The sequence below is a fragment of the Acomys minous genome (assembly GCF_964271855.1).
Source record: "Acomys minous genome assembly, chromosome: 1".
NCBI lineage: Eukaryota > Metazoa > Chordata > Mammalia > Rodentia > Muridae > Acomys > Acomys minous.
In genome coordinates, this window is record NC_140483.1 from 2,785,580 (window position 1) to 2,856,512 (window position 70,933).

Consider the following 70,933-nt stretch of genomic DNA (forward strand, 5'->3'; position numbering starts at 1 on the left):
GGTCTACCCAGGAAATGAAGTCATCTTTCTCTCTCAATACGAAGTCAAAGGTTGCAATTTAAATGGAATCTCCTAGGGCAAGATAGCCCAAAAGGCCACTGTTTTCTATTTAAGTCTGAACGTTCCACCTGCCAGAAAATATGCATGCCGTGTTCGTGCCTCATGCCCGTGGAGGTCAGAAGGAAAGTGTGGAACTGGGGTATGGATGGTTGTGAATCAGCACATTGGTGCTGAGAACCAAGCCCAGCTCCTCTACAAGAGCAGCAAGCACTCTTAACTGCTGAGCCACCCTCCAACCCCAAACCGCTGTTTTATACAACACAGACTGACTTAGATGCTCCCAATGTCAGTCCCCCAGCTAATCCCCAGCCGCTAAATGTTTCATGGCTTCCAGAGCAATGCAACCAGCACACGAGATTCAAATGACAGTGCTGGAGCCTCACAGCCCTTGTCTACTTTGGCTCCTGTGGATGATGGTGTTCCCGCTGAAACCCTCAAGCTGACTGAAAGACTCGCTTTGGAGAAAGAAGCTAACACAGGAGAAGACACTGATGCCCCCTGGTGGTCACTAGGGCTGTCTAGCCTAGGCTACCCCCCCCCCCCACACACACACACAAAGCTCCACCATCTCTCACAGGGTTCAGCCAGCCTCTCTGTGCCCACTCTTAAACATACAACAGCAAGCGATTGTGTAATAATGCGAAATTTCTCTTAGGAGGAAAAAAAATAGAAATCTAGAAACCAGAAGCCCAGTGTCAACAGCCCAATATCCATGTACTAGGATTCCAGAAAGAATAAGAGAAAATAAAAGGAAAGGCTTATTAAAGAAATGACTCAGGAGAATGCCTCACCTTCAGTGACACTCATTTCCAGATGTTTTCTAGCCTCGAAATCAAAATCCCTTGAGCCCATGATGAAATGTCAGGACTCTTTGAAGAAGGAACCCAAAAGAATGTGTGTGTGTGTGTGTGTGTGTGTGTGTGTGTGTGTGTGTGTGTGTGTGATCACAATGAGTCAGAAATCAAACAGCATCAAATTTCTTAGTAATACAATGGAACTAGGAAAAAATGCAACACTATTCAAACTTCTGGGGAAATTACTCTAATGCATGCCTAGCCAAACATTCAAACAAGGAAGAAGATGGAAAGATGACGTTTTCAGATGGACAAAGTGTGTCAGCCAGCATGAGTGTCGTGACTGGCAGAGAAGACTCCCTCTGGCAGTAAGACTCACTGCTGAGGTGTGGAAGAAGAACACTAAGGAGGATGGGAAAGCTCCTCGTGGGGAGGGGCAGTGGGAGGGGAGCCGCGATGGAGTTGGAGGAATCCCCAGCAAAGGCTAACGTTCAGACCTCATTTTAGAGAGTGCGAAGCACCCAAGGGCAGTGGAAAGGTTCCCAGGTTGTGATGGTTAACCTAAGTCCTCAACTTGACGCCCTCTAGAACAGCAGTGTATTTGCATCCATGAAGCAAAAAGAGAAGAAAGCCTGTGCTTAGCTGCTGTTAGCATCGTTTATTTTCACTCAGTGGGGTATAAATCAATGGGTTCTGTGCACATATTCAGGAAGTCTTACCTTTTTTATGCCCGTATGGAAATACACAGATACTCCAGGATATTTGTGTGTGTGCGTGTGTGTACACTCCTTAGGTCCTATGCTTCCAGGCAAGAGAGAGAGCCTGCCTTTGAATTATATAAACATCCCTTGCCCTCAAAGTGCCAGGGGTCTGAGCTAGGCAATGCTGTCCTAAGACCTGTGGACTTTGCAGAAGTCCAATTGGTTTACGGATCAGTGCATACAAACAGAATTGAGAATGTTTATGTAATACAGAAGAAATTTTAATCAGTTTGTGTATTGTGCACAGTAAACTAGATGTCAATCCATGATGAGTGTGTCTCACGCACAGTAAACCACACGTGTCAATCAGTGGTTTGTCCCAAGCACCATAAACCACACATCAATCAACAGGAAGCGTGTCTTATGCACAGTAAACTACAGATGCCAGTTGACTCGTGTGTGTGTGTGTGTGTGTGTGTGTGTGTGTATGTGTGTGTTGTGCATGTTAAACCAAAAATGTCAATCAATAGAGAGTGTGTCTTATGCACAGTAAACTACAGATGTCAGTGAATAGTAAGTGTGTCTCACAGGAAGCACAGATATCTCTAGGAGCTGAGGACCATCTCTGAGCACATTTGCAGTACCTAGCATAAGGACCCAAAGAGCCCTCCTCTTCTTCACAATGTTAAAAACTTCAGTTCTAGACTTAGAGAGTATGAGTTCAAAACAAAGCTGAGGATTGTGGTGCAACTGTACTCATAATTCAAGATGAGAGACACCTTCTCTTTGATTATCTTGTTGATAGAGGCAAATACATAAATCTATTAGCATAAACCATTACCCATAAAGTTGGCTCAATTTTCCATTTTACTTTGCTCATATAACTATGGTGTAAACCATTAAATCAAAAATACTCTTTGTGGGCTGGGCAGACGTCTCAGCGATCCATCAGGTCCTGAGTTCAATTCCCAGCAACCCATGGTGGCTCACAACCATCTATAATGTGATCTGGTGCCCTCTTCTGGAGTATAGGTGTACATGCGGCAGAACATTGTATACATAATAAAATAATAAATCTTTTTTTTAATCTTGCAATAAACTGCATTTAAAATCTTTGTAAAAATGTCATTTTTATCTAATGGCCAAGCATAGCATAGCAACAGTGACTGCATATGGAGTTGGCACTGTTGGGAAAATCCATGTGATGGAGAGCACACGGCTTAGGAATAAGCTCAGTGTTCATTCCTCAACCTAGAGGATTTTAGCCTATTTTTTGTTGTGAGCCTCCTCAGAAACCCAGAGAAGCTGTGAAGTCCTTATCTGAAAAGTTTTCAAACCTATTAAAACAAAAAGTATTGAATACTGAGGGAAGGAAGCCAATTACATTAAAGTGCAATTACTGAAATATTTTTTAAGTTGTGATTCCCATAGTACATATACCTCAGTATTGGCATATTAAGTATCAAGATGCAATGGCAAATACTTCAACCACTGTGATTTTTATCTGTCAGCTTGACAGGATTTAGAATCGCCATGGCAACAAGCGTCTGAGCTTGTTGGTGGGGGATTTCCTAGTTGGGTGGGAAGTCCTGCCTGCCTGGGACGGCTAGGTGTAGGCAGCACTGCTTAATGGGTTGAGATCCTGAACCGTGTTAGGCGAGGAGAATGCAAGAGCAGCGCCAGGGGGGGTTTCCTCGCCCTCGGCTCCTGACTGTTGATACATTGTAACCAGCTGTCTCAAACCTCTGCCACAATGACTTCCCACCATGATGGGTTTACCGTCAACTTCAGTCCAGCCAAGGCCTCCTTACCGTGCTTGAGACTTTTGTCTCAGTGAAGAGAAAAATAACTAACACCACTACCACAATCTCAAAGTAGTGATGAGTGTAAACACAACCCCCAGATAAGGGCCTTAGGTACTTTTGTTGTTGCTATGATCGCCTGAAGGTGGAGCCCATCGTGGCCTGGAATGTGGTGAAAGGGCTGGTGACGGGAGCAGGAGGTGGCTGGTCACCTTGTGTCTGCCTTCAGGCAGCCCAAGATCACGAAGCTTCGATTTTTAACACCTGCCCCAAATGCTCTACTCCGTCCACGGAGGCTTCGCCTTCTAGAGATTCCAGAACCCGCCCAAACAGGACCAGCAGGTGTTCAAGCACAGGAGCCAGTGGGACACAGGATAGGCAAGAGCTGCGGCATGCGCCTGCACGCAGTCTCCGCTGGTGACAAAGGCCGCCAGCGTTGCTGCACATGAAGTGTTAGATGCTCCCACCACCACAAGTCCCAGTCCAGACAGGATGTGGCCATGAGCTGACCACTGGGTCAGTGTCTGGAGCAATTCAGGACCTCTCCTGGGTTCTGAAGATATGAGTAGACCTTGGAGTGGCTTGAGCATGGACTGGGGTAAGGGTGAAGGCCCAGTCATCAACAGATCTGGAACCAAAGCCCAAGCTACCCTCTGTACATCCCAGGGCCAGGAAAGTGTTAAACGTGCTGTGGCGCCCATTAATTCAACAAGAATTGTCTATCGATTTACCTGATACTCTCCCCTTGGCCATGTCTCCAGATTTTAAAAGCAGTCATAAAACCCCATAGACCAACAGAAACAAAATGCTGTTGGTTCAAGAAAAAGCTATTCATCTTGACTGGACTGGCTTTTGATACATTCTGTGTCCAGTTGTGCGCAAATGTGTTTGTATGTGTGCATGTGAGCGTGTGCACATGCATTTGTGGCATCATATTTTCATAGGCTTAACTTTAACAGTTTGAGATGTACAGAAATACCAAGAAGAGAGTCCAGGAAGTATCTACTGTTACTCACGTTTTACGTCAGCATGACCCGTGTCCTCTGTTCCAGGGTTACTGGCTGGCACTGGGTTAGCCTTTCTCCTTGGCTAACTGACACGCCTCCAACTCCCCTGTTTCAAGGAGGACTGCCCAGGTACTTTGTGGAAAGTTCTCAGGTAAGATTTATCTGATGTTCTCCTCACGGTTAGAACGAAGTCCTGAGTTTTGGGGAGAAGACTGTAGGGCAAAGGCATGAAGGGTACACGCTGCAGCCGGGGCTGCCACTGCTGACCTTTAACCCTGGCCGTCCGCATGCAGCGGTCAGGCCGCCGCCCCTGACAATTCGCTGCTTGCCTATCTTCCCACTCTGCACGAACGTGTGCTCTGTACAGAGGTGGAGAGAGAATGTTTGCTCCCACCTCTTGTCCCAGCAGCCAAGCCTGTTCTTCTAAAGGTTTCCTAAAGAAGCCTGGGTGTCCACCTTGCAAACATTCGGAACTCTTGACAGCCAAGACTCCGTACCCAGTCAGCTAAGCAAGCCAAGGCAGAGCACCCACTGACCACAGGCTCGGTATACAGCTCCACGGCACTGTCACATTCTAGTCCTTTCTGATGATGGCACACACATAAGTAATACACAAGGTGAGACAAGTGTGGAGTGAAGTGCGAAGAGGTGAACGCTTGCATTCTGCATCCCTTGAACCAAAGCATACAACTCTAAACAAGCCACTTGGCCTCCGTAAACCTCAACTTCCTGAACTGAGAAATAGAAACAGCTATGCCCACTGTTAAACGTTATACAAATCAAATAGCCTCTAGAAGACTTGGGATGTAGCTCAGTTGCTGAGTGCTTACCTAGCAGGCACAGAGCCCTGTCTTCAACCCCTAATACTGTATAAAGTGGGTGTAGTGGCTTAGCACTCAGGAGGATCTGAAGTTTATGGTCAACTTGAGTTATGAAGTAAGCATAAGGCCAGCCTGATCTACAAGAGCCCCGGTGCCAAAAAACAAAAACAGTGGTGCACAGTAGGTCTTCAGTACATGATAACAATTAGTAGTACAGAGAGGATCTTTGGTACCTGGTAACTATTGATGCTATAACCATGGGTCTTTGGTACATGACGACCACGTGGCCTTCCGTGAGAGCTACCTGTGGCATGCATAGGTCTTGGGTACGGTAGCTAGCGGTTACACACAGAGTCTTCAGCACATTGCAGGCACTGCACATAGCAGGCCTTTGGTACATGGTGATACGCAGTAGGTCTTGAGCGCATAGCAGCTATCAGCGCTTCATAGCCGATCTTCGGCTGACATTAACAGATAGGGAATGGCTAGCTGCTTCCTCTGCGGACAGTTTCAGAGAATGTGCATTTTGCATCCTTCTCATCTTCCTCCACTCCCTTCCCCCCATTGGTTCCTTAGATGGCGTCTCTCCCTCCTGCTCTCTTAGACTGTCACTGTTGCCATGCCTTCCCCACACCAGCCCCCTTGTCAGTCAGTGAGGGAGATGCTGGCAGCTGGTGAGAACCACCTCTCCCCAGGTGGCAGAGAGAGTGGGAGCTGAGGGAGCAGAGAAGAGGTGCCATCAACCCCCACACCCCCATTACATGCAGACTAGATGCCCGCATTTGTTTGTTTTGTTTTAAGTGGTTGCTTTCCTGATCCTATTACTGTAAAGGGTAACGATATTTGGGAATAAAAGTCTATGAATAAGTAATGCTAATAGAGCTGTGGGGTAGAAAGCTCCTGTTATAAATAGTCTGTCGTTTCCAACTCTGCCTACTAAGCCTGTTCCTTGACTGAGAGACACAGACAGGGCTTCAGGGAGAGGGGCCAGCACTGAGGGCCAGAGGGGCAGGGCAGGCAGAAAGTCACCGCGCTTGAGTCACCTCACCGGTGTCCACTAACACCTTTCCAGATGTTGTTACAACTGTGCCATTACACAGTATCATTACAGTGACTCTGTTACTGTGGCTGCCTAACCCCATGACGAGTAACCAGGGTCAAGTTGTAACTAGTAAAGAGTGTTGGTAAGATTGGAAACCGCCAGGTCTGCACTGAGAGCCTTTCACTTCCTCAGGAAGTGTTCCAACTGGTACACTTCGCCCCCTGCCTTCCCAAGCACTCAGGAGTAAGGATGGCCCTGAGGAAACGTGAGGAATTAGGACACGGGGTGCCTGGCGTTGTGCAGAGGACTGACCACAGGAAGCCCTGCCACCTCAGTACAGGCAGCTGCCAAACACTGAGTCCAGGAACCAAAACCTCACAAGATACCCACTGTGCAAACAGGAGATCACCCAGCTGCAGTCCGAGAGTCAAATCTCAGGCCTGCAGGCCAGGGCCTTACAACCGATGTGAGCAACGGGCCGGGCCAGCTGGGGCCTCGGATTTACTGCTTTAATGGCTAAGCTGACAGGCTAAGTCAGTCCTCTGCTGAGTGCAGACACCACCACTCCTCCTGCTCACCCCCCACAAGCATGGGGAGTCTGTTAAGGCTCACACAAGTGGGAAACACCCATCAAATGCAGCGGGATATTAACTTCACTGGGAAGCCTTTATATGCCATTACTTCAGAAAGGATTCCTTGTTAGTCCTACCATTAAACAATTAAATTGTCAGAGATGAATCTGTGCATGTGTGTGCAGAGCGCCTGTGTGTGCGGGATGTGTGATTTCCCACTCAGGTGATGTCTGCGCCAGGTTCTCTCTCCCCACCCCCGCCTCCTTCCCGCTCCGTCTTTCCACCCTGATTTTATGCTTTTTCCTTTTACATGGTGGAAAACAAATATATCTTGCCAGCGGCATAAGCAGGTTTTGTTTTGAACCTTGCCTGCACATTTTCTGCTACTCACAAGCTAGGAGTACAAAGAAATTCCAAGATGAAGCTGCCTCCAGGTACAACCCCTCCCGGAGGCTCACCTTTCCTCCCAATGCCGCTTGTTGGCATAGTTCAGCACATGTGTGTTACATGCATGCACACTGTGACAAGAGCTCTTAGTCCAGGCAAATGTCTGCAGTGAAGGGAAAGGAGAGTGAATGAATGTGCCAATTCCCATATGTTTTTATTAAAATAATTCCTTGTAAATGCTTGTGAAAAGGAGATGTATTTCAATAAACCTGGTAGTAATTATATTAGTAAATATAGACCACACTACTTAAATTCAATAAGATTTAATATTTGATAAATATAGTTAGGCCTGCACCTTGTTTTCTGCACATTTTCACATAACTGAAATTATCACTTCATTGGGACATATAGTTCCTGTAAGCTACCAAAACTCTTCTGTAGGGTTTGATCTAACAAGAAAAAAAAAAAGCTAAAAGCAAACGTAAAGACTTCAACAATCACCCATATATAAGGCTATGAGCTCGGGAAATACTGTTGGAAGAATTGTTGGTGCAGTATCTTATAAAAACACGTGAGCACATGAACAGTGGAGCACACGGCTGCACACATATACATACAAGAACACCCAGTGCACGTGTGCACACATAATATTTGTCCCCCCGGGGCCTCACCCATCCTGCAGAGATGCTCTGGATGACTGCATTCCTAGTCCTCCACTGAGCTAATCTTGTTTTAAAACAGAGTCTCACTGGGAAGCTCTGGCTAGCTGGGAACTTGCTGTGCAGAGCAGGCTGGGATTAAAGGCATGCACCATTGGGCAAGGCTCACTGTGCTCGCCTCAAGCCCTGTGATCTATTTAGTCTACCTGTCAATAACGTATGAGTGGGGCTCAGGTAGAAGAGAGGGGTCTTGAAATAAGCTAGGAGTAACTGGTCTTGTCCAAGTTTCCCCCGCCTTTTCAGATCGTATTTATCCTGGTGTGTGTGTGTGTGTGTGTGTGTGTGTGTGTGTGTGTGTGTGCATATGTGTGTGTCTGTCTGTCTGTCTGTCTTAGGCAGGATGACAAAAATAAGGTTTTGTAAGACTTAATTTATTTCACAACAATATAGGTTCTAGTTAGCCTTAGGCCATGGTGCCAACAGCCCTGTCCTTTCACGTGCCTGCCTGGCCTCACCAAACTGTCTCTACTTTTAGATGAAATGGCATCTTTTTATTCAGTAGTTTGTACTGCAAGGTTAGCGCTTTTGGACCCTGCAGACCAACTGTGTGTTTAGATTGCCGGTTAACAAAAATCTGGACGTGGTGTGCATGCCTACTATCCCAGTACTTGGAATGGAAGTCGGGCTACACAGTACATTCAAAGCTAACCTGTGCTACAGGAAACTCTGTTTCTAAAAACAAGCTATGCAAGCCTTTCTTCACAAAGGGGTGGGAAAGTTTCCTAGAACAACAACAAAAAGAAAAAGAGACGCAAACAGACAAAACTATAGTTTAAAAAAAAAAACCTTCATGGTGCCATTTTCTCAAATTTGTTTATTATCTCAGCTCGTTGTATAAAAAGTAAAGGCAGCCGGGCGTGGTGGCGCACGCCTTTAATCCTAGCACTCGAGAGGCAGAGGCAGGCGGATCACTGTGAGTTCGAGGCCAGCCTGGTCTACAAAGTGAGTCCAGGACAGCCAGGGATACACAGAGAAACCCTGTCTCAAAAAACCAAAAAAAAAAAAAAAAAGTAAAGGCCTCCACTGGATACACAGACGCCACCCTGTGTTCCCCTTGGCTCCCACCACACAGCACAGCCATCTTCCTAGATACAGAGGTTTCTAAGGCTTCAAGTTGACTTTGACCCATCCGGTGGCCTGAGCCCAGTCCTCTTCTTGTCATGGGTCTAACAAGTGTTGTCCCTTCCGCCATGGAAGACTTCCTCTCTCCTCTCTTCTCTCACCGACCAGCTCCTCCCAGTGACTTGTGTGTGCAGCTGATGACTCATTTTTCCCCTGAAGTCTTTGGTAAATGCTGGCGTTTCCAGACTCCCAGTTACCACACTTTAATATAACGCCAATAGCATGCCCCCCAAAAATGCCACAACATTTTCCATTGAAAAGGTTTGAGTGTGTTAGGGGAGCCCTCCTCAGCCAGTCCGTGTACTTGCTGTAAACCATCCCTGAGTACCCACTAAGGTGGGTCTCCTAAAGCAACACCCCAAGTGAGGGGCCACATATGTTACAGAATTAGCATCCAGGAATAAAACTTCACCAGCTTACATCTGAAACCATGCCATTAATTGTCAGTTGCTTTGATTAAAGTTTTTGTAATGTTATGACACTCCCATTAAAATACAAATATCCCTGAGGGAGGTAACATGCAAAGCTCATTATCAACACTTTCTATCTTTGGGGGATTATTTCAAGATTATCTGATGAAATGAATCACTTTCTACTTGTGAAGATACATGAGTAAAGAGGGTTTGGAACAAGCATAGTGCATAATTACTTCTGTGTTGTGCTAACAGGGCATTGAGGAGAGACTGCCTGCTGCCAGGTTCCTCTCAGCCAAAAGGGTCTATGCACACTTTGAGACACATATCCACTAAGAGTTTATTAAACCCAAAATGTCATTTTCAACTCTGAATAAACACATTCTTTGGGTTCTTTAGAGAACTGACCTATGCCTTTCTCTAGTTCTCTGAAAATATCTTTAGCTGACTCACTGCATCCTAAGCCTTCACCCTCGCCAGACAGAGCGGCCGCTGCCCCTGTTGATCTCCACGGCTCTGCTCCCTGGACAGCGCACACTCTCCAGCCCCGGAGGCGGCACCCGCATTCCTTCCCAGCCTGTCTCTCCTCATTTCCTGTGGCTTTGCTTTTAGCTCTGTGGTGACTTGACCCAGTTGCCTTCCACACTTCGTGTCCTCACAATCAGTGTCCCCACCCTGGGCCATCTCTCACCTATCTCCTCCTGAGGTCTCAACTCTAATGCACACCCACAGCCTTCCTTGCTGTGCTGCCGAGAGAACAGCTGAGTGCTCTAGTACCGCTGCCCCCTTGGACATGGCTTGTCCTAAAGCTTAGCTTCCTGGTGCCATTCCCCACCTCAGAACCCTTTATGGCCCTCGTTGAAATGGCACCCATCCCATCTTCCAGTGCACAGCAGGATGCTCTCAGACTGGCACTCTTGCACTGAAGAAAAACCGTGGCTTTCAGTGGTTTTGCAGCTCAAAGTGTTTTTAAGTTTTACAGTCAACCACTTTTCTTGCAAACTCCTACACATGGATGTGCACACAATACGATGATGACATCATAGCACTCAATTGGCTGCTGTTTATAAATCGCATTCACTCACTGCGAACACTTCACTACGGATGAGTGGTCCTTAGGCCATAGCCACACTTACATTTTTAAACAATGTTTCACATTCCATAGACACGTGACTGCCTTTTGCAGTGGTGTGCATGTTATTGCTGTCCGCAGTCGGACACTGAGTGACACTAAACTCGTCACTAAAAGCGAGTCAGTAGAGCTGGACAGGAAAGGGTCTAGTTCTTGCGCAGAGCCACAAGGGTACAGGGCTTAAGTGCAGAAATTTATATCTTAGACCAATAAAGTCTGAGCCTCTGTACCCTGGGGTGCTGTGGAGTAGGCCCCAGGGTGCCGCGGGGTTTCCCCAGAAGGCTTGTTTTTTTGGAGACTAAGAGCCAGAGAAGCAAGGGAATCTCATGTTGGTTCCTGGTCTCATGTTATTTCTCAATTTTATGCTTAATTTGCTCCTTTTGGTTTTATGTATTTTGACACCACTAAGTGTGTATGTGGATTCCCCATAGTCCTTTAAATGCTATAAAACTTTAATATGGGGAGATAAAAACAGTAATAAGCCATGCCTCCAAGCCCCACATTTAGTTCTTTATTTGAGCTACAGGATAAACAGTTCTGGGTTCACATTAGATCCCCAGTGTTGCACTGCTTTAAATGCAGTTGTGCCCGCCTTGCCTTCCTCCCTCCTCAGACTCGGGCCTCTTGCAGAATGAAGTAGAAAAGTCATCTTTAAAATTCTGAAATCCTCATCTAATACCTACATTGGCATGAGGCAGGGCAATTTAACATGGTTTGGAAAGAAGCCAAGATGAATAACCAATGCCCAATTTCAGGCATGCAGCCCTGGACTGTCTTTTGGAAAAAGTGAAATCCGATGGCCATAGCCTCCTGCTTTCAAAATTGTTCTCTTGGCACCCTGATCCCTAAGAATCTTTGATGCACAAAGTTCAATAGAAACACCGTCTAAATAGGTTCGTCCTAAAGATGGTTAATATATGCTGCTTTATTGAATAAAGCACATTTGCTTTATAAAAAAAAAAAAGGAAATTCACTTAGCTGCATGTCAGTCACCCAAAGTTTGAGTGTACAAATGAAATGGAAAACATTTATTACACAAATTTAATTACAATTCTAGGAAATAAACATGCAAATCAGACGGAGCTCAATCTGCAGCGGCTGATCCTCTCCCACCCCCCTGGCTTGCAGTCTGTGCACCTCCTGGAATCGCAGAGACCAGGCAGTCAGAGGCCTGGCTCTTGCAGGCGGGAGGATCACAACGAGACAGTCAGCGCCTCTGGCGAAGTAGCATCCACGGTCTCAAGACTTTGCCCAGGTGCCTTCCCCCACCCCCACCCCCGCCCCCACCCCGCGCCCCTTCCCGCTTTGTCTGCTCCACTCCTTTTAAGCCTCTTCCTTCCTTACGTGGCCTTCCATGATGGAGGGTCCCCAGACAGCAGTTATGAATTCATGTAGTTTGGGCTTTTTTGGTTTTTTAGTTTTTGTTAAAAAAAAAAAAGAAAAGAAAAGAAAAGAAAAGAAAGAAAGAAAGGCCAGCCACGCGTGGTGGCACATACCTGTAATAGTAGCACTTGGGAGGCAGAGGCAAGCAGATCTCTTTTAGTTCATGGCCAGCCAGGTCTACACCGTGAGACCCTGCCTCCAAAACAAAACAAACAAACAAACAAACAAACAAAAAACCCAACAAAAACCCACACAAAAGCTAAACTCCAATTGAATCCACTACAGGAAGAGGGAGAAATCACTATTTGTCAAATAAAGTGACTTGAGCTTCTGTCACAGGCTTTCCACCAAGAGCAATCTTCTTTATTAGTTTTGTTTTGTTTTTCTTGGAGGTTTTCCCCACGGGCATCCGCACCCAGGAGCTGCCAATTCACGTGGCCACAGGACCAGTGCTGCCTTGTTACACACGGGCTGAGGGGAAGGGAGCGGGCAGGCGGGGGAGAGCAAGGCTCAGTCCAGCTCCGACATCTGTTTCTCATCTCCGTGTGCTGTACAGACGGAAAGAAAGTCTTTAGCAAAGGGTGGGAAAGGCACAGATTTTTTTTTTCTTAAATCACACGCACACACAAAAAGAAAACTAAACCAAAATTTAAAAAAAAAAAATAGATGTCTGGGCAGGTTGCAGTGAATGCTTTGGGCGCTGCAGCCCCTGCCCCGGGCGGGCTGCGCGCGTGGGGTCTCGGGCTGCGGGCGGGAGCGGCCCGCGCGGCCCCGAGGGCGGAGGCGGAGCGGGGGCGGAGGCAGGGCGGGCGGGGGCGCGGCGCCCCGCGAGCTGGCAGAGCAGTGGGAGGCGGGGAGCGCGCTTGTCAGGTTCCCTCTCGCCCCGGGGGCATCCAGCAGAGCCCAGCTCGGAAATCCGCGGGGAAATGGCAAACAGGATTGACGGGTTTCTCGCGCTCCTCGCCAGACACAGCGGCTCATTTCCATAACCGTCTGCGGCGGCGGCGGCGGCGGCGGGACCTGCGGGGACCTCGGCCGCCGCGCACCGGGCCACGCCGACAGGGCCCGGGAGGCGCGTGGGCAGCGGCAGCCGCACGGAGGACGGCGGCGGCTGGAGCGCGCGGTGCGCGGTAAGAGCCGTGACCCCAGGGCGCGCGGGGGCGGGGAAGGTCGCGCGTGGGGCTAGGGCGCAGCTGGACACAGCGGGGCGCGGGGGCGGCGCGCGCTCTCCGGGGCTGCGCGCTCTTCCAGGGAGCCGTGGCGCGCACGAGGCGACCCGGGCGGTGGACGAAGACATCCCCCCCCCTCCCCGTAGCGGCGAGTCCTGTGTCCCCGGGTGGCAGGAGGGTCGGCTTGGGGTCTGGAGGCTAGGGAGGAGGCCCTGCGGGGCGCAGGGGCGCGCGCTCCGCGGAACAAGGCGCCGCTACCGGAGCTGACACCTTGTATCCCCCACCATCACCTCCCCCCCACCCGCCACCTCCTCGCCCGCCCCTGCTCCGGACTGCGGGCGGCGCTGTCCTCGGCTCACCTCCCCGCGGGCTGTGAGGCCCACGCCCCCGCCTCTGCTAGCCTTATCGGCCCCGCAACTTTCCCGAGCGCCCCGGCGCAGGAGCGGGGCACCGAGGTCCACCCTGGGCCCAGGAGCGCGCAGGGCGCGGGCGGCAGCGGCTCGGCGAAGGACACTGGCAGCTGCGGGCTGGAGTGCGGCCCCGCCAGCCGCCGTGAGTCATAGCCTTGGAATCCCACCTTGGCGTGTATTTCCCATAGAAGGAAACTTGGTTTTTAGAAAGAGAGCGAATAATCATAGCCCTTATTCTTCAGGAGAGGCACTGGGCTCTAGCACCTTGGAAGACAACTTGCCTTTGTTCCCAGACACTTGGGCTGTTTACTTTTCCCGGCGGCCCGAGGCTAGTTGGACGGTGCCCTCTGTCCAGGAAAGAGACTTAAGGGCAGTGACACCAGTCTCCAGGGTGCGTCTGTGTGAGACCCTGGGTAACCGACCCGTAACACCCCAGCACCCCATCTTGGGCCTGGGCTGAGAAAGCTGACCCCAAAACTCCCAACAGGGAACCGCTGACTACCTTAGTCGCCCCCACACCTGCATTCCCAACCCCAAGTCCCTCGGCCGGGAGCTCTTAGCCCCCCGGGACCGGGGACCGCAGCTGGACAGTGCACTTCCAGGGACACCACCAGGGCCTGCAATAAGCCCCCTGCAAAAAGCGACACCTGTCGGGTTTGAGGCGTTGAAGGGTTTTGTTCTACGCATCCAGACCCTTCCTCCACCATTGGGTGAAGCGGACAGTTGAGATCCTGTCTGGGACCACGTGGAGTCCGTGGGTGGGGAAGTCGCTTGCCTCCCCTGGACAGAGCACTGCGGTTCTCTGGCTCGCCCCAGTCACCACATGCTGTTCAGGGTTGGACTCTCATCCTCCAGCTGCCTAGAGGCGCCTTATATAAAATGCTCTGTGATTCCCAGTGTGAGAGGAAGAGGGACGGCCCTTCTGCCCTGTGCTTTAACGTCCAGTAGTCCCTGTTAGAGTCCTGGCGCCCCTGAGCCGCGGCTTTTCACACCATGATGGCTTCATCCCGAAAAACCGAATTGTACAGAACTGCCTGTATGACGAACGCTCGGTATAAAATGCTCACATGTGGCTGGAGGGGCCACTCCACAGCATCACCACAGAGGCCAAACAGCTGCACGGAAACCTGCGGACTACAAGTTAGTGCAGCGACACTCTAGGTTTTAATCCTCTCGTTTCTGATCTTCAAACAAAATCTCTGTTGTATACATCATTGTGGCTGTGTTTCGTATTAGCAGCATACGTTTGTGAACGTGGATTTCTGCATCCACGCTAGGCATCAGTGCCCAGTGCCGTAAAGCCCGGTGCCTCCTGAACACTACACTTGCCTCTAATTGGTTAACGTCAGTGTGAGTTCTAAATAGACCAGGGAGGTTCAAGTGCAGACTCTCCTCCCCGCCCCCCCCCAAATAGTTCCAGCTCATTCATGTTTTATTCCAGCTTAAATAAATCTCTTGCAGAACCCAGCCTCTCCCAGTTAGGAGCCTGTGTGTAACAGTTTCCAATTTGAAAAAAAGAAAAGAAATGAAACAGCCACGCTAAAAAAATAAAATAAAATAAACCGACTATGCCACATTTCAAGTTCAAATGCGTAATGATGGAATTTCATATGTTGTAAACAATGCTAACAAATAGAAGCCCTGAGAGCCTTAACAACAGAAACGCTGCTCCCCGAGTCATTACGGCATAAACAAACTCTGGCTGCCGTCAGCAGCCCAGGGCCCATTAATGTCCTATTAAGCAGCAGTAATTGCTGCCAGGGGCCTGGAAGACCTTCTCTTTCTTTCAGGGCAAGGGTTTGTCAACCTGCTTTTGTTTATATGTAATAAAAGTCCCACCAGGCAAAGGCTTGGAGCTTCTTCCCAGAATCCTCAGCGGAAGTGACTGTCAGTCAGAAAGAGCCACGGTCTGGTGTGATCCCAGCTGTGACACTTTTGGATACAGGTGTCCTTCAGGCGAGGCTGAGGCATGGCTTCCTGAGTCTTTAGGGGCTACAGAGTTTGAGGGTAAAAGAGACCAAAGGGATGAGTTTGTTAAATTGGTGGAGACAAAATTTCTTTGTTGATGTCTGAAAGAGTAAAATAAATGACATCGCTCACCATTTCTTGATAGATAATTATTTTACACACACACACACACACACACACACACACACACACACACACACTTTTCCTAAGGCGTTTCTAATATCTCTTTGGAAAGAAAATGGAAGGGTACACTTGAGGCCCAAGTCAGCCATACTGCACCCGCTGATTAGAGACCCTGCCCTGTCTTCCTCAGGCTGAGGCTGAACTGAGACCACAGGTGCCTGGTGAGAGACAGTCCGCTGCCAGCAGCTCTGGCATCCAGAGGACTGCCACGCTGCTGAACCTACGTCCTCCCCTTTCTCCTGGAAGTGCACGGGTGTCATAACATGTGGGGAATAATATTCTCCATGAGGCAGTGGCAAGTTCACCCTTGCCCTAGCCAGAAGGCAAAGAATGAACTGGGGTCCTGCTGTTTTGGAAGGAAAAAAAAATCCATCTTCAGCAAGCAAGGCTGGTGACAGTTCCTTAAAACACAAACAAGCCATGCAGGCCTGGATGTCCTGAAGGTGCCAGGTCTGCCCTCCAGCCTGCGGCCCCAGGGTCTTGCTGTTGCTGTCTGGGACTGTGGGACTGTGGCCTGGTAGCCTGGATTAGCCAGGATGAGAGTCTGGGAACATCACAGAGCACCCGAGAGGCCTGAGGTCAGGGCGGGAACCAGGGAGGAGGGAGGGCCGTGATGCGTTGACTCTTGGAAAGTTCCTGCCTTGCATCTGGCTTCGCAGTGTAAAGAATCATTGGCTGCCTCTGCCCGAAGCCCTGGCTCCTGTTTAATATTCTGCTGCTTGGTTGATGTTGTGCTTGGCTCCTGTGGGACTGCAACTCACGGCTGGAAACTGGAGCCAATTTTCTGTCTTCATCTCGCAGTGTTTTGACTGGAGGCAGATCCAGTTCAGGCCGATCAGGGCTGTGGAAACAACTACCAAGTGTCTGTCTGCTTCACCCTGGGAGGAGAGAGTGGGGGAAACCCTGGGTGGAGAGGAGGAACTGGGAAGAGAGAGAGGAGAGAGCTGGGAAAAGACTTGGCCTCCGCAAGTGTTGGGAAGACCCTAGGGAGTTCTGTCCCCCACCCCCACCCCCCCCAACTGATTATCAGATCTCATCAGATCGGGGTCTCAGAGGGCCTTGAGTAGAAAATTGATTTCACCTTTTTAGTAGAAGGGAGGCAGGGGTGTTCTGGCCCTTCCTCTCAGAGGTGTGTTTGAAAGGTCAGGAGGAAAATGCGTGGGGAGGCAGAGCAGCTTGTCTGAGAGGCTGAGGGGATCTAAGAACAATAAGGAACCGGTTCTAAAGATCCGCTCTGAAATGCAGCTTGCTGATCCCCGAGGCTGAGCTGACAGCAGCCAGAGCTTGCTAAGGTTTCCTTGGAAAAGTAATCAAATGGTTTGGGGTGAAGGGGAGGGACAGGAAGTAAAAGTTTCTTCCAGCACAGAAAGATGCTGAGCGCTTCCTCGGGCTGGCTCCTAACGGGGCCTCTTTATCTACCCCACCCTGTCCCCTCTGTCCCCCAGATCTGAGGCCGTCAGAGATGACGCTGGTTCTGTCCAGGAATAGATTCTGCGAGCCCATGGTCTCAGAAGGAGCTGCTGAAATTGCCGGGTACCAAACGCTATGGGAGGCTGACAGCTACAGAGGTGCGAGCCCCCCAGGGCCAGCACAGGTTCCTTCACAGGGAGACCAGGGAGCCAGCCCACAACTGGCAGGTACTGCCTTTCGCCTTCTCTTTAGCGGGTGGTGTCTCCTCAGGCCATGGAGTGGGTCTCCTTGGGAAAGCCTAGTTAAATTTCAGAAGCCTGCAGTCGGCCTGCTGTGGACATCCTGGAGCAGCAGGGTTTCTTAAAAAGATTTATTTATTTATTTATTTATTTATTTATTTATTTATTTATTATGTATACAATGCTATGCCTGCATGCCTGCCTGCCCACCAAGAGGGCACACAATCTCACTATACATAGTTGTGAGCCACCATGTGGTTGCTAGGAATTGAACTCAGGACCTCTAGAAGAGTAGGCGGTGTATGCTCTTAACCTCTGAGCCATCTCCAGCCCCACTGGAACAGCATTTTTAAAGGGCCTGAACTAGATACCAAAAGTCTGGGCTTGGATCCGTGGAAATGCATGGTCAACGGCTCCACAGCCTGAGCTCCGTCCCACAATGCATCTCCTGCCACGGCTTCAAGCTGCTGCTCTGTGGACCAAATGGTGGCCAAGAAAATAGAAATATATCCTTCCTTTGAGTTTTTATTCAGTGATAGATCTGGTTGGTGTTTTGTTTTTTGTTTTATTTTTGCTTTTGTTTTTCAGGACAGGGTTTAGCTATCCCGGACTTGCTTTATAGACCAGGCTGGCCTTGAACTCACAAAGATCCTCTTGCCTCTGCTTCCCTGGGTGCTGGGACTACAGGCGTGCATCACCACACCCAATTGGCTTTGGGGTTTTGTTTTTTGTTTTTGATTTTGATTTTTTTTGTTTTTCTAGACATGGTTTCTCTGTGTAGCCTTGGCTGTCCTAGACTCACTTTGTAGACCAGGCTGGCCTCGAACTCACAGCGATCCACCTGCCTCTGCCTCCCGAGTGCTGGGACTACAGGCATGTGTCACCACGCCCAGTTGGCTTTTGTTTTTTAAAAGACCTGGAATATAAGCTTTATGAAAATCTGGTTCCTGAAAATGTTTTAAAGTACTCAAAGGAGTGGAACAGAATTTAATTACTCCAAATTTTAAACTTTAAAATTTAGCTTTGTATTTCTAAAGAAAAATCGTTATAAATTCCCCATATAAGTCTGCATTTGTTTACCAGATCTGAAAGTGACTTCTCTCCCGCCTGTGTGAGGCGTCTGAGTACGTGTTAGTATCACCTCAGATCGGTCACAGACCCCACTACCACCCGAGGATTTTGCCGTTGGCTTAGGCAGAGTGCTTTAAAAATGATGGACGGTGGGTGACACTTCCCTCTCATTCTGCCTGGAAATCTTTACCTTCCCAGGCTCACAGGATTCCATCCGATAGCAACCATGAGGACAAATGTTTGTTTTTCATCACTGCATGTACAGACAGGGTTGTAGCCGAGTCAGCCACTGGAGACAAAGGGAACGAAAGCATGTTCCTTGGAGAACCGCTGGCAGGCTCGTGTCATTTGTCTGTCTGATTTGTTACCACAGGATCACATTACCGGGGAAATCCAAGTCCGACAAGCACGTCCAAGGTCGCACACTTCAAGAGAAAGCATGCGGGAGAGGAGGATGTCCACCCATCACTCAGCAGCTGCAGCCATAAAGTATGTTCCGAACAGTAGTTACTCCATTAGCAGCTTTGCTGGTCCTCACACGAACCATCCCAGACAGCAAACTGTTCCACCCACGCAATAGAAGAGAGCCGCTTATTTGTGGGGCCGCATGAATCGCTGTCATCTTTTGGGGGAACCTGTACTGGATAGTTTTATGTCAGTGTGTCACACTGTAAAGTCATCTGAGAGCAGGGAACTTCAAGTGAGGGGGGGAAAAAACCGCCTCCGCCTCCGTAAGGTCCCACTGCCTCAAGCCTATAGGGCAGTGATTGATGGGCGGCCCGCCCACTGTGGGTGGGGCCATCCCTGGGCTGGTGGCCCTGGGTTCTATAAGAAAGCAGGCTGAGCAAGCCATGAGGAGCAAGCCGGTGAGCAGCACCCTCCACGGCCTCTGCCTTGGCTCCTGCCTGCAGGTTCCTGCCCTGTTTGAACTCCCATCCTGACTTCCTTTAAGCAGTGATCTGTGCTGTGGAAAGGTGAGATGGATAAACCCTTTCCCCCCAGGTTGCTTTCTTCCTGATGTTTTATTACAGCAATAGAAACCCTAACTAGGATGGGGCCTGTGTTTCTTTTCACAAGTCCTTGAAGAAGGAACTAGAAAGAAATTCTTTGCCCAGAAATAATAAAATTATGTAAGGAAGCACACATCTTTTTGCCTGGGATTTAATATTCCTAGGCTGAGAGCTAGGCCGGCTCTGCGGCATTGAGTGTTGGGAGATGCATGTGGCTTCAAGGCCACCGCTGTGTGTTGGTTGGGTGCTTATCCAGGATTGCCCTGACCACCTGGGCGTGGAGGGGTCAGGGTCTCATCCTTGGGTGTGTGTGCATAGTGGGCACACTGTTCATCCTACATCTTTTTTTTTTTTTTTGAGACAGGGTTTCTCTGTGTAGCCTTGGCTGTCCTGGACTTGCTTTGTAGACCAGGCTGGCCTCGAACTCACAGCGATCCACCTGCCTCTGCCTCCCGAGTGCTGGGATTAAAGGCGTGCGCCACCACATCTGGCCTCATCCTACATCTTAACACATGTCAGGATTGTTAAAATTCAGTATTAAGCCGGGTGTGGTGGCGCACACCTTTAATCCCAGCACTCGGGAGGCAGGGGCAGATGGATCGCTGTGAGTTCAAAGCCAGCCTGGTCTACAAAGTGGGTCCAGGACAGCCAAGGCTACACAGAGAAACCCTGTCTCGAAAAACCAAAAAAAAAAAAAAAAATCAGTATTAATTCCCAAGGAAGGACCAAAGATGGCTGGTTTTTTTGTTTTGTTTTATTTTGTTTTGTTTTGACACAAGTGAAGAAATAACACAGTGGAGAAAGTGCATAGAGTTAAGAACCGGGCATCTAAGCGTCAGCTCTTTTATCTGTGGTACCTTCCCTCCAGAGCTCCTCTGAGCTCAGCAAGGAGGAGCCAGAGCCGAGTGGCCAGATGCTGAGCTCCACAGCTGCTGCTCTGCTTCCATCGGCTCCCTGACCCCACCCAGCCCATATGTTCTGTCTCCCTGCCCCCACCTTCCTATCAGTGTTGCTCTTGCCTGTTTGTAAAAAGGCACCATATTTATCTCTTTTGTTTCCGTGCTATGGGTATGTGAGGTTTCCAGTTGGGGTACATTGTGAGTTCCAGGGCAGTCCAGGCTACATAGCAAGGCCATGTCTCACTTCTTACAGGTTAAGACAGCCTCACACAGCCCAGGACTGCGTCCCCCACCTCACCCCCAGCTTCTCTCTGCCGCTCTTTTCCACCAGTCCCACAAGTAAATTGGTCCCTCATTTGTCGGGTCCTGCCTGGGCTGAGCCTCACTTGACTTCAAGTCCCCTCTTAGCAAACAAGGCAGGTCACGGGTGTGTAGCCCTGCAGTGCTCCTCCGGGGTACAATCCAGACTCTGATATGTGCCCGTTAGAACCTGCATCTGGAGTTTTTAAAAAAATGTACTGGGGCTGAAGAGACGGTTCAGCAGTTAAGAGCACTGGCTGCCCTTGCAGAGGACCTGGGTTCTGTTTCTAGCACCCATTTGGCGTCTCAGAACTGGGTTTAAGTCCGATTCCAAGGAATCCAGTGCCCTCTTCCCACCTCCCACCTCTTGGGCGTGGGGACTGGGCACTCAGGCAATGCACAGACAAACATGCTGGCAAACACTCACATACATAAAAGTGATCTTCCAGCCAGTAGGGAGGGCACAGGCCTTAATCCCAGCGTCCAGGTGGCAGAGGCAGGCAGATCTCTGTGAGTTTAAGGCTACCTTGGTCTCCATAATGAGTTCCAGGATATACAATAGGGAGACTTAGTCTCAAAAACTAAATCAACAACAATAGTAATATAAATATTTTTTTAAATAGATAAATTTAAAAACATGCTGCTGCTGGGCGTGGTGGCGCACGCCTTTAATCCCACCACTCGGGAGGTAGAGGCAGGCGGATCGCTGTGGGTTCGAGGCCAGCCTGGTCTACAAAGTGAGTCCAGGACAGCCAAGGCTAACACAGAGAAACCCTGTCTCGAAAAACCAAAAAAATAAAAAAATAAAATAAAAGCATGCTGCTGTGAAATGCATGAGTGTGCCTCTGCACAAATAAGGTGTGTGAAATTCAGCTTGATACATTTCACCCAGAGCACCCCTGGTCATCGACAGCCAGGTCCACCTGAATCCTCCGTGTGCGGCTTCGGGGACCCCCACAGCAGCTGCTACCCTGACCTCTGGCAGCTCAGGTTGGCTGTGTCTGGCGTCCCCTTCACTGTGACTGAGCCAATGGCTGGGTGCTGCTTGGTCAGCACCAGGGAGCCAGGAACAGGAGGGGACTGGGGCAGTAGGGCCAGCCTCCGGCGGTGATGGTGTCTTCACACACTTCGTTTCCTAAGCGTCCCCCTGTCTCTGGTTCCAGACCGTCTCTGTTTTCGAGGAGCGAGCACACGTCCTTTACATGTCCTTGGAGAAGCTGAGGTTCATAGACGACCCGGAAGTGTACCTGCGCAGATCCGTCCTCATCAACAACCTGATGAAGAGGATCCACGGGGAGATCCTGATGCAGAACAGCTGGTGCCTCCCCGCCTGCTCCCTGGGCGGCACCTCTGCCCAAGAGTGGTTCCTGGCTCAGGACTGTCCGTACAGGAAACGGCCCCGGGTGGCCAAGGAGGAGTGGGAAAAGTTCCACACTTGCTGTTTTTACCAGGAGTGCGGGGGCCACTGCCTGAATCTACCCGTTTCTGCCAGTGCCGGCGTTGGAAGCTCCTTGGCTGCTCCCGGGGCCACTTCCACCTCTTCCTCCCCGTCCCTCTCTTCTTCCTCCTCCACTTCCTCCTCCTCATCTTCCTCTTCCTCCTCCCCTTCCTCCCCTCTGCCCTTGCCTACTTGTTCCCACCACGTGGACTTTGATATAGGTGGTGCACCTATTTACAAGAGCCAAATACCTGCCAATGAAATTTTTGTCACTAACATTAGGTCACTTGGTGTCCAGGAAAAGGCCAAATTCAACAGCGATGGGAAACTGAGTCAGGAACCCAGCAGAGATGGAGACGCCCTCAGCCAGGAACCTGTGGGAAATGACCTTGATTTTGAGTGCAAAAGCCAATTTTATGATTATTTTGAGACTGGCTACAATGAGAAAAACCATGTGAATGAGTCCTGGAAAAAGTCTTTAAGGAAAAAGGAGCTCTCCTCCCCCAGCAACAAACTGTGCTGCAGCCGAGGGAGTAAGGTGTGACTGCCCTCCACCGGCACGCGGGAGCACGCACAGCATGGCCGAGTTTTACTTTGAGTGGATTTTGTAGTTTTGTACAAACTGATACAATTACACAGTGACCTCTCCGTGTTGTTTCACTGCCCGGAGAGCAGATTGCACAAAACATGTGTACAGGAGGCAGCCACAAGCCACTTATTAATGTGATTTTTGCCAAGGAAAGCCAACTTCATGTTTAAAAGTATATCTTAGTTTTCTTTAAAAAGAAACTCCGTAGATGAGCTAGAGGGCAGCGTGCCCTTGTTATATTCCCACCGCCCCTCCAAGGAGCCCGCCGCTAGCCAAGTTCCACATGTCTGCCAGTTGATGAGGTAGTCGTTTGGTAAACAAGTCAGCACAACCAGCAGAGACGCCTGCTCCTATATGGTACAGTGTTTTCTTTTCCTGAGTAAAAGGCTGAAGACAGGAAGCCAGATGGAATGGTTCCGTGAGCGTGTATTGGACCAGTTGGGACGGAATGAAGAGCACGTGGCAGGATCTGCGCTGATGCTCCCTGAAGGCCGACTGGCCTGTGACGGCCGGTGGGTGGCCAGAGAGCTGCTGTACAGGCCCGGCTTTGATGGGGCAAGTAGGGAGGAAGCGCACGGGGGCGTCTTGGTGATGGGGAAATAGGTGGCATACAGGGCGATCTTGGGTGCCTTACTTTATCTTAATTTTTGCCAATGTGAAAATTAAGGATAAATCAGAGTTACAGCAGGGATTTAACAAATAGGAAAAAAACACACAGGGTGGATCCACGCGATTGGAAACTTAACTTCGAACTATTGTGTTCTGCTTTTGATTCACCATCCTCTTTTCCTTTGTTTTTGACGCCCAGTGGCTGTGGGTCTGACATTTTGGGTAGAGGTGGAGGAGACAGTAGGAAGGCCATTAGGAATGGGGGGGAAAGGCACCTGGGCTTTTCCATGCCAACGGGTGGTTGCCAGGTCTGGGCTTTCCCAGTGTTGGGTTGTTTTGTTTTCTTGTCCAGTGATGTTCACAGCCCGTGGCATGCGTTATACTTTGACCTGTTTTGCATCATTTCATGCGTTTAGACTCTTAAGAGCATGTGGTTTCTATATATGACTTTCGCTGTTGATTGAGAAGCACAAAGCTAATAGGTGAGGTGGTGATCAATACGTTCTATCTTAAAGAATGTAAAGGCTGTAGGTTGTGGAGCGTTATCTTGGAGAAGTGGGACACTGTCGTCATCGTCACTGTGCGTTTGGCCAACATACTACTCAACGATACCTTGAATTTGCGCGTCGGCGAGTGTCCCCACGACACTCTGGACCAGTCCCACCAGCGTGAACCGCAGGTCCCAAGGCCAAGGATAGGTCTACGTGACTGGGTCCTTTTAACACAGTTACTCACAGGAACAAAATGCCAAATGGAGGGAACGCGTAAGTTCTCCCACTTTCTCCAAGATGAGGCTTTTTTTTTTTAACTATTGCTATTAATATTAAATAGGTCTCATTCATACAGTGTATGAGTAGATCGTTTGGGCACTTGTCCGCAAGGACCAATTTTTAAAACATGTTCCTGTGTTATGGCTGAATAGTCTAGTAATGTTTTGTCCTTTATTTTCAATATTCGATGAACATTTTGGTGTTGAAAATTTTAGGTGATAGGTGCTTGTACAAGACTGTGTTGTAATAAAGTGAGGTTTTCTTGATATATATTTATTAAAATGATCAAAAATCATTATGTTTTTACAAATTTCATTTTAGTGGCTAGTTCTCTTTTTCATGCTTCTCTCTATAAAAACAAAAAACCTTCAGAATGTCTAGGAGCAGTGTGGCTGGCAGCCACCGGGTGTTTAAACAGGGAAAGCTCATAAGAAGGAGCTCAGGCCTGCGCTCTGTGAGATGTCAGGTTAGGAAGATGCCCCGTCTGAGCGGTGGTAACAGCCAGGGGACTGCGTTCGAGTTTTATCTGATAAAGAGGGAGGTCTGGTTGAAGGCAAATTAATTTGTCAAACATATCAACTGCCTTGCCAGTGTGGTGCTGTGCAGTGATTTAATTGTGAGGGACTGGCTTTGCCCCCTTTGCTTCTTCCACCCCAGCATCTCCAGACAGTGTGGTCTTGGTGTGCTCATCCTGTGGTATTTGGGGAGCAGGGTTAAGACAAGGGTCCTACTCCATGGTCCAGGCTCACCCAAGCTCCTCTTGCCGGGATCTCAGATGCTGACCCAGCCCAGTGAGATGGTGGGTTTTGACAGTGTGCACATGAGCAGGTTGATGTATCTGCTCTGCAGAATGCAGTAGACTCACTCATGTACAGCACTAGACTCTGTTCCTGTTAGTCCTTTGGGGTTTGTTTCTAGGACATTTCCAGAATACTGAAAAAACAAAAACAACAAACAAAGAAACAAACCCTCTTTTTCTAAAACAAACAAGCACACAAAAGGCCCCGTACAGGCATCTGGATAATGGCAATGACGTCATCAGTGTGAATGCATGAGCGCTTCCTGTCTGCCTCCTGATTCTCAGCACTGTGGCAGCCACCCAAGCAGTGATAGCTAGGTCTCCCCAGTGGCCAAGCCACTCCAGTCGTGAACCCTCAGCTGCTGGGCTCTTTGTGATGCTTAGACACATAAGTAAGCAGGGTGTGGTGGCCTGAGGGTCCCTGGAGGTTTTTTTTGACGGGTCCCCCTAGCCTACTTGGTGAGCTCAAGCCACTGAGAGACCTTGTCTCAAAAAACAAAAAGCACAGTTCCTGAAACCTAATGCGTGAGGCTGACCTCTGGCCTCCACAGGCATAGGCACGCATGTGCACGTGCACACACACCTGCACCTGCACACACTTGAACACAGGCATGAAAGCACACAAATTTATTTGGGAAAAAAACCAACCAAATAACCCAAGTGGCCCTGAGTTGCTTGAACTGCAGCTGCCTATCATGCTGTGCTCTGCGTTCAGACACCCTCACTGCATGGGCAGCGTGGCCCACACACCTGTAATCCCAGCTGGAGCGGTGGAGATGAGAGCACCAAAGTTCAACTTTGTGACAAGTATGGCAAACATGAAGCCAGCTGGGATACTTCAGGTCAGGTCTTTAAAAGAAAAAAATGAAACCGTTAAGCCTGGCACACTCTGGGAGGCAGAGGCATCTCTATGAGTTTGAGGCCAGCCTGGTCTACAAAACAAGGCCAGGACTGCCAAGGCTGCACAGAGAAAGCCTGTCTCAAAAATAAATAAATTCAAAAAAAGAAAAAAGAAAAGTCCTCCTCTACAACATCACCCCCTACAATTCCGCGGCATGTTTGTTTGTATGCTGTCATTCCTGCCCCTTCCTGTCCCAACCATGGGCAGTTATAGAAGACAGCCTGACAGCATTGTCTGCCCCCATTTTTTCCTTTCCTTTCCTTTTCCTTCCTGTCTTCTTTCCTTACTTTTTTCTTTATCCTTTTTTCTTTTCTTTTTTTTCTTTTTCTTTTTTTCTGAGACATGGTTTCTCTGTGTAGCCTTGGCTATCCTGGATTCGCTTTGTAGACCAGGCTGGCCTCGAACTCACAGCGATCCACCTGCCTCTGCCTCCCAAATGCTGAGATTAAAGGTGTGCGCCACCACCGCCTGGCTTCTTTTTTTTTTTTTTTTTTTTTTTTTTTTGAGACAGGGTTTCTCTATGTAGCCCTGGCTGTTCCAGAACTCTCTCTATAGAGCAGACTGGCCTTGAACTCAGAGCTTCACATGCCCTGCGTCCCAAGGGTTCTGTTTCACAGCGTGTCCCTCCACACCCGTCTGCCCCCACTCTTGAAACCCTATTACCTGCACTACACCTTGAGAGCACCTTAGGGATAGGTTGGAGAGAGAAGCTTAAAGCTAGACATCACCGTTTAGTAACTGAGCAGAGCCTCTCCAGTGTGATCTTTCAAGGCAACTGAGACTTAGAAGGTCCAGCATGCTGCTTTGTCATTCAACTGCTGGGTGTCAGTCGCACCGGAAGCAGACTCCTGTAGAGCACCGCCAGCCAGACATGCATACGGCGCACATACACCTGCACCAAGTGCTTCCTTCCTGGCAAAGAGACCTGAGCACCAAGAAATGCCAACGTCAGGGCCAAACAGCAGACAAGGTGGCAGGTTTCTTCCACTGCAGGTGGGTGTCTATATCCCTCATACGACTGAGAGCAGATGAGGAAATGAGTTGTTCAATTTCTTTAGAAGATTGATTTATTACATATGCAGTGTTCTGCCTGTGTGTCAGAAGAGGGCACCAGATCTCATCATAGATGGTTGTGAACTGCCGTGTGGTTGCTGGGAATTGAACTCAGGACCTCAGGAAGAACAGCCAGTGCTCTTAACCACTGAGCCATCTCTCCAGCCTCAAGTTGTTCAAATTTATGTTTATGATAGACCCTTGAATGAACTTGCAACTCTCTGGCAAGCTTCCTAGGTCTCCGAAAAGCCAAGGGGCCCGTGTAATGACATCACCACCACACAGAACAACTCAGGAAAGAGCAATGAAATCAGCATTTAGGTTTAAAAAAAAAAAGAAGCTATATCATATGCCTTCAGTAACCCCTTTCATGATTGCGTGTGCACACGCTGCATGTATGTGTACACGTGTGTGTAGGTGCACATATACACAGGGGATCTACAGGCCCACCTAAGGTTATCTTTCCCCAGTCACTCTCCGTTTTATTTTTGAGACAGGGTGTGTCCCTGGACTTCGAGCTCACTGGTTTGGTGAGGCTCACTGGCCAGTGAACCCCAGGGCTTCTCCTGTCTCTACCACTCCAGTGTTGGGATTGCAGACACGTGTTGCCATACCTGCCTGTTACTTGGGTGCCAAAGACAGAGCCAATGTACTTGTGGAGCAAACATGTTGCCAAACGAACCATCACCCTAGATCCCCTAATTTTTTAACAGCTACACTGACGGGCCAGCGGGCCCTGGAGCCCTCCTGTCCACACTGTCTCCCAGCACTGCATTACAGGTACACCCGGCCATACCCGGCGTTTGACGTGGCGCTGGGTAGAGCCTCATGCCTGTGTGGTGAGCCCTCTCCCCAGCCACGCTGCCGTGATCTGGTGGTTCTGCGGTTTACAGTGGATGCATTTGTGAGCTTACAGTTTACTTCTAGGCTCCAGCTGTTGCTTTTGTGGTGTTACACTTGCATCCTGTGAGCAAAGTGTATGCTCTTCACGTTTCTAAAGTCCCTCTCTGAAGTGATGTGCTCCCTGACCTGCGAGGGGCGGGGCTTGCGGGGAGGGAAGGCTGTTTAGAGGCCGCTTCTAGCCCCAGTGCACACTGTGTATTAGTGGGAGAACTCACTTAGGAAAAATACTTGCAAAGATGAAGTTATGAGCACTTGAGTCTCGCATCCTGCCATGAAGTGCATCAGCAAGTGAGTTTAATAAAACATGCTGTTTAAAATAGCCTGTAATTTCCTGTCTCTGCACTTCCCTTCAGTGTCTGTGATGGGCGAAGAGCGATGACTAAACAGAGGGAACTCACACAGCCTCGGCTGCTGCTGGTGCAAACCTCCCTGGGAACGGCCGCAGCTTCTTTCTGCCAACAGCTCTCTTCTGGGCTGACTACGGTTGTTGGGGTTTTTTTTTTTGGGGGGGGTGTTTTGTTTTTTCCCTTAGTATCAATCTGATTTGTTAATTTTAAAAATGCAAACTACAGCCGGGCGTGGTGGCGCACGCCTTTAATCCCAGCACTCGGGAGGCAGGGGCAGGCGGATCGCTGTGAGTACGAGGCCAGCCTGGTCTACAAAGTGAGTCCAGGACAGCCAAGGCTACACAGAGAGACCCTGTCTCAAAAAACAAAAAAAAAAAAAAAATGCAAACTACTCACTCATAGCTTGATACACCTGCTTTTGGCCACAATAAAACTGATAAGAAAAAATGAAGCTGAATGAACCTACTCTCATGCAATTGCCTACTTCTCAGTCCTGCTTTGTTGTTGGTGGTGTTTTTTGTTTTTTGTTTTTTGTTTTTGTTTTTAACTATTCCCATGATTTAGAGACAAAAATCTGACTGGATGCTTTCTCTTGGGGCTGGGAGAACATGCATGGAAAAGAGCTGTTACAGTTGCCAGCTCTGTGGGAAGGACACTCTGGCTTGTGCCGCCCAAGCTAGACTGGGCTCCATCCAGGCCATTGCAGGGGAGCAGCCGAACCCAGCCTCAGACATTCAGCCCAGCTCTGCTGCTCCTGGACACCCCTGCAGGTGCCTACCAAGGCGACGGAACAGAGGTGAGCCGTGCTCTGTGTGGCTCTGCTTGCCTTGCTGTCAAGGGGGCGGGGAGGGGGTAGTGGACTGCTGTAAAGTACACCCAGGGCAGCATCTGAACATCTCTGCAAGAAATTGAGAAACAGGCTCCAGTGTGTGTGCCCAGAAGGAAATGTTACACAGAAAACATCTTTGTTTGGAGATGGTAAGGTATTTTGATGCTAATTACTGCTTACTGTTTCTGTGACCAACCTTTTGCTTAATAAAAAGCTATCCCACCTGGACAGGACAGGAGATAGGTGGGTCTAGGAGAGAGGAATTGTGAAAAAAAAACTGCCACAAAAAAAGGAGAAAGAGAGAGACGTAAAGGGAAGAGAGGAAGGCTGCCATGGGTTAGCTAAAGAAAAAACACATGGCTGGTGTGGATAGAGAATTCGGCCCAGATAAAGAATATTAACAAATATTTAGGATTATGAATGGGAGTTATTATTATTAGTTATTAGAAGTTATTAAAAACAGATGACATGGGATTGAGACAAGGATCCCATGTCTGCCCCACTATAAAAAGTAGTTTAGAGGATTGATATCTGCCCTGCCCCAGGTTAACTAAGGCTATTTTAAAATATAACAAGTGTCTGTGTCTTCACTGATTACTAGCCAGGCCTATAAATAAAACATGTAATGTAAAAACACAGTAATTGGCGCCCAACGTGGGCCGCCACTTGTTGGCTCTGTTTCTTAACAATTAGACTTTATTATACAACTCAACTATCCTATACAAGAGGGGAAAAAGGTTAAAGGGAAACAAGAATAAACCTCCCAGTATCTGTTCCATGGGACGGATCCCCAGGTGTCTCTGGCCTGTACGCTGGTCTCTCCAAATCCACTTGTGATCCTGCTCCAAAAAACTGCAGCCTTCTCTCTCCTCCGCTGTGTCTCTCTCAGGCTACAATGGGTCAGGATCCCTCCTCCCATCAATGTTCGACTAGAAACACAATAGCCCAGCTAAAGTGTTCACTCCCCCCATCAGCTTCCTGAATATCAGACTCAGGATGGCTCCATCCAGTCCATTACAATGTATCCGTGGTGTTTCCAAGGGGCAAAGCCAGCCAAGATTGCTTTCACCTGGGACAAAGCTTACAACCCTTCCCACACATCTTATCCCTTTGTCAAATCTCAGAAGACAGGAAAAACATCGGAAGACTGAGCTTTCTCCGCTCGATTTCCTTTTCCAGAGCTGGAAACGCTTCTTACACTGTCCCCCAGGTCTGTAGACATTCGCAGCCCACTCAGCCCAGAGGTGGAAGTGTGGCCCAAGACACCTTCCCACTCAGTTCAGGCAGCATAGCAGCAGCAACTTTCTTGCAAGGTCGGAATACAGCAGGGGCTTGAAGTGTAAGGCAGGGTTTGGGGCCTGTGGTGGTTTGAATAGACTCCTGTGTTTGGAGGCTTGGACCACAGGGAGTGGCGCTATTGGAGGTGTGGCCTTGTTGGAGTAGGTGTGTCCCTGAGGGGGGCGGGCTGTGAGGTCTCAGGTGCTTAAGGCCAGGCTTAGTGAATCACTGTTCACTTCCTCTGTCTACAGATCAAGATGTAGGACTCTCCGCTCCATCTCCAGCACCATGTCTGTCCGCACGCTGCCTTGTTCCCCGCCGTGATGACAATGGGCTAAACCTCTCAACTGTAAGCCAGCCCCAGTTAAATGTGTTCCTTTATTTTATTTTTAATATATATTTTATTAATTTATTCATATTACATCTCAATGGTTATCCCATCCCTTGTATCCTCCCATTCCTCCCTCCCTCCTGCTTTCCCCTTCTCCCCTCCCTTATGACTGTGACTGAAGGAGACCTCCTCCCCCTGTATATGCTCATAGGGTATCAAGTCTCTTCTTGGTAGCCTGCTGTCCTTCCTCTGAGTGCCACCAGGCCTCCCCATCCAGGGGACGTGGTCAAATATGGGCCACCAGAGTTCGTATGAAAGTCAGTCCCCACTCTCCACTCAACTGTAGAGAATGTCCTGTCCGTTGGGCAGATCTGGGTAGGGGGAATGTGTTCCTTTATGAGAGTTGCCATGCTCATGGTGTCTCTTCATAGCAGCAGAGACCCTAGCTATGACAGGGCCAGACGGCCTCAATGCAGAGCCATGCCCCACCACTGCTGCCAACAAGCCAGCCCCATGCCCCAGAGAGTGGCATGCCCCTCGGAGTCTTTGTTGTCCAGGGTGTTACAGTGCATGCTGTGTTGTTACATGCACAGCTGTTGACATTTTTGAAGTGCCTGGCATGAACCTTGTACCAGAGGTGGGACTCGAACCTCCATATTGGGGAGGTGACTCTCCGTGTGTGCATTTGGGATGTGTGTGATGAATGAATCCCCAGACTTCGCTGCCCCAAATGCCTTGTAGGCAGCTCTAAAGGACCAGGACACTCTCTGGGCTCTGGGCTCTGGGCTCTCTACAGTGAGCTTGAGGCTGAAGGCCATGGTCCAGGACTTTTAGCTGGCCGTGGAAGTCAAGTCACCATTGGCGCTCCTGCGACGTCGCATCTAATGTTCCAGAAGCATAGGGAAGTGGCTGCATGGGCAAAGCCATGTCAGATTTCTCTTCCTTGGGCTTGAATTAAATCATCTCTGGGTTAACACAGTTATCACAAACCGGGGGGAAAAACTGGCTAAGAGGGTGAATGCATTATCCTTAATAAATGCAATTTGTTTTGAAGACAGAATCATTTAGAACACTGGCTGTGCGCAGGGGATAAGCCATGTCCCTTACAAGGAAAAAGATACAATCTCCCAGCTCCTGACTTGTCACATCATTTGCCAAAGTTCAGGTTGAGTCAGTTACCATATTGAATGGGCTGTTCCTTTAGACATAGTCTCTATTCAGGGGGAAAAAAATCCCAGCGAGGCATGGTGCTGAGTTAAAATTCTTAGATGATTTAAGCTCAGTGGCTCTGTGTGCCTGCACCTGACAGGAGAGATCAAAGCAGCATTCAAATGGTCAAAATTCTGAGGCCCTGCCCGACCACAAAACTAGGATATATTTTGCACTGTTTTTGTTTTTGTTTGTTTTCCTATTTGAGAGTCTATGTGGTCCAGATTGGAGCTCATTATGTATCTGAGGATGACCTTGAACTCCTGAGCCTTCTGTCTCCACTCTTCTGGGATTTCAGGCCTGCATCACCACACCTGGCTTACGGTTTGTGCCGTTCCAGGAGTCAACACGGACTTAGAGCTTCACGCATGCCAGGCATGTGCTCTACCAGCTGAGGTACACCCCAACACCATGCTCTCCAGCAAGAGGGAAATTTCAGTATCCGATCAAGTAAGTTGGTGCCCCCTCCTTCAGACTCTCATCCCGTTTTATGTGTCATCTTTAAACTCAGATGGTCTCTCTGCTCCTCAGCTGCATAGTGTTCCCAAGCCGAGGCACACCTCTACTGAAGCCGGATGCTTGGTAGGACCTGGGAGTGGTAAAAGGGGCAACCACTGGGGTTCAGTGCTGGAGTCTTGCATGCTATGCGATAGTAGCCATGGGACTTCCCTCCCTGCACTACAGCCTCAAAAACAAAACAAAAACAAACAAAAAAACGGCATGAGGAACACCTGCAGGAACACCTGTGTCCTCTGAGACACTGAGGGGCCAGAAATGCCTGTTCACGGACAAGGAAAGTCCCTCCCAGGAACTGTCCAGTTCGCCGAACCAGTGGGTTTGTTGCAGTTGCTTTACCAGCTGCCCTGTGACTAAGTGTGGCACCCAGTCTACCATCTACCTCTTGCCCACGTTGGCACTCCCAAGGAACATGTCCCAAGGGGGCAGGGTGCCTGGAGTCTCAGGCGAGGGTGTCATAGGTTGACCCTTGTGTGTCTCCTGAGGGTGCCCGAAGCCAGCAAAGGAAGATGGCAGGCAGGGGACACTCAGTTCGCCCAGGCTGGCCATCTCCAAGCTCTTGCTTTTTTCACTGTTTGGGAAACCAACAGCTTGAAGGAAAATCAAAAACTAATTTTCCAACAGCTAGAATTCCAACCAGTAAGAACTGGTTTTAGTCAAGATGGCGACACACAATGGGGGTGGCTTGGGTCGCTGTCTGGGAGTTGTGATTGTGACCCGAAGCTCAAACATGTTGCATCGGTATCGAGTCCTGGTGGTCATTTCCGTGGGTTGCGGGGGGGTGGGGGAGGTCGCGCAATCTGGGTGATCTGGGTATTACAGTTACTTCAGAACGAATCCTAAAGCAGCCCTTGTGGTTTGCCCAGCTGGGTGTTTAGTGACGGAAATAAGTAGATACACCCTAGGATGACCCTTAACATGGAAATTGTAAGAATTCATTTACAATTCCAACTATTGCAGATCTAAGCTTAATCATTCTAGTATCTTCTAACCTTTTACTTTATCTGTTCGCCTCCACCCCCACCCCCTTCCGCTGTGTGTGTGTGTGTGTGTGTGTGTGTGTGTGTGTGTGTGTATGTCTGTGTGTGTGTTCCCCTAGCTGTAATCGGCTTCTTTCCTGTCACTTCATTCCCCAGCTCAGTAGGTTCCCAGCCCTCGCCCAGCCCATTAGCCCTGCACACTCGGAGCCAGCCAGGCACAGCGCTGTTGCTCCTGGCACAAGAGCTTCTTCAACTCCCTGCACCATGCAGGCGGGGGACCCTGAGCCTCTCGCTCATGTTTATGCGTAATAAAATAGCCCACGTTCCCTCCTCGGCTTTATGAAGACAGTCCTTGCAGCTGTGACTGTAACTGGATTTTTCCTTACCAGCTAAGATTATGGTCCCATAACCCAATTAGTGTCATTTGGTGGTGGTCCAAGTGCCTCTCCTGCCCGGGTTTTAATTTGGGGATCCCCGGAGGCTGCACTCCACATCTGTAGCGGGCCTGCTCTTCCTCTCCCGGTATTTGCTCGAGGTTTATGGCAGGATTAGCTGTGTGGTCTGGAGGCGGCTGGCCTCTTTCATCCTCATGGCTCCAGAGCCTCCCAGAAGCCTTTTACTTTCCATCCAGCGCTGGCACCTAGAGGGCAGGCAGCCCCGGCGACTGGAAAGAATCAGAGCTCACCCTATAGGCTTCAGAGGCGCAGTCTCACTGGGTGGGGGAGGTGCTACTCGCCCGGCAGGGCTCACTCATCCGGGCGCACCCGCCCCTTCCACACAGGGCGCAGGGTCCGCCCCGCCCCCACACCCGGGCTGGCTAGGGCTGGCGGGGCTCGGGGCGCCCATTGTGCAAGCAGCTGGCACCGGCTGGGGAAGGAATTAACATAACAAAGAGCCGGAGCGAGCGCCGCGCGGCCCGGCGGGGGTCTGCGGAGCGCCCAGGGCTGGAGAGCGCGCGGTTGCCGGCTGTCGCGCATCCGGGCAGCAGGCCACGCGGGGCACAGAATGTGGGTGCAAGGCGTGTGTCCCTGGAGCATGTGCATATGTGGGCATGCGAGTACGCCGCGCTTGCCTGGAACTGCAACTCCAGGCCTGGAATGCGGATGCCCCTGTCTAGCCTCGCCTGCGGATGCTGGGCACTCACCTGCTTCTAATGGGGTGCCCAGATGCCTTCCTTTCCAAACGCTGTCCTGTGACTTTCATCGCCTGTTCTTAGCAGGGTCCGAACCTCGGAACCACCTGGGGAGCTTTCCCTAGCTCCAGGCTCGGCCTCCTTCCAGACTCCAGACGTTTTGAGTTGGCCAAGGCCCTCGACGTTGTGGACGGAAGCACGCAGTGTTTTAGCTTTCCAGAGCTAGACACCATTGGGCACAGGGGTGAGAGGTCCTGGACCCGGGCCCAGAGTGAGAGGTCAGGGCGGGGCTTGGAGCCCTCGAGTTTGAAACCCTAGAGCTTGGTCTTCACCTCCCTAGACTGGGGGTCAAGGACACATTCCTGACTAATCCTTATGAAAGCTTCTGACGGGACGGGACAGCTTCACCTCACTTACTGCTAAACGTCCCTGGGATGAAAGCTGTCCTGGTGGGAAGGCTTAACTGAACTAGGTAGACAGAAAGATGGGCGCACAGTAAGATACAAACCAAAAAAAAAAGAAAAAGAAAAAAAAAAAGAAAGATACAAACCAAAGCATTGGTTTTAGACTACTGCCAGGCCTCCAGACCTCTTGTAGGTCTCCTGTGGAAACTGAGTAGGAGCCGGGCTCAGCAGGACCCGTAAGTGAACACGGCCCAGATGCGTTCAGCCGCTTTTGTTCAACCTTGGTGACCCCTTCCTCGTGTGTCCGGGTCCCTTCCAAACCCCATATACACACGAAGAAAGACAAAAGGGCAAGCCCTCCACAGGCCTCCCACAGCTGCCAGCAGCTGCATGGCCCCAGGGGGATGGGGAGCAGGCAGAGGAAGTGTCGCAGCAGGGACCTGGGCTCAGGGGACCTATGAGCACCTAGGCGCCTCGGATGTCACTGGCTGCAGGCTTCCTCCTGCCAGGAGAGAGGGGCCTCGGTGAACCCCAGCTGAGCAGCTCCCCAGAGGACAGAGAGTGACTGAAACCAGCTGCCCGGCTCTGCCATCCCAAAGCTTCGTGTCATCCACAGGGCCGGGTTCTAAGAATGCGTGCCAGACGCCTTAGACGCAGCTTCCAGAGGAGCCTGGACCCCTGGGACCACGTTCCCTCCTCACCGCAGGGATCTAAGCCCGGGGTGGTTAGTGACTCAGCAGAGTTCTCTACAGTTCACGTAGCTACTTGTGAGGGCAGAGCCCAGAGAAAGCTGGATGTTAAAGCCCCCGGACCTTTTTGGCCTCATAAACGCACCCAGGCCGGGGTGTCTGACAGTCCGGCAAAGGGGAGAGGGTGGAACCCCTGGCCCTCAGCCGGAGAAGCACCCTGTAGGAGGTCAGCATCCAGTTAGGTGACTTAGTCGCTTTGCAGGAACTTGGTGTTGGCTACTGTTCGTTGAGTTCAGAATTCTCGCAGGTCCTAACCACTGTGTTTATTCTCAATAAATGGTTTCTTAATAATCGTTTTAATTAGCAAAAAGGCTGTCTTATTAAAGCTAATTAAAGGCAATTTGGGAACCTTATTTTCATACAATCATAAAATTAGAGCAACAAGAGGCTAGGGAGATGGGAAGCCTCTCCTGCTTCCATGCTGAGGGCGCAAGGAGAAGCTGGCAGAGGTCCAGCCCCAAGGAAGGCCCGAGGGGCAGGGCTGCCCAGCTGGTAAACAGAGTCCCAAACCTAGGTGTGTCCTTTGGCAGTACGGAGGACCAGCTACAGGAGGGAGTCTCTGCTCATCCTCCTCCGAGTGGTACCTCAGAGACATCCAGCCTCGGCATCCTCATCTTCCTGTCAGAGCACCGTGCCCTTCCCCCCCCCCCCCACCCATCCCCGTGCAGTCTGTCCTCCACACTGAGGAAGAAGATGCTCTCGTCCCCCCTCTACCGCTGTACCTCGCCCAGAGGCACATCCTCCGTCTTGCATGCCCTGGCAGCCATTGCAGGCTGACTGCCCTGTGTCACAAGCTTCCCAGGCTCATGGAACCTCCGGGGTCTGGCTTGGTTTCCTCCAAACCTTGTCCCAGGTTTCTCGCCCGAACAAACCTTCTACTCACTGTGGGGACCTCCATGCCCTGCCCTACTGACCTCAGCCTTGGCCTCCCCCTCCATCCTCCCTACCCCATTTTCTACTTTGCCTTTGATGACCTCTCTCAGCACCACCACCTCCATATGCAAAACAAAAAACAAATGCCACTTCCTCTCGAAGTCTTCCCATAGTCTATGACTGTGTCCCATGACCTAATGCTGGACTTCTGTTTGTCTGTCTTTGCTTGAAGAGGCTGTCATTTTAGAAAGGCATTATATAACTACAGCCGTGGGGAAGCACAGACCTCAGCTCCAGCCCTGGCTTCACGTGACTTTATGGCCTGGAGCGAGGCCCTGTCTTCCTCGAGCTCTGGTCTTGGTTACTAGAGGAGGCTCATCTCTGGAGGCTGTCTGTACAACAGTTCCTGGACTGTGAGGCTAGGCCGCACACGCACACCTCTCCACAGCCCAGGCACGCATTGTCCCAGGCGGTTTCTGAACCGTTTAGGAAGCGTGGGTCCACCTGGAAGAGAGCCCAGTTTGGGAGAATCACTGAGCATCCAAACCAGCCCCGGCCTCTTAGCTAGAGATTCCCTAGTCTGCCTCCGTCCCTTCTCTCCAGGGTGCTTTCCAAAGCCCTGCGTCAGAGTCTTCTGGGTCCCGGTTTGTTTGTTTATAGGCGCATGCTTACTGCTCATGGCTTGTGTCAGAATTCTGCAGTGAAGCAGAGCAGGGGTTGGGTTCCTTGCTTTCTTTTTTAGGCTTTTTAAAAATGTGTGTGTGTGTGCAGTATGTGTGTATGTGCATGTGCCTGCAGTACGTGTGTGTGTGCAGTATGTGTGTGGGTGCATGTGCCTGCAGTACGTGTGTGTGTGTCTGCAGTATGTGTGTATGTGCATGTGCCTGCAGTACGTGTGTGTGTGTGCAGTATGTGTGTATGTGCATGTGCCTGCAGTATGTGTGTGTGTGTGCAGTATGTGTGTGGGTGCATGTGCCTGCAGTACGTGTGTGTGTCTGCAGTATGTGTGTATGTGCATGTGCCTGCAGTATGTGTGTGTGTGTGCAGTATGTGTGTCTGTAGGATGTGTGTGTGCCTGCAGTATGTGTGTGTGTCTGTAGTATGTGTGTGTGCCTGCAGTATGTGTGTGTGTCTGTAGTATGTGTGTGTGTCTGCAGTATGTGTGTGTGCCTGCAGTATGTGTGTGTCTGTAATGTGTGTGTGTGTGCGCGCGCGCGCCTACAGTATGTGTATGTGTGTGTATGTGTGCAGTATGTGTGTGTGTCTGCAGTATGTGTGTGTGTCTGCAGTATGTGTGTGTGTGCCTGCAGTATGTGTGTATGTGTGCAGTATGTGTGTGCGTGCAGTATGTGTGTGTGTGTGTGCAGTATGTGTGTGTCTGCCTGCAGTACATGTGTGTGTGTATGTAGTATGTGTGTGTGTCTGCAGTATGTGTGTGGGTGCCTGCAGAATGTGTGTGTGTCTGCAGCATGTGTGTGTGTGCCTGCAGCATGTGTGTGTGTGCCTGCAGCATGTGTGTGTGTGCCTGCAGTATATGTGTGTGTGTCTGCAGAATGTGTGTGTGTTTGCAGCGTGTGTGTGTGTGTCTGCCGTATGTGTGTGTACAGTATGTATGGGTGCCTGCAATGTGTGTGTGTGTCTGCAGTATGTGTGTGTACAGTATGTGTGGGTGCCTGCAATGTGTGTGTGTCTGCAGAATGTGTGTATCGGCAGCATGTGTGTGTGTGCCTGCAGTATGTGTGTGTGTCTGCAGTGTGTGTGTGTGTGTGTGTCTGCAGTATGTGTGTGTACAGTATGTGTGGGTGCCTGCAGTATATGGATGCCTGCAGGGTGTGGGGGGGGGCGCGCGCGTGCAGTATGTGTGTGTGTGCAGCATGTGTGTGTGCCTGCAGCATATGTGTGGGTGCCTGCAGAGGCCAGAAGAAGGGTGGATCCTTTAGAGCTGGGGTTACAGGCTGTTGTGAACTACCTCATGTAGGTACTGGGAACCAAACCCAGGAGCTCCAGAAAAAGCAGCACGTGCCCTTAGTTGCCGCTGCTTTGCAGCCCCCTTGCCTTCTTGTAAAGGACCCATTCTAGCAGGGAACGCCCAGCTCCTAAGTGCTCCCTAGAAAACCCCACACAACCCCAAGAATTCTTGCCTGTCTTTGGCAACACAGCTTGGTGGACTCTGCAAGGCAAACCTCCTCCCATCTCCCCTGCCTTCCAGAATTCTATGGCTGAGCCCTGGTGGTGGCAGAACTGTCCAGGCTAAGTGCTTAGCTGCTGATTCTCGAAGCAATCTTTCAAGTAGAGGCCTTGGCCTCGACGGCAGCTGTAGTCACCAGACTTTGTGGTAGGGGATGCTCAGCAGAGGAAGAGGCTAGCCAGTGGCACCCCGATTCTGAGCGTGTACACTTTGACCTTCCCAGGGCTGTACCTGTAGCATAGCTGCCACAAAAGTAAACCAGCATATGCTGGCAGTGGTGGTGCACACCTGTAATCCCAGCACTCGGGAGGCAGAGGCAGGGGGATCACTGTAGTTTGAGGCCAGCCTGGTCTACAAAGCGAGTCTAGGACAGCCAAGGCTACACAGAGAAACCCTGCCTTGGAAAAAAAACAAAGCCAACTAACAAATCAGCAAACGCATGGCCCATGTACCAGGCACAACAGTCATTTTCTTCATCACAGGCACGAACAGAGCTACACTCTGGTCTCTGCGTATCCTGCGTCTGACCCACGTTGGAGTGTCCACTGGGACTGGAACTACTCTAGCATGATTAAAGCCCGACAGTGGCTTCCATTTCAAGGAGCTGCAGAAACTGCAGAGGACCCCTGGGGCAGGACACTGGCGCTCCTTGGAATGCTCCTTTTAACAAAGTTGTCATGAAATCCAATTAACCAGCTGGAAGGCTAGCGTGGGCAGGCCTCCTCGGGGTCAATAAATAATAGAACATGCCCTGTATCTGAAAGGGCCTCTCTGCGCAAGGCAAGTGTGGTTCCAGCAGGAAGACAGGCACTATCACCTACGCTCCAGGAGTCCAGCAGTGACAGGCCCTCAGAGGCTTCTTCTACCTCCCACCCCGGGAGCGGCCCTCATCAGCGAGCCCTGGGTGTGAAAGGTCGGGCCACCCCCACCCCCACCCCGAAACAGCCTTAGGATGAGTTAGCAGCCTTGGGTCAGCTCTAAGTCTGACTCACTTTCCCAGGAGCTGTTCAGAGATGCCTGCACCTTTCACAGCAAGAAGCAACTTACCCTGTGGCTGAGCCCTGAGTGGGTTTTCTGATTTTACTAGATCAGCTAGCACCTTCAGTGGAAACATAGTTCAAACCACAAGACACAAATTTTAATTTTCTAGCAATCTCATTCCAAAAATGTTCAGAGAAGCAGGCTTGCCCAGCAGGCCTGGTTTAATTGTATCATTTATTTCACCCAAATAGATACCACGTATCTTCATTTCAACATAATTATACAAAAAATACAAAGAAGGCGTGTTGCATTCTTTTTTGTTTTGTTTTTGTTTTTCAAGACAGGGTTTCTCTGTGTAGCCCTGGCTGTCTTGGAACTTGCTCTGTAGACCAGGCTGCCCTTGAATTTAGAAATCTGTCTGCCTCTGCCTCTCAAGTACTGGGATTAAAGATGTGTGCCACCACCCCTGGCTCATGTTGTATTCTTTTTGATTCCCAGAATTTGAAATCTGCTGTATATTTTTAAAAATTAGTTTTAAAGCTGGGCGGTGGTGGCATATGTGTTTAATCCCAGCACTTGGGAGGCAGAGGCGGGCAGATCTCTGTGAGTTTGAGGCCAGCCTGGTCTACAAAGTGAGTCCAGGATAGCCAAGGCTACACAGAAAGCCTGTCAGGAAAAACAAAAACAAAAACAAAATTTTGACATTTTATTATTTTATATGTTTTGTTTTACTACACATGCGTAGTGCCCACAGAGGTCCAACGAGACCATCAGACCCCCTGGAGCAAGGATACAGATGGTTGTGAGCTGCCCTGAGGTTTCCACGCTAGGATGTGAACTCAGGTCCTTTGGAAGAGCAGCAAGTGCTCTTAACTGCTGAGCCATCTGCCCAGCCAATCCATTGGGTGTTCTACAATATGTAAAGTCAGGACTCGACGATGCGGTGTGGCTCCCACGTCGGACAAGGTCACTGTGTGGCTCTGTGATGCCCTGTGCTGAGACCCACTCCATGCAGCTCCAACTACCGTCCTCTGGCCTCTGGAACCATCCTGAATGTGCGTCTCAGAGCCCTTCAGCCACGGAAACATGGGAAGGCACAGGAAACTGCTGCTGTTCCCAGAGACTGTGCCCGCCTACCAGGGCTGTGCTGGAGTGGGCAGAGTCAGGCTTGGGCCCATGGAAGGCAGGGCTGTCATCTGTAAACTGTGGTGTTCCCTAGGTGGTGAAAGCCATCCTTAGAAGCAGACAGGAGCTTTTAATCCTCTGTTAGCCGAGCAAGAGAAGGTGGGCAGCAAGTCAAGTCTTGTCAGGGAAAACACCGGCAGGAAGGGAAGCCGCCTGGCATGCTATGTCACCACTGTGCTACGGCTTCGCTCTGACATGGGGCTTCGGTGCCATGGAGCCCAGCCAAGCTGTGACAGATCCCTGAACCGTCGCTGACCTGCTCCCTCACTCCTCAGACAGTCTGCCTCCTGCTTTTTCTGCACTGCCTCATGCTGTTTCTGCACGGCCTCACCTGAGAGCATCCCGAGGGGGAGGAGCCCCCGGTTCACACATTCACCTTTAGACACTGGGAGATGAGCAGATGAGGAACGCATGGCACTGCTAACACACCTGTCCGTCTACCCTGGTGCTCTCGCCTACATGTGGGAGAGCCAGTGTGTGAGGTGGAATCACCCAGTTTGAGGCAGCGTCTGAGGCGTGTCCCCAGCCAGTCATCTTCAGCAGTTGGCCAGAGCAGCGGCTCTGTGGAGAAGGCTGCCCCAGGTTTGCAGGTGGGGCACTGCTGACTGAAGCATGTTATCGTCACAAGCATGCTTGTCATCATCCTGGACCTAGGAAAGGGAAAGTGTGGACTGTCCCCTTCTCGGAACCAATAACCTTCCACTTCTAGCTCCAGCTCCAGGGACTCCAATGCCTCTGGATTCCACAGGCACCCACACACGTGTACACATCCACACACAGACCTGTGATCAAACCATGGCCCGAGAGGGAAACTGAGGCAGAAACATGGGGGTGCGGGGAAGAGGGAGTAAGGAGATGGGGAAATAGGGGGTGTTGGGCTGTGAGCTTGAAGAAAGCAGGCACTCTTGGGAAGCGGGCTTCACTGACCAGCTGGTTTAATTGGGGAGAACAAAGGCTATTTAAACCTCTGGGGACTGGGTAGAGGCTTTCAGGATGAGCCCAGGCCAAGGTGTGGGGAATGCCTCATTTGCTTGAAAAAGAATTCCAAGTGCTTGGGGGACATGACCTTCTAAGGAGAGAGGTACTTGAGCCTGTAAGCTGACTGCCAGGCTATGAGACCTCCTCAGGGGTGGCAGAGGTGGGGGCCATAAGGCTGTGTGCACCAGGACATGCAGGCCCAGGGCAGGAAGGGAGGAGTCCCACTCCTGTGGATCCCAGGTCTGAACATGCCTCACCCTCACCCTTGCTCGGGGACGGGGGCTCCCCAGGTCATGCAGCTCCCCACAGTGCTGGTACGCGTCTTTAATGCCAGCACTCAGGAGGCAGAGGCAGGCAGAGCTCTGTGAGTTTGAGATCTACATAGTGAGGCCCTGCATTAATAAACAAACAATAAAGTAAACTTAAGGAAAAAGAGAAAAGGGGCTGGTGACCCCTCACCTACAGGAAGCTCTTGAAGGCCTCCACAGCGATCTCACCGGCACTAAGCAGCAAGTGTCCTGATGGGCCCCTCAGGGCGGTCCTTATTTCACAGGTTAGAAAAACAGAAGCCTTACCAAGGGCTTGGAAGGAACAAATTCGGACTTTCCTGAAGAGCTAGGTCATCACAGGAGGAACTCAAACACAGACTCTAATCATTTGAAAGTCACAGGGAGAGCAGAGTTTAAAAACAAAAACAAAAAACAAAAAAACAACCAAAACCAAAACAAAAACAACCCCCCCAACCCTTTAAACCTTGAATTTTTAGAGAAAAGGCTGTCTTTTTGATGGGGCTCAGAGCAAGTGTGTGACACCCACAATGTTAAGATGCGCAGAGGGTAAGAGATTTGCTGCATAAGCACATAGCCCTGAGCTTGAATCCCAGGGCCTACATAAAAAGCCAACCATGGCTATGACCCCAGGACTCGGGGGAGACGCAGAGACAAGGGTGGGGGTGGGGGTGGGGGACTCTGAAAGTGTCAAGGCAGGCAGCTAAGTGATCCTCAAAGAGGTAAGGATAAAAACTTTGTTAACCTGGATCACACTTCTAAGGAGTCAGATGCCAGGCAGTTCATTGTAGGCACATTTAAACACAATAGAATTAGGATAAAGGTTTCCTGGCAGCAATCGATCCCGTCCAGGTGCACAGTAAAGCATAAGGTGTGACTCCACAGAGCCTCCTTTACAAGGCACACCGACTATGAGGAGGGGGGGCTGTACAGCTGAGAGGCCTGGCGTCCACTGTGGCCTCTGACTGATACAGCATGGAGGTCGGCAGACAATACAGTACACGTGACATCTCCCCCAGGAGTGAGTTCCATTGACTGGGAGCTGAAGATGGAAGTCTAAGGAGGGAGAGTCTGGGAGAGACATTCTGGGAGATACGGGTGACGTCTGCCCTTCGAGATAGCAGAAAGTGGAGGTAGTTCCTTCTCTGAGGAGAGAGGCCCCTGTGCGCTTAACATTCCTGGTTGCCTTGTGCTCTGTGGGTGCAAGGACCTTTGTGTCCCCAAGCACTGGGGTTTCTGGTTGCCAGCTTAGTTCCATGTGCAATGGGAGATCCTCTCTCGGGAGCATAAGCTGAGAGTAATAGAACAAGATGCCTGATATGCATACACACAAATCACACACACACACACACACACACACACACACACACACACACATTAAAGAGAAAAGAATTACTGATCCTCCAGGTTGGTGAGTGTAGCTCAGCAGGTAAGTGATTGCCTCACTCATACAAGGCCTGGTGCAACTCACAGGACCAAAAATAATAAATACTAATAAAAAAAATGGATGCAGTTTGTTTTAATCCCAGCACTCAGGAGGCAGAAGCAAGGGGATCTCTGAGTTCAAGGACAGCCTGGTGTACAGAGTGAGTTGCAGGACAGCCAGAGCTACAGGGATAAACCCTGTCTCAAAAATAAAAAGCAAAACAAGCAGCAAGAACATAAACCAAACATACAAAAAGGTGCAGCCGAGATGGGCGTGGTGGCGCACGCCTTTAATCCCAGCACTCGGGAGGCGGAGGCAGGCGGATCGCTGTGAGTTTGAGGCCAGCCTGGTCTACAAAGTGAGAAACCTTGTCTTGAAAAACTTAAAAAAAAAAAAAAAGGTATAACACAAGAGAGCAAATCTTCATTTGACACGTGAGCACACTAAAGCCCTAGTGACAATTGTTTCATAGCAGAGCCGGCATCTGAGGGCTGCCCTTTGACCTCTATACAGCAACCCCTGCTCAGCTTAGGAAGCTCAGCGCTGTTGATGGGGGGAGGAGAAGCTCCAGCATTAGTCCTCTGCACAGCCACGGCCAAGAAGCCACCCTCTGTGGGCATCGTTTCACTAACGAATGCACACAACACCCCTCGCCCCAACTTTTCTGCTTTTGGGGAGCCAGGGGTGGGAGCTGCAGAGTCCAGCACAGTGCATGACAATGGAAAAGTCAGAGGGAACAAGTAAAGTCAGTGCTGAGGGTTAGAGGGCAGGGCGGCACCCTGGGGGGCCTGCTGATCTGTTTCTTGTTTTCACTTTGCTCCAGGTATGTTCATAATAAGCCTCCTCAAACTCCACGACTCTTCATTTGGATTAGCCAGGTCCCTCTCCATAAAACCAGCCTCATCCGGTTAGGAATGAAGCCATGCGTTAGGACTTGGGAAGAGCTGCAGAGAACGCCCAGAACACAGCCGGTCCGAGGCCTCTGCCCGCTCTGCCCACACTGCCCCTTCCTGTCACACCTTGTCCCCTGGTCACTATCTGACTTGTCCCACTTAACAGGCCCCCTCCAGGAAACTGGGAGTGGAATGGAGGTGGCCTCCCTGCTCACTGCGGAGGTGGCATTTACATTCTGAAGAATTATAGCTATGTTTAGGGTGTATTGAAAAGATCTGGGCCGTAATGGATACTTGTCATGACAATATGCCATCAGGTGCCGGGGACACAATCCTAAGGAATTTGTTTTTGGGGGTCTTCTGTGTTCATGTGAATACATTTTTAAACCTTTCTAAAAATTGCATAAACACATATACTCATACGTGTCTCACCTGTGGAGGGACAGGAACAGCCTGTTGGAGTCACTCGACTCTGGGGCTCAGACTCGGGTCTTCGGGGTTGACAACATGCGCCTTTACCTACCGAGCCATTTCACCGGCCCTGAAGATACATGTTTTTAGTGCGTATGGAGGTTTGCCTGTCGGCACGTCTGTGCGCACTGCAGACAAAGGCCAGCAGATGCCCTGGCACTGGACTCACACGTGGTTGTGCGGCACCGTGTGAATGCTGGGTCCTCTGCAAGAGCAAGTGTTCTCACCTGCTGAGCCACCGCTGCGTCTCCCTCAGTGCACTTTTAAGCATTCATCGTGAACGTGTGTGTGAGTGTGTGAGTGTGTGAGTGTGTGTCTACAAATACTTACACATACACCCATTTCTACTAAGAAGAACATATATATTACATATGTACATGTTTTATTTAACAAACTAAAGTCTTCCCCAAACTAGTTAGGGTTCTGCTGCTGTGAAGAGACACCACGGCCATGGCAACTCTTACAGCGGAAAGCACTTAACTGGGGCTGCCTCACAGTTCAGAGGTCAGGTCCAGTATCATCATGGAGGGAAGCATGTCGGCACCCAGGCAGACGTGGCGCTGGAGGGGAGCCGGGAGTCCTATATCCAGACTGACGGGCAGCAGGAAGAGGGAGAGACACTGGCCTGCCTTGAGCTTCTGAAACCTCCAAGGCCACACCCCCCAGTGACATGCTTCCTCCAACAAGGCCACGCCTCCTAATGCCATTCCTTAAGCCTTCAGATAGGTGTCTGTGGGGCCCTTTGTGTTCAAACCACCCAGGCATAGACCAGGCCCGGCCCAGCCATGGAGGTTCCAGGTGCCGGGTGAACACGTGCAGGCAATCCTTAGGCCTCAGCTGCCTCAGCTGCGTGCACATCCAGGCTGCTCGAGATCTTGGGAAACAGTGGCTGAATGTCCTGGTTTATCTCAACAGGCCCCACTGATTAACTTATTAACATAACCCTCTCCTGCCCAGTGTTACTGTTTACAGGATAAATTATAGGACCATCTTCTTCTCCTGGGACGGCGGGCTGTCCGTGGCCTCTAGGATATGCTGACAGAGATGCCATTGCAGGCTGACCCTGCAGTCCCAGCAGCTGGGTTCAGATCCTGACGGGGGTTTGCTGTTACCTCTGTGTGTGTGTGTGTGTGTATAGTGTGTGTGTGTGTGGTGTGTGTATGTGTGTGGTGTGGTGTATATGTGTGTGGTGGGGTGTGAATGTGTGTGGTGTGGTGTATATGTGTGTGGTGGGGTATGAATGTGTGTGGTGTGTATGTGTGTGTGGTGTGTGTGTATAGTGTGTGTGTGTGGCGTGTGTGTGTATAGTGTGTGTGTGTGGTGTGTGTATGTGTGTGGTGTGTATGTGTGTGGTGGGGTGTGAATGTGTGTGGTGTGTATGTGTGTGTGGCGTGTGTGTGTGTGGCGTGTGTGTGTATAGTGTGTGTGTGTGGTGTGTGTATGTGTGTGGTGTGTATGTGTGTGTGGTGTGTGTGTGTAGTGTGTGTGGGTGGCGTGTGTGTGTGTGTGTGGTGTGGTGTATATGTGTGTGGTGGGGTGTGAATGTGTGTGGTATGGTGTGTATGTGTGTGTGGTGTGTGTGGGGTATGTGTATGGTGTGTATGTATGTGTATGTGGTGTGGTGTTTGTGTGGTGTGTATGTGTGTGTGGTGTGGTGTGTGTGGTATGTGTGTGTGGTGTGGGGGTATGTGTGGTGTGTGTGTGTGTGGTGTGTGTGGGTTTTGTGTGTGGTTTTGTGTGCTCTGTGGTGTGTGTGGTGTGTGTGTGGTATGTGTGTGTGTGGTGTGTGTGTGTGTGATGTGTGTGTTTGTGTGTGTAGCACCCAGGCTCTGCTTCATGACACAAAACCAGTAGGACTGGGCACAGGAACATGAGCTCCTAATTCCTGGCCACATAAGGAGATCAGACTGTGTAAGACACAGAGGCAGGGTGCTGCCCGCCAAGCCACAGAGCCACTGCTGTCTCAGGCTCCTTCCCCTTTTGTCAGTGCAGGAAGCTCAGCCATGCAGGGTTTCAGACCAGTTTTGTATGAATCTGATGACTGTTTTGACAGCCCTACCTCTCCCCTGCAGAGCCAGGAGCTATGCACTAGGGGGTCTCCAAAGGCAAGGTTGGATCAACCCAACCCCCATCAAGCGAGAACACTTTCTCCCAGACTCACAGGGATAGGGCTCCTGTGATCTGAAGGACCCAGATTTCTTTTGCTTTCTGTAGCCTTGTGCCGAGCCATGGGAAGGCAGAGGTATGAGGCTTGTTCTAATTAGCCCCAAGATGGGCTGCGGGCAGCAGTGAAATCCGTCCCTGCTCCTCCAGGCTCAAAGCAGTCCTGATGTTTCCAAGCCTCCAGGCTGCAGAGTGGGGCTCCAGCTTAATGAAGCAAAGCTTTCCGTCTGTGGCCTGCCCTCTCTGGCAGCTCCAGCTGCCTGGGGGACTGGCTTTGGGGAAAGCAGTCTACATGGTCCCTCCTCCCAGGCCCCCCAGACCTCCACTCACCAGGGGGTCCACTCCCGCATGGCCAGCCTCACCCCACCCATGTTAAGCTAATGAGTTCCAGACCCCACACCAGAGCTGCTCCCATGGTGCCGACCTATTTAATTAAAACAGCAGCTTCCAAATATGGAGGCTCTGCCCCTGGCCACAGACGGCTCTAAGGCTGCCTCTGGCCAGTTTGGACTTTGGCACTGCTCCACCCTGCCTTTCTTCTCTTCCTCCCTCCTGCTCTCTCCTGATTTTTCCAACATCTGTGTCCAGAAAGGAAGAAAAAGCCTGTTTGGACTGGCCTCCTTCCACCCGACATTTTCCCTCCTTTCAAACGTCTTGTCTAAAGTGGTGTCAGTTACATAAGCGGTCCGCCGCTTTCCATAAATTGTCCACAGTCTCTTAACAATAGGGTTACTGTGCAGGGGAAGAGGAGCCCGCAGCCAGCCACACCCCACGAGTGCAATCCCCCGGCCAAACAGAACAAGAGGAAACCCAGACCCTTGTGGGGAGACCTCTGCTGTTGTGCTTGGAGCACTTTCTTACCCAAAGCCCTGACCCCACCCCTCCTGCTGCGTCCTTCACGTTGTTTGAATGGATGCCCAATTCCTGTCGGTTCCTTCACTGCCTGGCTGTATGTGTCATTGTGTCCAAGTCCCGAGGGCAGGCTGTGTGGCTCATGAAGCTGGTTGTGTGTGTGTGTGTCTGTTGGCAAGGTCTTTGGAGGCACACCCTAGAGATTGTGTTGCCCCTGTCTTTAAATAGAAGCACTTAGACCTCACTAATTCAGACCAGTTGGAGAAAAGTCCGAAGCGGAAGAACCGTCTGACAGCACAGTTACACTGAGGTCTTTTGCTTCTCCCAGTGTGTCCCGTGGCTGGAGCTGCCCCTAATCACAAAGACAGATACGGTCCCACAGAACTCAGGAGACAGAGACTGTTCATGATAGCCATTTTGAATAGTTAGCTAACAGAAAGGCCTGTTTGTTTGTTTACTTTTTATTTATTTAGAGATGGGATCTCATGTCTAGCTCTGGCTGTGTTGAACCCAGATCCTCCTGTGTCTACTTTCCACATGCTGAGATTGTAAATGTGTAAGGCAATGTCCAGCTTCTAAAGAGAGACTTTCCTTGAGACTAGATTTCAACACTCACAGTAGAGCCGGGCACGGTGGCGCACACCTTTAATCCCAGCACTCGGGAGGCCGAGGCAGGCAGATTGCTGTGAGTTCGAGGCCAGCCTGCTCTACAAAACGAGTCCAGGACAGCCAAGGCTACACAGAGAGACCCTGTCTAGAAAAAATAAGAACAAAAACAAAACAACAACAACAAAAATAAAACTCAACACTCACAGTAGTTCTCCTTTAGCTCAGTGAACCTGGTTGTGGTAAGGACACAGTCTTGCCCCTCAGTGTCCAATATATCTTCTAGCCCATAGTAATCATAAAGGATGTGTTGAAAACTGGGTGGATGAATGGGTGGGTCAGTTGATGATGGATGGGTAGATGGATGAGTAGATAGATGGGTGGGTGGGTGGGTGGATGGATGGGTCAATTGATAATGGATGGGTAGATTGATGAGTAGGTAGATGGGTGGGTGGATGGATAGATGGGTCAGTTCATGATGGGTGGGTAGATGGATGAGTGGTTAGATGGATGGGTGGATGGATGGGTGGGTGGGTGGATGGATGGATGGGTGGGTGGATGGATGGATGGGTGGGTGGATGGAGTGGCTGGATGGCAGAATGAAACTGGTCACGTAGGAAGATAAGGATTAGAAAAGAGCCTTGCTTATGAACATTTGAGAGAGACCTTTATGGCTCATAAAGTAGAATATAGCTTAAGTCTTTGGGCTAAAGTCTTGATCCCCATCTTGGCACTGCTGGGAGCCAATGAGTAGCATGCTTTGAAGAAGGTGTGGGGTTGAGAATACGGGGCTCTCTGCACTTTCCTCTCCTGTTTTATTACCCCCTTTTGTGTGTGTGTGTGTGTGTGTGTGTGTGTGTTGTGTATTGTGTCCTGTGCTGTGTGTGAAGGTGTGATTTCACATGTGTATAAAGGCCAAGGTTGACATCATGTGTCTTTCTCGTGGGGATAAGGTCTCTCTCTGACCCTGGAGCTTGCTGGTTCAGCTAGACAGCTGACTATGGAGGATCCTTCTATCCCCTCCTCCCTAGCACTGGAACCGTAAGTGTGTGCCGCTGCACCCAGCTTTTTATGTGGGTGCTAGGGATCCAAGCTCAGGTCCCAATGTGTGCATGGCCAGCACTGTACAGACAGAGCTGCCCCCCGGCTCGAGTCTTCTTTCTCTCTCTGGATTGCAGCTGGGAGCTGAGTAGATTTGCTGAGTGAGATTAGCATACTCACAGTCAGAAGAGACATTCCCTCTTTGTAAGATGATTGCCTGGAGTGTTTTGTAATGATAACAGAAAGCTTACGATGATGATGTATAGGAGCACACGGAGAACGCTGCCACCAGTTCCTGCCACACACGGAAGGAGAAACAGAAGGCAAAGCTAAAGCTGTGATATTGCGTGACACAGCAGGACACAGAATCAGAAGGTGTTCGTGAGGCACGGGTCAGCGGTGAGTTGGCGGGGGCTGGAGGCAGGCATCCTTAGCACAGTTTAAAAGAGGCTCAGCTGTGGGAAGGGATGGTGCTGTGTCAGAGAAGATCTTTTGACCAGGTGTAGTTCCAGTCTGGCTGGGAAGGGAGGAAGCAGGCAGACACTGAATTTGGAGTCCAAGCCAGCTACCCTGTGAGCTCTTATCTCAAAACTGAAGCAAATCACAACACAAAAAGGTTGCTGTCTGGGATCTGTAACTCTTGCTGGACTTGTAAAACACTTGTGACCTGGCCCTCCAGACTGGACCTTGATGTTTGGTTTTCCGTGTGGAGCCAGGCAGTCAGTCAACACAGCCAGTTACAGGGCACCACTCTGCGTGCTGAAGTCACCCACAGACATGGCTCCTGCCAACCATGTCTGTGTAAGAGTGAGCCTTTCCCAGGGAAGAGCCTAGCAGGGTTTGTGAGTGTGGCCAAAGTGAGACCTCTTAGCCCTTAACCTGCTTGACATGTTAAAGACTTTGTTTTTGAAAAGCAGGGAAGTCATTGAAGTGCCACAAAGAAGGTCCGCTCTGAGGTGAGGAGCAATGGAGAGCCACGCGGGCTGACCCAGAGCCATGGGGAACTGCTTCAAGCATGGGCGTGGCTGCGACTGGAGGATGGTGAGGAGGATGAGGAGTGGCACTGAAAAGAGGACGCCGCTGACTTTGTCGCTGGAGGGGACAGAAGGAGTAAGGGAGGCTCCTTAAGTTCCGGACTGAGTAAAGGATTTGGAAATGGGGCCATTGGCTGAGAAGGAAAACACTGGGAAAGGGTCAGGGCTGTGGGGAAATCAGTTTAGATTCGGCCGTAGTGAGATCAGCTTCCTTGAAACCGAGTGGAGGTGATGAGCAGGCAGATGCACAGACCCGGAGATCAAAGTGAGGGCTGGGCTGGAAATGAATGGGGCAGTGTCAGCACCCAGATGAGACCGTATAGCTGTCAGTCGGCCGTCTCTGGCTGCGTGATAAGTTATCAAGGCTCAGTGACTGAGCACAGCCTTCCTTTGTTGTGCATGGTTTGGACATGCTGGGACTTTGGCCAGGGTTCAGAGGGGTGACTTCACTCTGCCCTACAGTGCCTGAGGGCTCCGTGGGAAGGCTCGGTGGCTGGGAGCTGGAGCTCCTGCTGTTGACATTGGCTGAGAGCTTGGCTGGAGTTGCTGGCTGCAACATCTCCATGCGGCCTAGGTTTCCTTACAACACGATAGATTGATTTTAAAAGCAAGAGTCCCAAGGGGAGGGCCAAGCAGAAACTGTGTCCCGTGTACGACCTAACCTTAGAACTCAAGGACTGCCAACTGCCTCACCGAAGAAGTCTCCCGGATTATGGAACTTGGAATTTAGACTCCACTTCTTGCTGACAAGTATCGGCAACATCAAAAAAGGAGATTGTGGTGGGGATGCACATCCAGCTATGGCTATCAGTATGATCAGCCACCAATACAGATTAAAGATGATGAATATGCTTTCCCAAGGAGAGACGCCAATGGCGCCCACCTCAAGATGGCTTATGAACCTTTGGCTTTGCAGTAGTGTGTGTTGTATGGCTTTGTGGGGAGACATGAACAAATCTCTGTTCACCCCACAGGGAGTGATGTCCCATTGGTCCCCTTTGATAGGGTTTTCTCCAACCCAAGTGAATAAATATTTTTTTAGGTTTAAAAAAATATCAAGAAAAGAAAGAGAGTATGTAAGGAAGATCTGGTATCAAGCTCTGGCCACTGCACACAAATGCACATGTCCCCATGCACACATATGCACATGTCCCCATGCACACATATGCACATGTCCCCATGCACACATATGCACATATCCCCACGCACACATATGCACATGTCCCCATGCACACATATGCACATGTCCCCATGCACACATGCACATGTCCCCACGCACACAAATGCACATGTCCCCATGCACACAACTGCACATGTCCCCATGCACACATATGCACATGTCCCCATGCACACAAATGCACATGTCCCCATGCACACAAATGCACATGTCCCCATGCACACATATGCACATGTCCCCATGCACACATATGCACATGTCCCCAAGCACACAAATGCACATGTCTCCATGCACACATATGCACATGTCCCCATGTACACATATGCACGTGTCCCCATGCACATATATGCACATGTCCCCATGCACACAAATACACACAGCATCTTTTGTCACCTTGGTCATCTCTTACAAATCATAAAAACTCTCTGGACCTTGGTTTTCCGATAATTTTGTTTGTTTGCTTGCTTGTTTGTTTTTGTTTGTTTGTTTGTTTGTTTTTCCGACAGGGTTTCTCTGTGTAGCCTTGGCTGTCCTGGACTTGCTTTGTAGACCAGGCTGGCCCTGAACTCACAGTGATCCACCTGCCTCTGCCTCCCGAGTGCTGGGATTAAAGGCGTGCGCCACCATGTCCAGCTTGGTTTTCCAAACTTTAAAGTGGGAATAGTAGCAATTGCAAAAACACACACAAGCCCCACATACTCGCACTCTCGCGCGTGCGCACGCTCGCGCACACACTGCCACTAGGGGATGCTTAGAAGATTGTGGCTCATATAATTAACCTTGTAATATCTGTGAGATCGATTACAAATTAGTATTTGTTTGCAATCCAAGTTAATATTTGCTGCCGAGCTTTGCATACCTGTGTTGGATGTGTGTGTTTGTATGTGGTGTATGTGTGTGTGTGTGTGTGTGTGTGATCCACAGGAATCCAAGTCACCTGCCACACCCTCCTTACTGAGGTCAAATCAGGCAGGGCTCAGGTCTCATGCTGTCCCCAGATGTCCTTTACAGTCTACTTAGTGCCATATTTTAACATGTTTGAGATTCGGGTTCACTTCACTGTCTACAATGGTCTCAAGGTAGCGCCCTGAAATATTACCTGCCCTTCTCTGTGTAATGATGAACATCAGAGGTGTGACAAGGAAGCCGGTCAGTGTGAGCGACACGGCCAGAGGGCTATAAAGTAGATGCTGATGCAGGTGTGATAAATGGATTCAAACCATGTACAAAGCAAGGTTATGTGTGGACTAGGAACTGTTTGACAAAGGTTCTCGAGGGGCAAGCGGTCAGTGCAGGGTAGTTCTGCAGGATAAGGATCGCGGTGGCGCGGTTTGTGGGCTCACGAAGCCCCCAGGCAGCACTGGCTGCTGTCCTAGGTGGGCTTGAGGTGCTCCAGCTGCCAAGAAGGTCAAAGGGCATCTCACACTCCTGCACCACCCTGACCCACCAGAGGCAGCAGCTCTGGCTGGCTGTGCTTTGTGTTTTTAGTTTTTGGCCTAGCCAGTGAGAGGCAGGCAAGGCCTGGGGACCTACAGGAGCACTTCCTTGCTTTCCCTGTGTTTTCTACACTTCTTGGCCTTTAGCGTCCACTCTGCTTTGATCTGGTTCTCCTACAGTGATGGGTGGTGGTGTCCCTAAACCAATCCTAAGGACAGGCTCTCCCTGTGGGCTCCTCCTGCATCCTCCAGGAAGCAGGGCAGGGGCTTTCTCTCCAGGTGGTTTTGATTAGTCGCTATTCCTCAGGCTCTCTGGCCTTGAACCCTCTCTCCACAGGAAGCCTGTGCGGGCCAGAGCCGAGGCAGCTTTAAGGAGGCAGCCTGGGGCAGACAGAGGCTTACGCATTTGATCTCTATCAGGCCTCTCTCCAACTCAGGCCTCCCGCCAGCTGCCAGAGCCCCTAGCTGGGGTCCTCCAGGAATTCAGAATCTGAGGATTGTATTACTTTCTGATTCTATTAGTAGTGGGATGGGGGAGGGTGTCTGGTGGGACGTGCAGAGAGCTTGGTGCTAGGCCGGCATCTTTGGCCCTCCTCCTGCTTCCCCCCCCCCCTTGCCCCGGCCCCCATGCTCTGTGCAGGGAGCCGAATAGATTGGCTAAGTAAACTAAAGCCGGCCCAGTGTTTTGCAGCTGTCTTCAGCCAGCAAACACAAGCAGTAACAGTGTAACAACGGAGAGAGCAGCTACTCCTTACATAAACGCTTGGGACCAGAGATGCTCAGGATCTCAGACCTGGAAATGTTTACAAATACACAATAAGGTATCTTGGAGGTGGGACCTAAGTCTAAAAGATCGGATTTCTGTTTCATATATGCCTTTCTCTTGTAGAATGCGGTCTTCAGTAAAACAGCTGCTGTGTGCATTCAGATCACCTGCGCCTACCTGCAAGTACCCACCAAGACTGTTTTTTACATTCCCTCAGAGAAGGAGGGATGCCGAGGGTGGAGAGGGTCATGACCCCTCACCTGAGCTTACAGTTGTTCCTCCCAGCCATATACATCCTGGCCTAATTGCGTAGGGAGGTGCTGGGGTATGCAAGCTAGGAGGCTAATTGCAGCTGGCTGTGCAGCTTTGAGAGGAGCCAGCATCCATGCAGGGTGAAGCCTTTTTCAGAGCAACTGCCTTGGAGTCTACTGTGCTTCTGCCAGTAACCCCTGGAGCGCTCTGTAAGCCAGCCCCCAAAACTCATCAGTTTTCCAGGTAAGCTTTGGTGGAATCACACTTTGGTTAGCTGTAAACTATGATCAACATTGCGTCTGTCTCCCCAGGGAAGGAATTCTTGGGACACTTATCCACATAGCCTAAAAGGCCATTTTATGGTGCTTCTGACATTCTTGTAAGGGGTGCTGGTAGTTGTCTGGCGGTTTGCTATGTCCGTTTTATGCAAGGACAAAGAATTGAATGTCTGAGAAAGAAAGACCAAGCCTCCCAAGAAAGAGAAAGTAGCAGCTTTATTCCATCAGGATGGCCGAGGCCTAAGGCTGGGAGTCTGCTAAGCAGATGTTGGCCAAGTATTTTACAGGTCTCCAGGCCTTCCCCTTCCCTGACCTGTGTAGATACCGTGTCTTCCTGCTCCGTCTCCTGGCAGTGTGTTCCAAGCCACCATCTCAAGGAGTGTACTTTGGACATCCTGTCTACTTATGTCCCTCTCTCGTGTCTTCCTGCCATTTAAGGACCAGGACAAAAGACCAACTTGCTGTGTGGTGTTGGAAAGCTCAAAACTTGTGGCCTTTGGACATTTTAGATTTTTCAGGTTCGCGAGGTTTGGCTTGGTTTGGTTTGTTTGTTTGAGACAGGTGGATCTTAGACTGGCCTCTGCTGTTTTTAACAAAAATCTCGATTGTTCAACTTTACCAATAAAGACTTGGGAGCCAGATGCTGGGGTGAAAGCCTGCTAGCTCAGAGAGGCAGGGAGAGAGCACCCAGCGGACCTTCCTCCTCAGCCAGTGTCCCAAAAGGAGGGGTGCTCCTTCCCCATGATGTCTCAAAACCCCCTCAAACTGCATGCGCCTCCCTCCTACTTACTGTGTGTCAGTCTTTCAGCCTCCCAACTTGAGCCTACTCTGTTTTTTCCCGCAATAATACTATTGTTATGACGAGATTACCTAGATCGCGGGACCCACAAAAAGACCACCAGGACTCGATACCGATGCAGCACACACGGGGTCCTGTATTACAGGCTCAGAGCTTCGGATCACAATCCTTCCTGACACAGCAGGATAGGAGAGTGATGCCGGAGCTTCAGGGGTAATGGGTTTATAAGGAAGAACTGTAATTAGGGTTTGGGGGTCACAGGAATGTAGGTCCTTAGGCAGGTTGGGTGGAGGCTGGATCTGGAGGGGAAGTTGTTTTTTGTTTTGTTTTGTTTTAATCTCAGAGGAACATTGGGAGTTAATTGTATCTAATCGCTCCTGTGGAGTTTCTGGAGACTGCTGATAGGTCTAGTTGATGGCAGTGCGTGGCCTTTCCCAGAATGCAGGAAGCAGTGAAGTCACCTGGAGGACAACTTCTCATAGACCACGACATTAATTGTAGAATATACATTACATATAAAATATGACATTAATTTCGCCTTTACACCATGTCCACTTCCTGTGAATTGGTTGCTTGTTCCACCTCCTGACCTATGGTTGAATTTATTTAATCCTGTCTACAATATTTGAGCAGAAAACTCTTGGATTAAAGGTGTGTGCTAAGGCTGAGCCACATCACAACTAGAAACAGGTTTTTCCAGTAAGGAACACAATCCCAGGGTTCAGTGTGATCAAATATCCTGCAACAGGCCTCGTACTTGCTACGTAGAAGAAGATGACTTTGAACTTCTGATCTCCTCCTGTCACCACCTCCCCAGTCCTGGAGTTAACAGGCCTGTGCCATTATACGCCATTTAACAGAAGCTAAAATAGAAAAGCAAACATGGCTAGGCACGGTGGCTCACACCTGCAATCTCAACATTTGGGAAGCTAAGGCAGAGGAAGGTTGTTCATGGACTATGTAGTAAGTTCCAGACCAGCCAAGATTATATCTCTAAAAAAAACAAAATTATGACAACAGCTGCCACTGTGTTATCACTGTTACAACCACTTAATACTCAAGAGGCCATTTTCCTCAAAACAGCTCTGTTGTGTGGGTAAGGTTTCTTCATAACCATGAACTTATTCTTTCTTCGCTCTCTTCTGGCCTCAGTCTCTTCCCTTAAAAAGGAAGAGGAACCAAATAAGAGAACAAATGCTTTATCAGGCTGCGTAACAGCCTCAGGCCTTGTTCTGGAAGGAACAGAGAGTAAGTATCTTTCTTTAAAGCTATTTTTAAGAAAGATTTACTTATGTATTGTTATGTGTACAGTGCCCTGCCTGCATGTACACTGGCAGGCCAGAAAAGGGCATCAGATCACATTATAGATGTTTATGAGCCACCATGTGGTTGCTAGGAATTGAACTCAGGACCTCTGGAAGAGCAGACAGTGTTCTTAACCACTGAGCCATCTCTCCAGTGTCCCCCTCCCCTGCCCAATCCTGTTTCTTATAAGAACCTTTTTATGCTGGATGAAGGCTCACACATTTTAGCTTAATCACCTCTTTAAGAACCCTAATTCCAAACAGCATCATGCAAGGGTCCTGGAGGTCAGGAAACAAATCAACCCACAGCAATCCTAGAAAAGGTGACACAGACCCCAAGAGGCCAAATATCTGCCCAAGTTCACATGGAACTTGACCACCACCACCTCCTCCTCCTCCTTCTTCTTTTAAATTTATTTTTTATGCAGGCCAGAGCCAGGAGAGGGCACCAGATCTCATCATAGATGGTTGTGAGCCACCATGTGGTAGCTTGGGAATTGAACTCAGGACCTTTGGAGTAACAGCCAATGCTCTTAACCTCTGAGCCATCTCTCCAGCCCTGGGACTTGATGTACTTATCCCAATGCCCAAGTTGCTGCATGTAATCGCCAGCTCACTTTTTAAACCTGGTGATTAACAGCTGCAGAGGCCACTGTGGTGACGGTGAGCGTTGACTGTCAGTGGGGAAGAATCTAGAAGTGCATGGGATCACGCCTCTTTGAGGAATGATCTAATTGATGTAAGAAGACAGTCTCAGCTGTGGGCGGGTTGCCTGAGGGCATCTCACACTATAAAAGGGAGAGTGAGGCTGAGCGCTGGCCTGCAGGCAGTGTCCTCTCTCCGCCTCCTGACTGCACATAGTGGCCAGCTGCCTCAAGCTCCTGCCTCCTGGGCTGTCCCTCCCAGAAGCACTGTGCCCACAAACTGTGAGCCAAAATAGATCCCCTCCCTCTCCCCCTTCCCCTGCCCCCTTCCCCTACTCCTCACCCCCAAGTCATTTAGTTGATTACAGAAAAGTAGCCCATATAACTGCTTTTCTCTGTTTATTTTTCACTGGTGGCCATTTGTGTTGATTTGAAACTATTATGAACAAAGTTCTTGTGAATGTTTTTTACTTTAGGGACCTAAAATAGATATTTTCCTCAGCTGGATACATCAAATGTAATGTTATAAAGTGTGCTTTCTAAGGCATTTGTACCACCTCCCATCTCCATCAGTGACAGCTGTTCTGAGTCCTCAGGGCTGGCCTGTCAGCCCCTCTGTTAGTGCGCTCCCGGGACCTGTCCATCTTCTCAGTGAAGGTTAGGATGAGGCAAGAGGCATCCGAACAGTTTCCCGGATAAATGGATGGAAACGGACTAGAGAGATGGCCCAGGCGTGTGAACCATGTGCCGCTCTCATGTGGGCCTGCAGCGCCAGCACGTTCTCTGTCCTCTGCAGGCAGCACCATGCATGCAGTGCACACACAAGCATGCAGGTGCACATAAAATAAAAATAAATAGTATTTTTAAAATTAATATGTAAGGGTTCTGGGCTAGGGAGATAGCTTAGCAGGTGAGACCCTGGTTACACAAGTGCACAGCCTGGGGTTTGGATACGTAGCATCCACGTAAGACCTGCATGGTTTGGCAGGTCATAACTCCAGGGCAGAGGAGTCAGAAACAGGACACCAGGGTCAAGCTAGATAACTAAGCAAACTGAGATGGAGCGGTCTGGGTTCAGTGAGAGACCCTGCCTCAAAATACAAGGTTCAGAGCACTTGAAGAAGTTAGCCAACATCAACCTCAGGCCTGCACACACACACACACACACACACACACACACACACACACTCACACACGTGCGCATGCATCCGCATACATGAATACACCACACACACACGTATATGCAAAAAAAAATTAAAGATTCTGAGCCAGGCTAACAACATACTGTAAATTAACATCTGTTGAAGAAAACATGCAAATGTCTGATAAGAAAAATTACATTCTACAGTCTTTGAGGTTGGAACATCTCTGTAGGAGTTGACAAGCTACTTTAAGACCCACACGGACTTGCAAAGGACCCAGAAGAGCCAGGACAACACTGAAAAAGAGAAAGCTGAGGACGGAGACTTACCAAAGCACCAAGGCTGGTGCTGCTGGCCGGGGGAGCACAGAGGAGGAGCTGCACACATCTGTGGCTTGTGAAAACAGCATCCAGTACTTGGCTGGACGTGGCAGATGTGGGCGGTTCCTCTGTGGTGCTGCTAAGCTTAACACTTGTCAGGCAGTGTGTGGACGTCCAGTTGGGTCTGTCTCATATTGTTGCCTTAACACAATACCATTAGTGGCCAAAGCCTTCCTGGCTGAAGGTGAGAAGTCAATGTGGGTTTCCCTGGCCCTGAATCAGGGCCACTCTCCCTGAGAGGCTCCGGAAGCCTCAGCCCCTTGCCTTCCTTTTCCTCCAGGGAATATAGAAAGTGCCGCCATGTTTTCTCCGTGTGCAAGGCTCACCTGGCCCATGCTTTCCCGTCCTTCTCTGATATCTTGGTAAAGACCAGACACTCATACTGGACCTACGTGAGTAATCATGGTCATCTTTCCAGAAGAATCTTAAATGTATTCTTTCTTCAAATTCCCTTTTCCGCCCTATAAGTAACATGTTCTAGAGTTCAGCATCGTTTGGCCCAGCACCAGTGGAACTGTATATTGGGGAGTAAGTTAAAAACTTCTCACCTGTGGCTTGCCCATCAGTTTCCTTAACTCATGTCTTTGTTAAGCTTCCTTTGGTAGAACTAGATAAATTGTTTCTAAACTCCCTGTGAAAATTCCAAGACCCCAGGATAACTGAATCTATCTACGAGAAAAGATATCTCTGTCCTATGTTGCAAAATTCTGTTTTCTAATGCAGGGGTAGCAGTAAGGATGTTTGCAAGTGTTTATAAATATGTCGGTCTATAGTTTTCCCTCCTCCTTGCTGCTGATCTCCCCTCCCCCACCTGTATACAACTGCTGCAGTTGACTTTGAACTCTCCGAGTAGCTCAGGGTAGCCAGGAATTGGCAGTGATTTCTGCTTCAGCCTCCCAAGTGTGGAGATTGCAAATGTGTCTGCTGCCCGCACCCAACTCCACCCCAGCTCCTTTCCCCGTAACATCCATGTCCGGGGGAACTCCTGTGACTGTGTGGAGGGCTGCAGTGTCAAGGGAGAGCCCGTGCTTGGGAGACAGAACTGAGACGGCCTGAGGACTGGGGACCCGGGGCCCATTGCAATCTTCATAGGGGAGAAAGATAAGTCTATAGTCTGGGGTCAGCAGGCCTCTCAAGGAGTCCAAGAGTCCAGCTACCTCAGCCGGATGTGCTTCCTCAGTGGGTTTCATGTGCCCTGCGACACCAGAAAAGTGTGGGCTGAGATCCAGATCCTCACTGCTCTCTTCTGTCTCCTGAGTTTTCATGACTAGGCAATTGCAAGGTAAGAAAGGCCAGACGCCTTGCCTCTCCCGCCCCGCCCTCCCGAGACAGGGCTTCTCTGTGTAGCCTTGGCTACCCTAGACTCACTTTGTAGACCAGGCTGGCCTCCAACTCACAGTGATCCGCCTGCCTCTGCCTCCCAAGTGCTGGGATTAAAGGAATGAGCCACCATGCCCAACTCACGCCCTGCCTCTTTAGGGCACACTTGCTGCTGCTTTTGGTTTAGACACTTGTCCCTAGGAGGAGAGGACAGAGTCACACTTTCTAAAGCACAGCTCTGGTCTGTGGCCTATGTGTACCCCGGGTCCTTCTACATGTACCCCGGGTCCTCCTATGTGTACCCCGGGTCCTCCTAGGAAGGACTTGGCACAAACAAGGAACAGGAATGTTGCAACAGTTCAGTGTTTCGAAGTACACAAACCCAGCTCTTGGTGATCAAGCTACGGGATCCGGGATCGGGTGGGAAGGGTGGGGAGCCTGGAGTGACACCGGCCTCCCTCAGCTGTGGAGGTAGCACTAGCTTCTGGCTCTGCTCCACTCCCCTCGCCACTCTCAGGGGCCATCTCTGAATCCAGTGATAAGTCTACAGAGTATTTTCATCAAAGTTTGAAAAACCTGGCGTGTTTGGCCCCTTTAAATCACTTCCTGGAAGAGGATAGCCACTTAGCAAACCTCAACGGTAACAGAATCGATGGGGGGGGGGGGAGTTTGCTTAATGTCTGTGTGACTTAATTAGACTCCAGAATATTTTCCTGGAGCAGAACTGGACAATTGAAATCGTTTTCCCACCAAACTCGGTAAAACTATGTTATTTCGGGGTAGTGGAGTCTTATTTATTTATTTATTTTGGTTTTTTGAAACAGGGTTTCTCTGTGTAGCCTTGGCTGTCCTGGACTCACCTTGTAGACCAGGCTGGCCTCCAACTCACAGCAATCTGCCTGCCTCTGCCTCCCGAGTGCTGAGATTAAAGCTGTGTGCCACCACCACCCAGCAAAGGAGTAGTGGAGTCTTTATAGGAAGCTTCCAGCATCCATGTCTTCATACAGTTTGGCCTTTTGGACACTGATCACAGATATTATGGAATTTCCAGCTGCCTTTGGAGATCATTAGAAATGAAAGTTCCATTGGTTCACAAATGGGTGCTAATGCTGTGTAGACACAGTCTGTTGCCCCAGTGTCCACTCCTAACTTGTTTGTTTGTTTTTCGAGATAGGGTTTCTCTGTGTAGCCTTGGCTGTCCTGGACATGCTTTGTAGACCAGGTTGGCCTCAAGCTCACAGCTACCCACCCGCCTCTGCCTCCCTAGTGCTGGGATTAAAGGTGTGCGCCACCACGCCTGGCTTCACCCCTGACTTTTGATTACTCAGCTAAGAACCTCATTCTTCCCACTGCTGAAGCTCAGCAGCGAGCGTCTAAGTGTCCCCGCGAGGTGTGAGCAGCCGTTCCTGTGTCTTTAGGGAAAGCATGTGACCACTGTCGCCTTGCCTCTCTTCCCTTCCCACTGGCTGAGGTTGGAGATGTCATCCCAGATAAGATGGTTCCGAGGAAGAAGAGACCCGAATTTTCATCATGGGAGGCCCACTGTGCGCCCTGAGGCAGCGGCCCGAACGTTTATGTAAGCGCACTAGAGACACCATTTTCTGTTCTGGCTCACATTGGATCCCAGCCACATTTGTCTATATGCCTAGTGGCGTCTGCTCTCCTCCCGGCTCTGCCTCACCCCCTAGCCTTTGCTGTCACTAACTCCCCTGTCATATCTTTTTTTAAAAATATAATTTATTAATTTATTCATATTACATCTCAATTGTTATCCCATCCCTTGTATCTTCCCATTCTTCCCTCCCTCCCATTTTCCCCTTACTCCCCTCCCCTATGACTGTGACTGAGGGGGACCTCCTCCCCCTGTATACGCTCATAGGGTATCAAGTCTCTTCTTGGTAGCCTGCTATCCTTCCTGTCATTTCTTTATCTGACCTTCTTCCTGCCCTCAGCTGGGTCTCCATCATGGCCTGCCCCTAGAGAGTCTGTGATCCCCAACTTCCAAGAAGAATTTGTCACAACAGAACTATGTATACCTAGTGCTAACACTGCTGCGAGATGGTTTATATAAATGTGCGTGTAATCTAATTACGTCTCATTTAACCCTTCAATGGCCTTTGGAATGTGTAGTTTTATTCCCTCTGTGTTGGAATGGAGAATCTAGGGTACAGAGAAAGGAGAGAAAGCTCCACCCACGTGCTCTGACTGGACCCTGCAGGGGGTGATGGAGGGCAGAGAAGGTCACTGAGGACACTGATGGCTACTGTGACCAGGAAGGGTGTTCCTCGGTGGCCCCAGAAGACATATGAGGCAGGAGATAGAGGTGGCAAGGCGCCTGCCTAGGCTGTTGAGTTTCCTAGGCTAGACTGAAGGACACCCCCACACTTGGAATTTCCTGCCTTCTGTCTTTTCACAATCTCCTTAACTTCTCCAGGCTAAATCTCACGTTGATCCCCAGGCTCTATTCAACCTTTGACCCCTGTCCGTGAGTGGCTCTTATTGTAGCAAGTGGCTGTTACCTGTTGGCTCATGGCATTAATTTAGGCTGGACATTCTGAGTCCATCTTGGTTGGCTGCCAGCCATGAGAGGCGGGGCTAAGGTGAGCTGAGAAGCTGGGGGCAGAGCTGCCCAGCTTCTGTGGGGAGTCTTCCAGTCACACTCCCCTGTGCTGTCACAGTGTGGTCCCCTAGTGTGGTCCCTCACGATAGGAACCTAATGTGGTTCCTACCCTCCAGCTTCCTCCACCTTTACCTGTTTTTATTTTGTCAAGTTCTGTGTCTAATTAAAACACACAGCAGACAGTGACTTACCAAGGGAGAGCCCGCGAGATCCCTGTGAGGAAGACTGGGGTCTCACCTCAGCCTCGGGACATCCCATATGTGGACCAGTTAAGGACGTCCAGTATGCCAGCAAATCATTATGATGAAGCCACAGAGCCAACTGAGACAGAGGCCTTGTCCTCTCGAGGCTCCTTGCCGTTTTCCTACCTAGAACATCTCCTCAGCTTTGCTGTCTTTCCCCACCCTGCAAGGTGGGGTGATTACCTCTTACTCTCCCTGCAATCCTCCTCCCTTTTAGCATGGGTGGCTGCTGCCTGGAGGAGACTTTCGTGCTCCATGCCAGGGTGCAGACAAGAGCTCTTCTGTCTTCCAACTGGCTGCCCAGTGGATGACGGTTATGGCTGATGGGTGCTCCACATCACTTCATCCCGAGTGTAGCTTCTTAATGAGTGAGGGCCGGAACCACCTCTGTAGGCGCGCAGAGGTAGGGCTATGGTTGTGACAGGTTCCTGACTCTTAAATCTAGCTAGAGCCTTGGCCGCAGAGACAGCCCTGGTCACACGTGTTTAATTTTTAAAATTATTTTATTTTCTGCGTACGGCTGTTTTGCTGGCATGTTCGTGTTATCATGTCAGTGCTGTGCCCTCAGAGGCCAGAAGAGGGCGTGGATTCCCCCGGAGCTGTACGTAACTGATGGTCATGAGCCACAGCGTGGGTGCTGGGAATTGAACTCTCGGCCTCTGGAGGAGTAGCCGAAGCTTTTAACTGCTGAGTCATCTCTTCAGCCCCCTGTATTGTGTTTTAAAATAGACTGACATATAAGTTGCCAAGTGGCTGAGGGTGATGTTGAACTTCTGACCATGCCTCCACCTCCTAAGGACTAGGGGGCTTGTGTGGTGCTGGGGATTAGTGTGAGTAGGCCTGATAGAAACCGCCAACTGAAGTACATCCGCAGCCCCTCAGCTCCCCGTATGCAGGGCATTGCTCCCCGCTCCTCCAGTCCTGTGTTGTTCTGGGAGACATTCTGCTCACATAGCCCAGATCTGCAGCTTCCATCTCACCAACAGTTTCCTAGCCATCCTGTACCTGATACTTATAATACTTCTGTTTAAAATGAATACGATGGTTGCTGTAACCTGCAACTAAATTACTTTTTAATTGGGGAACGTTGAAAATAAAAAAATGATCTGAAAGCCATGGAACCTGTGGCTACAGAAGGAGGGACAATCAATAGTGCTCATGCCAAAGTGACAACGACGAGCTAAGGAAATTTGTTTCTTTCTTTTTTGAAATATTTTTTTCTTCATGTATTTATGCGTTGGGGGTTGGTGAGGGTCTGTGTGTCATTGCATTCATGTGAAGGTCAGAGGATAAATTCTCGCCCTCCACGGAATGCATTCTCAGGTTATCAGCCTTGCCAGCCGCACCAGCTCAGCCACCTTGCCAGCCCAGGAGAGGTGGTTTTTTTTTTTTTTTTTTAATGCCAATACTTGCTTCAGTTGATCAGAGGACTTACAGTTAATGTTTGCCCGCTCCGCCCCACCCCACCTCCTGCGTGCAGTGTTCAGTCACTCCAAAAACCTTCACTTTGTCCCAGCGAGCACATTCCAGGTCCTGTGGGCAAATGCAGAAAGAAACACAATGTTTACGTTGCAGGTGCTGGGGCAAACAGCCAGGATGAAATTAACGATAGCTTGGAGAAGCATTGTCATCCACACTTGGGAAGATTAGACTGTGACCACCCGGGACAGCTAAAATCGCTCAGTTGTGTGTAGCGGTCCCCCTCAGATCCTCTCAGGAAGGACATTGGGTCGGGAGAGGCATCTCCGACTGTTTCTCCAGAAAGCTAGCTTCTTGGACTTCCTTCTCAGGTGCAGAAGTTTGTGTTCACACGAATTATAAAAAAAAAAAATTATATTTCCTCCTTCTAAGATGTCTGGAAGTGTTATCACCCAACCGTTAGCAGTGTGATGGGCACAGAACCTTCCAGCTCTGGGAGGAGTGTCCTCCTGACTGCTGAGGGCTGAGGGGAGCCTTTGCAACTGTTTTCTGTTTTCCTGCAGGGAGGGGGTGCTTTGTTTTGGGGTCTGTATCAGTTGCTTCTGCTGCTGTGATAAAACACGAGGACTGACACTATTATACAGAAGAAATGTCTGTTGGTTTGTGGTTCCAGAGGGCTAGAGTCCATAACCAGGATCGAACTGCAAGTGAGGCCAAGCTAGAAACCCTCAAAGCCACCCCCCCCCCCCCCGTGTCATACCTCCTCCATCGAGGCCTTACCTCAAAGAGGTTTCATAGTGTCTTCAAACAGCAGTGCCACCAAGTGGGGACCAAGTGTTCAAATACGTGTGTACGTGGGGGACATTTTTATTCAAACCACAGCAGGGTCACATGTCGGCCAGGTTGGCTTTGAACTCCTGACATTTCTGCCCCCATCTCTCAAGGGCTGGGAATACAGTCCCTGAGCCAGTACACCTGCCTTAGGTTTTGTTTTAAAGCAAGATCCTCCTCAGTGTGCCCAGGCTAGTTGAACTCTGAGGAGCTGGGGCAGGAAGATGAATCCCTGGGATTGCAGATGCCACTGTGCCCTCCTGGAGTGACACTTTCAGAGACGACAACAGAGTCAACTTATACGCAAGTGCTTTTCACAATATTGGGCAATTAATTAAACACGTGCTTGTCTTAGCTGTCCAAAGACCGGCTGCCATCTTTTTGCTACTTGTTTCCCAGGGTTTACGTCTCTTTCTTCTATGCTTTTTTTGTAGAATAAATATGAAAACAGACCCTAGCATGAATATGGTCTCGATACATATTTTTATTTGTCGAATTCATTTTTTTTATGTGGTATTAGGAATCGAATCCAGGACTCTATACATGTGACGCAAGTGTCCCACCACTGAGCCAGCTCTCTTTTTACTTCTTATTTATTTTTAAAATGTTACCACCTCTATGTATAGGTGTGTATGCATGCTTGTGGGCACGTGCACACCACAGCATGTGTGTGGACGTCAGACACAGCTTGTTAGAGTCAGTTCTCTCCTTCCACCACGTGGGGCCTGGGAATTGAACTCAGGGCATCAGGTTTGGCAGCTAGCACCTTTATCTGCTGAGCAATCTCACCAGTGCTTTTTATTTCGAGGCAGGGTCTTATCACTAGCTTGTCCAGATTGGCTTCCACTTTGCTGTGACCTTCTTGCTGTCCCAGTGCTGGGGCTACAGGAACACTCCCAGGCAGGATACATTTTAAAAAGAGGATTCTTCTAGCTTGGCAGTGCAGGATGCCAGGCAGGCTGTGGCCATCCAGGCAGGGTGCAGAGGTGGCTCAGAGTAGAGCCCTTGGCTCAGGGACTGACTTCCTTAGCAGGGACACAGGCCGAGACTTGCCAGTGGGTTTGGCTGTGGAATGTGAGGGAAGAAGCAGGAGGAATCATGGGAGCTGCAGGCCTCGAGTCAGCCCAGGCAGCAGCATGGAAGGTGTAAGCTTGGCTTGTGCAAGGATGAAGGAAGCGGCCATGGGTAGGGGCTGGGGTTGGAGAGCTGGCTGGCAGCTGACCACCGACTGGCCAGGCAAGGTGATGAACAAGATGCAAGCGCTGGGAGACTTTTGTAGTGTTCACACATGACCACTGAGGCTGCCTGTGTGGAGTCTGGGGAGGGGCTAGGGCAGAGCTCTGAGGGAGGCCCCTGTGGTTCGAACCAGATGAGAGGCAGAGCGAAGGATAAGGCAGAACACTTGTGCCTCTCCCCCACCTGCCAGACGCTCATCCTCCTGAAAAATGTGAGCTTTGCTCACTGTCTGCTGCGCGTGCCTCCTCACAGGTCCCCCTGAGGCCCTCTCGATTATGGTACTGAGTCAGTCAGTCAATCTGTCTGTCTATCTGTCTGTCTATCTGCCTCTCTCTCTCTCTCTCTCTCTCTCTCTCTCTCTCTCTCTCTCTGCATGGCTGGTTGTTGTTATATCTTACTAATTATTTTGAAATCATTGTCAGGCCTCAGGTTTCTCTGAGCTTTGTCTCCTGTAGCTGTCTCATGGCGTCTCCTATAGATGTCTCATGGCGTCTCCTGTAGCTGTCTCATGGCGTCTCCTGTAGCTGTCTCATGGCGTCTCCTGTAGCTGTCTCATGGCGTCTCCTGTAGCTGTCTCATGGCGTCTCCTGTAGCTGTCTCATGGCGTCTCCTGTAGCTGTCTCATGGCGTCTCCTGTAGATGTCTCATGGCGTCTCCTGTAGCTGTCTCATGACATCTCCTGTAGCTGTCTCATGGCATCTCATATAGACCTGGCTGTACACAGCCCTTTTGCATGAATATAATGAACACAAATAACATCGGGAAGGTGGGAGGATGTTCTTGACATGTGAAAAGGCTGCAGATGCAATACATAACACAAACAGGGGTGGGAAAAAGGACGGCACAGAACGAAGATGCCTCCTACCTTAGGAACTGTCCTTGACCTGCCCATCTACTGGGGGGCGCCCGCTGGAAAGGTGCCATGAAAACAACCACTCACAACCAGACCCAGGTCTAAATGAAGCAAACAGTGTTTTTGTTTTGTTTTGTTTTTGTTTTTGTCTTTTGAGGCAGACTTTCACACTATAGTCCTGGCTAATTTAGGACTCACTATGTAATCTACCGTGTTTGAGGCCCATTCAAAACTATTCCCCTGCCTCAGCTTCTCAAGTGCTGGGGTGACAGATACGAGCCGTTGCTCCTCACTGTAAGTAACTAATAAGTCTTTGAATAAACAAACAAAATACACCTACTGAATTATTTACTTTTTTTTTTTTTTAATTGTTGGGACTAGACTCCTCAACCAGAAGCAGCTTGGCAGAGGGTGGGTGGAGCAGCAGGCATGGCGAGGGAGCTGAGCTCAGCTGTGGCAGCAGGAGCACAAGGGCGCTTGTTCACACCCTCACAGGCTGGGAGCAGAAAGAGACAAATGCTGCTACTCAGGCTCCTTTGTTTACTTTTAAAGTCAGTGTGGGACACCAACCCAGGGGCCCACGCCACCAGCACAGGAAGGGTCTTCCCCACCCAGCCGGCTCTCTGGGAATGCTTTCACAGACACAGTCTAAGCCCTGACTCACCGGTACCGTTGGCGTTTGTAATCAACTTATCAGTGAAGATTATCACAAGCTCATCCCTTGTCAGGTGATATCCACTCACATCGTTTTAAACCACAAGCAGCCATGCCAGATCCCCAGAGGCCCATGCCTGTCTCAGAACTCACGCTGAATTCCGTTCTCCACCAGAGCACCTTCCCAGCTGTGCTCGCCCTTCCCAGCACAGCATTCAAGGCTTTTCTGCCTTTTGAGTGTCTAACGTCAGCGGTACAGGGAGGAAGGTGTGAGTCAAACTAAAGCAAGGCCAACAGTCAGCAGGGAAGACATCAGCCCAGCAGCTCCTTGTCAGTACCTGGAGCTTGTTCTGGGCTCGGTGGCTCTGCCCCTCTGCGCACACCTGACCTCTCTCTTGGACCAGCTACACTCTGTGTCTACTCTTTCCTCGGTGGATGCCCCGAGCAGTATTCTGGGGTCTCCACTAAGCGTAGGTGCCACACTCACAGTGGCATGCTCAGCCCAGTCCAAGCTCCTGCTCCTGAGGCTCGCTGGCACCTTGATGCAAGCCTTGAGGACCCCCTCACTCCTGCCTCCAAGACAAGGACCATGTAAATAATAGTAAGATCTGCTGCTGCCTCAAAATGTAGCCGGGCTCTTCTGAGCACCTGTCTGTCTGTCTGGGGAATGGGAGGTGGGAGGGTGGGATGGGGGGGGGGGTTGGTGGGAAACCCTGCTTGACAGGAATGCCTGAGAGCCTTTTACTGGATGAAGTTGGAGTTTCCCCCTCAAGGCACCTCTCTGTTTATCCCAGAACAAAATGTGAGGTTTCTCCTTAATGGCTCTAATCTCGTTCACAATTGTGGCCACTTTGTCTGAACCTACAGAGCTCTAACTTGACCAGTTCCGGCTCCTTTCCTGACCATTTTTCCCACACAATTTTCCCCCTCCGTTTCCCAATCTTGCACTATAAATCTGGGTAAATTCAATGAGCAGTAACCGTGCCACAGCACAAATGTCACACTCACTTGAAACATTGTTCATTTAAACAACTTAATCCACTATTTTTAAACTTGGTCTTACCCAAGTTTTCAGAAAAGGAACAGACCACAGCCTGTGGCGCCATCCCTGGGCTGGAGGTCCAGGGTTCTGTAAAAACCCAGGCTGAGGAAGCCAGTGAGCAGCACCCTCCACGGCCTCTGCCTCTGCTCCTGCCTCCAGGTTCCTGCCCTGTTTGAGCTCCTGTCCTGACTTCCTTCAGTGATGGACTACAGTGTGGAAGTGGAAGCCGTGGAAACCCTTCCCTCCCAGCTTGCTTTTGGTCACGGTGTCTCATCACAGCGACAGAACTAGACACAGCTAAATCTTTTGGTAGAATTCAAGATGAATAGCTGCTCTCAACCCTCCCTAGAGTCCCTGCTCCCTTCAGACCCTCACGAGCACAGTCTCTGTCTGTATTCCAGTCCTGTGGCCTTCCAAATTCCCACCACAATCATCAAATAAGCTCTGCTAACTGCACTCTGGGTCCTTGCAAACCCAGTGCTCCAAATGCTCCACATTCTTCCCGCAAACTGGTTCTCTGCCTGTGACCTGTGTGGTCCCGTCTTCACCACCATCTTCATCATGGTAGCCCCATTCCACGTTACTCACCACAGCAGCCACATTCCAGTCCAAGTTGCTCACCACGGTGGCCACATTCTGCCCCGGCCAGCGGGGTTTGGCTAACGCTCAGGAGGAGAATTCTCCTGTATAGGGACAGAACACAAAACACGAAGAAGGAGAGCAAGTCTTTGATCAAGCTCTCAAATTTTATTTCTCAGGTAGAAGGTTTTATAAGGCAGAGGGCAGGGAAGCACATTGCTATGGCAACCAGGCTTCGGGCTATCTCAAGATGCGAGGAATTCCAAACAGGTCACAACATTCTGCCACACCGAATATTTTGCTATCTTTATCTAATCTAACTGCCAAACTACAACAGGGTGACTCCGTCTAAATCTTATCTTTAGTCTAACTGCCGAACCACGACAGGGTCAGCTGGTTTCTGGTAAATGACAGAGTGCTGGAGAGATAGAAACCTAGGCTCTGACAAGATGGCTGAACATTGGCCATATGGCCTACCGTCCCCAACAACGTTCCATGTTACTCACCGCAGTGGCCACATTCCACGTTACTAATAACTACTTTCCCAGTGCAGATGCTCGACAAGAAGCAACTTAGGGAGGAAAGATTCGTTTTCACCTAGCGTTTGTAGGTGTAGTCCGCCACAGTTGGGAGGCCTGGGAGCAGGAGCAGCGCACATCCCCCTCCCGGCTCTCTCCTTCTGTGCTCTGGGACACCAGCCTACATTTGGTGCCATTGCATTGGAGATGGCTTTTCCCTTGCTCAGTTAACCCTTCCTGGAGCCCCCCTCACAGATGAGCCCAGGCTGTGTCTCACTAGTGCCCTGGGTGTCAGTTAACCCAGTTGACAATGAAGGTTTGCGTCACGCCCACTCACAGGGATCTCCACACAGTCACCTGCGCTGAGAAGAAACATGCTGTCTTGTTACTTTCAATGGCAGTCTTCCCCAGCGACCTATTAGGTCAATACTAGTCCCATATTTTACCCGCCTAAATCTATGAGTACAGATGTTTTCTGTGTTCTTTCCTCCTCCTGTACGTCTCTGTAGAACATGTGCCTACTCGGACAGAGCTGTAGCTTGCTATTTTATAAACACGGATTATTATGCACTTTGTTCATGCCTTGCTTTTTAGCACCTCATGGAAAATCCTCCAAACCGTGTGATATAGCTCTAGTTCTTCATGTTCACAGGTGTGTGATCCACAGCCACATTCACAGGTATGTGACCTACATGCACATGTGTGCACACACAGTCACATTCACAGGTGTGTGATCCACAGCCACATGTGTGTACACATAGTCACATTCACAGGTATGTGATCCACAGCCATATGTGTGACCACACAGTCACATTCACAGGTATGTGACCTACATGCACATGTGTGCACACACAGTCACATTCACAGGTGTGTGATCCACAGCCACATGTGTGCACACACAGTCACATTCACAGGTGTGTGATCCACAGCCACATGTGTGCACACACAGTCACATTCACAGGTGTGTGATCCCCAGCCACATGTGTGACCACACAGTCACATTCACAGGTGT

General features: G+C 50.1%; 1 protein-coding gene and 1 long non-coding RNA gene across 2 annotated transcripts; one reads left to right on the plus strand and one right to left on the minus strand.

The window, feature by feature from the left end:
- Nucleotides 1-12,005: 12,005 nt before the first annotated feature.
- LOC311596474 lies at nt 12,006-16,058 on the minus strand. The gene is made up of 2 exons (XR_014778856.1): nt 13,484-16,058; nt 12,006-12,503 (listed from the first exon to the last, which is right to left on the minus strand). It is a non-coding gene; the product is annotated as an uncharacterized lncRNA (long non-coding RNA).
- Nucleotides 12,783-24,315, plus strand: SERTAD4 (SERTA domain containing 4). Its single transcript, XM_084779925.1, has 4 exons — nt 12,783-13,085; nt 17,131-17,322; nt 18,779-18,894; nt 21,778-24,315. The coding sequence occupies exons 2-4, from the start codon at nt 17,148-17,150 to the stop codon at nt 22,594-22,596; spliced, it is 1,110 nt and encodes a 369-aa protein (XP_084636051.1). The 5' UTR covers nt 12,783-13,085; nt 17,131-17,147; the 3' UTR covers nt 22,597-24,315.
- The last annotated feature ends 46,618 nt before the right edge of the window (nt 24,316-70,933 follow it).

Coding starts and splice junctions, on each gene's coding strand:
- SERTAD4 (XM_084779925.1), top strand. CDS start 17,148: ATGACGCTGGTTCTGTCCAGGAATAGATTCTGCGAGCCCATGGTCTCA. Junction 17,323..18,778: donor AGCCAGCCCACAACTGGCAG/GTACTGCCTTTC, acceptor TTGTTACCACAG/GATCACATTACCGGGGAAAT. Junction 18,895..21,777: donor TCAGCAGCTGCAGCCATAAA/GTATGTTCCGAA, acceptor CTCTGGTTCCAG/ACCGTCTCTGTTTTCGAGGA.